Source organism: Caloenas nicobarica, chromosome 3 (assembly GCF_036013445.1).
Source record: "Caloenas nicobarica isolate bCalNic1 chromosome 3, bCalNic1.hap1, whole genome shotgun sequence".
NCBI classification, from domain to species: Eukaryota; Metazoa; Chordata; class Aves; order Columbiformes; family Columbidae; genus Caloenas; species Caloenas nicobarica.
The window spans coordinates 73,272,825-73,344,913 of NC_088247.1; the positions used below are offsets into that span (position 1 = coordinate 73,272,825).

A 72,089-nucleotide genomic window follows, 5' to 3' on the forward strand; every position below is an offset into this window, starting at 1 on the left:
CCAAGAAGTCTGTATTTAGGAGGGTGTCCGGTTAGGACTGATCAGAGATCAGTGCTGGCTGTGTTGCTGCTTGTTGAGCTACTGTGTGAAAGCCCAGCCTTGCCAGGCCCGCTGCAGCCTGGGCAGAGTCCTTATTTTTCATGGCATCCAACCATGAATTACTGCAACAGCACTAAAAAGCCCTCTGCAAACTGTTATTTTTCTCAGTTCTGACTTGCGTGTTCTCAATCGATTGCTATTTCTGCTTTGTCTCCAGATTCATATTCGAGTGCTGTCTTACTTGCTGGTTTTCTTATGAATTGTGCTGCTGGTGCTCTGACAGCTGAGCGCTGCCTTGGTGGTGGCATTACTGCAGGGCATTTGTGCTGTGCCTACAATGACAGGGCCTGACATTCAAAGCTTGGCTTCATCCAGTTGCTTGAGGGGGGTCGAGAGCGAATTCTTGCCTGCGAGCTGCAGCCTTGATGCCAAATCTTTTAAGGAAGCCTGTATCTCGGAGGTGAGAGCTCCCCTTCTTCCTGCTCATTAGGTGGTAGGATCTGCTACAGTGGTTTGACTTTTACAGTGCCACAGGCAAGAGTTGCTGCTGCTTTTTGCATTTTTACCTGGATCATTGGCATTCTGCCTCTCTGCGTTTGAGACTTGGATTAGGTGTCAGATTCAAGAGGAGGCTGTAAGACACAGAAGCATGCTGACTGCTTTCTAAATCAACCCTGATTAGAGATGAAAAATTCATTTCTCTTATATATAATATATATTTATGAAAACATTGTCTCTCTGCAAACATTAGCATTTTTACCAACTTATTACAAGTCAGTCAAAATAGATCATTCTTTGTGTTTGTGTATTGTTAAACCTGCCTGCATTTTTTTGATTTCTGACTATTTTCTGTGGTTTGTGGTGTGTGTGTGTTGTTTTTTTTTCTTTTTTTTTTGACTTGATACTATTGATCTTGGTGCCTTGTTTCTGATACCTAGCACTTGTGTTGCAGAGGAGAGAGACAGAAATAGAACATCAGATCCCTGCTTGGTTGGGAAGGCATTCATTCCCTTGCAGTGATGAAGAGGGTGACAGCTTCTCAAATGATGGTGAGGGAGCGAGCAGACGGGTGAGGGAAAACCCAAGCCGGCTGTCATTGCAAAGACACTACGATGGTAGAAACGTTATGCACCAGAGCAGTATGAAGGAGTAGAAAATGGGTAAAAAATTCATGCATTCCCTCCACTCAAGCAAAAATCCTGTATAAGCATGTGGATCTGTCTGATCTCAGGCTCCTTGAGGCTCCATGTCTGCTCAGTGAGCTGGCTTGCTGCCTTGCTTCCTCCCTCTGCTACTTTATCCTTCCTTCTTTGCTCTCCTCAGGGAGAAAAAAGGATTTGCTTCCTTTCAAGTTTCCCACACTCTACTTCCACTGACCAGTTAAGTCTTCAATAATTCCCCATTTCTCCTTGCCTAATTGCCCCTCTTAGTAACCTGTAGATTTATGTATTTCCTCCAGTTTTTGACTTCTGAGACTCAACATAATTTTAGACCATAAATAATACTTTTATACAACTTTTCAGAACCGTACTTTTGATTACTTCAATATCTCCTTTCTCACAGTTGTTCTCTATCGTCCCATACGGTATGTGCTCAAAGACAAAATGAGCTGTTTCTGAGTACATCCCTGTCCTTTTGTATTAGCATTTTGAACATGCTAGTACCTTTTGAGTCTGCAAATGGCATCACAGCTTACGGATGTCTTTCAAATATCCAGGAATAGAAGGAACTTCTGCAGCTTATGTCTTCGAGCTGCAGAAGTTGTGCTGGATGAGTTCAGGGTTTGTTTTATGTAAAGTGATCTATGATGGGATCCATCTTAAGACTGCCTCTGGGGGGCTTCAACTAAACCATGCACAGCTCCACTCACCACTCATTGTCCCCTGTGCTACTCCTGCCCAGTCCTGGATGGCACAAGGCAAAAAGGCGAAATTCACCCTGAGGATAAGAAATGCCCAGATTGGTTTTACTGGAGCAAGAGCAATGGCAGGGACTTCATCACATGGGGGTCTTGGCTGGGAGCACCCTACAGCAGGAGTGAGTTCCAAGTGGATTTGGGGAAAGTAAAACATCACTGCCCCTAGAGCTCTGCTGCTGGCACTGGTGGTGGCAGGATCTCAGGGCTGTGCCCATTGCTGGTGCTGTTTGCCAGGATTTGGCAGTAGGACTCCACAAGGACTCACGAAAATGTAATGAACTCCTCTAGCTGCTGTTGTTGCGTGTTATCAGTGGGGCCTTTGGGGCTCATGTTTTCCACAACTTCTTGTCCTCCTGCCAGTAACTCGGTAATCGAGAGCCCCGTTCATACCATGTTGTCAGGACCATGCTCTTCAGCATGTCTTCCTCCATGCTGTGTGACAATGTTTGGAAACAGCTAAAAAGGGCACAGGTTAAAATGCAACTAATTAGTAAATACAATGGGAAATTTGAGATACCCGCAAACATTGTGTCAGAGAAGAATGAGCTCAAGTTCCCAAATCACACCAACACCTTCAGGTGCCCAACCTCAGGCTGCTGAGGCTGTGACAAAGTTTGTGTTACTCGTGTTCCAGTAGTGCCTGGAGGTCTCAGTCAGGAACCAGTGCACCACAGTGCAAACCAGCATCAGCACTTCCAGATCATGCTCCCCCACACAAAAGAATAGGCCCTACACTGGTTTAATTCACACAAAAAGATTTTTCTAAGAATTTCCCCTACCACTATTACATAGGACTACCTAAAGTGTTTGTATAGCTTTGTTGGAAGTAGTTTGAGCTCCTTGCAGGCCAGATCCCAGTGGAGTCACTGTTGTTTGCGCCTATCAAATGTCAATGTACAGCTTTCCTGAAGGGACAAAGTGACAGCTCTCAAAGGGCTGCCCTACCTAAATTTGCTCAGGCTTGTGTCATGAACCAAACTTGGGCACAATGGCCTGTTTCACCCTTTGTCAGTGGGGGAAGCTGAATCATGGGTAAAGCATACAATCAAGGAATAACAAAAAGTCAAGATAATCCCATACTTACTGAGTGGTACTTGCATGGCTTTTGTTGGGTGGTATGCGCGTAAAAGGTTTGCAGCCCCAGCAAGGTTTCAGAGGAATCTGATGCTACTGGGGAGGCCACTGGTATCTCGCCTGAGAAGCAGAATTTCTGTGGTGTGTTTATCTTCTCCTTGTTGATAAGCTAACATAGATATTTGAAACTCTCCTGTATCCTTGTGGCTTTCTTGTGGCTGTAGTCTTGTGTACAGAGCAAAAAGTTCAACAGTCTATTTGTCCCGCTGTCAGATAACCAGGGCTGGGTGTATATGAGAAGAGAGGGCTGGGTTCAGCTTGAACTGAAATTAGCACTTGTTAAATCCCTAAATTAGGACAATCCAAAACCACTTCAAGTTTTCAGGTTCATCATAGCTCTCAGCTGTAAGACAGAGAGAAGATGGATCTGTCCTTATAAAACTTGGTGCAAAGTACTGTTAGAAAGTATCTTGTTATGTCAGTATTTTTTCACTCTTGGCACTAAATGATTATTTTTTTACTATTTCTGTTTCTTAAAGCAGTTTCATGCATTGATAAAATGTAGTCATTTTTCTGTGTTTTGTGTTGTAGACTAGCCACTCTTGAGCAGACCAAACATATTTTGTTCCCTCCCTGTCCTCACTGCAATACAAAATGGCAAAAGTAGTTAGTCCACAGTATGGATGAACTGATTAGATTTTCACTTTGGGGAACAGATACATTTTAAATTGAGAGCCTCTGGAGCAATATCTCCCTTCCTAGTACAGAAGTTGACTGGGACTCACAACAGCACTGTATTTCTGATTTATCATGCACTCTGTTTCACTCGGGCAAAATGGAGCTGTGTAGAGCAGGGGTTCAGCAAACAGTAAATATGTAGCAATTCTTTTTGCTGGAGGGGGTGCTCTGAATTTGCCTGGGGGCGCAGGAGAGGGGCGAGTCACCAGGATGTGCACAGTGCTGATTCTATTATTATGCTCCCCACTGTCTGTCCACCGTGGCTGCTGAAACAGCTGGATACTGGAGATGCCTCAGTACTTAAAGATCTTTGGGTAAAAGGTATAATTAAGTCCTGGCATTATTCTATAACTTAAAAACTTTAAAAAAAATTGCTTAAAAACTCTGCTTAACTCCAAATTTAATTAACTTTGCTTTAAACAAAGATTATTATAGAACCTTGATCTGTCTGAAGCTTTATCTGCCAAGTTTCACTGTGGGCTATGCATTTACATGGCAGGGTTTTATACACTCCTGAAACTTGTGGTTTGCAATGGAAAAACTGGAAGACTTGGTAATATTAGCATTAACAAACATTGAGGACAATTGAAAACACTGTCTCTTGCCAAAAATCGAATTGTAAGAGTTTAACAGATTTTCTTGTTTCATGTCCTTTCACTTTAGTAACAGAGATTGCTCCTGGATTTGTACCTGCACCATACATGTCTATGGCTTCTCTGTCCTGCATCTTCTACCTATGAGCTTGGGGTGAGAACACAGCCCTCCAGTTTAAGAATTGCAGTACTTCTGCCCAGTTTCCCAGCATGGCCATGTGTATGTGATCAATGGCTGGGGACACTTCAGAACTTCCCGTTTCTCAGGTCAGGCAGTACGATGCCCTTTGAAAATCCCTATGTCAGGGAAGAAAGGTGGAGGGGAGGCGGGAGGGATACTCAAGTTTCACAAAGTCTACAAACTGCAGCCAGACTCAAAAGCGCTTAAGCACAGCCTGACTGCAAAAGGAATTCAATATTCCATTCTCCAGAGTGAATGATGCTGATCAAAGAATCCACTTCTGAAAAGACAAACTCTCCTGTCCCCTTCACTTCCAGACTTGAAGGAAAAAGTATGAAAGATAACTGTGCTACAGGAGCTGCCAACCCCCACTTCCTTTGAGAAAATACTTTTATTTTTTTCTGCCAACCTTCCTTTCTTATATCAAAATAGTATTTATTTTTTAAAAGGGGAATGCTTAACTTCAGTTATACTGCAAAACTGGCTTCAAAAAGGTAGGACATAGTTGGGGTAGAAAAATCCATTAGGAACTGCTAAGCAGATTTAAACAGAGCTGGAAGTGCAATATTCAGATAGACACCAGGAGGATATAGCCCAGAAGTGCAACTCTGTGCCTGCCCCTGTGTTTCCAACCATGTGGTGATACCTACCCTTGTCCCTCAGCAGCTGCTGCTGTCAGAGACTGGTGAAGCTGACCTTTGGTGTGACAGAGGACAGATGTCATGTTACCTTACCCTGGTAAAATAGGTAATAAGTTTATGTTCCCTGCTGCAAAGAAGGGACAGGTCCACCATATCACAGTCCTGCCTGTGTCATCTGTCCCCAAGAGGACTCATCCTATATACTTAGCTTTTGGGAGCTGATAAAGCTGTTAGTGCTGAGCACCTTCCCTGGGAGCATCCTGCTCTCCCTGCAGAGCACCTGCTGCCCAGGGATGCAATTCATGGCTACCTCTGTGGCAGCTTGAGGTAGATGTTTTCAAACTGCTCATTCCCTTGTAAGAGCTCAGAGTGTTGGAAACGCTTCTGCACAGGAAACCAGGTATAATCCTTCAGGCCTCAGAAGGACCCTCAGAGAGGTTTCCATTCAAAACACCAGTGCTGAAAATATGAAAGTGTAAAACTGCATCAGATCAAATATTCGTAATTATAGCAAGCATATGAGACAAAACCCATTGTCATTTATCTCTCTGGGGACACTGCACTTTTTGTTTGAGCCCTATTATTGGTGAAGTACGAGTTCTAAAATTATAATAATTAAAATGATGATTATAAAGTGTCAGGGATTGTAATTTTTTTTTATAGCTGGGAACAGTCTGTTCATTATTGAAGCAAAGATTTGGCTTTAAATTCACATCAGTTTAAAAGACAGTGAGAGGGGGAGCATGTTGATGTGAATGCAGAATGCATGCCTGAGTGCTAAGGCCCCTTCCTGTGCTGCAGACTGGATCCCCCTTCTCCTCTGTCAGGCATGGAGAAGGGAGCTGTGGTGAGGGACAGTCCTGGACTGGACTGGAAGGTTGGAAATATGTCACTACTTGACCTTCTGGGAGCCTGCTGGTGACTTCTGCTGCTTTGTAAACACCAACTTGGATGGCTGCTACAGTCTACTGCTGGGATGTGGGAGAGGGCAATACGTTATTTCCATTTTCTGGAAGGAGAAGTTGAGAGTGAACAATCAAAGAAAACCACTGGAGGCATCAGCAATTGGAGTACAGGAGCCCCTTAATGTCAAATGCACCCTCAGTTCATCCCTTCATGTTGTGTGTCTTATGCTGGAGCTTATTCTCATTGTGAAGTCCCGGCTCTGTCTCAGGGCAGAATGTGGGGTGTCTCTGGCCAGGGCAGCAGCCTCTGCCAAACATGGTTGAGAATCTCAATGGTCTGGCTTTGAGCTTTGTAGTTTGCCAGGGCTAGACTGGGTAACTCAAACGAGAGAACATCTTGAAAGTCTGAGATCCAAAATACTTTGTATTTTCAGATCAGCTCATCTTTGGGGATGAAATGGCCCCAAAATGTCAGCTATGTCTGTTCTGTGTCAGAAATAAATGAAAGCTGAGATGAGTGTTAGCATCGGGCACCCATCCAAAGCTGTGGGAGAGAGGAAGAAATCTATACCATGGATTTTGAAGAGCCCATATGTCTGATCTAGGACTGGCTGTCTGTCCTTTGCTGGATCAGGCCCACCTCTGTGAAGAAGAGGTTAGGTAGCAGCTGGGAGTTGGAGGGGAAGAGGAGAAGAAAGTAAAGGGAATCAGGGAAACATCGATAAATTCTATTTAGTGAATAACACAATGCATGTAGCAGCACAATGGCCTTTTCTGCAGGCAGATTATCCCAGCCAGAGTCTTTGCTATATTAAAAAGAGGGGGAAAAATAGAGCACCAAAGAAAAGGAAAGGCGGGCTGTACAGCAGCAATCAATGCTGCCCTTTGTGCTGCCTGACATTTGAGGGACTTGTTATCAACGATTGCTGGCTGCTTTATCTAAATGTATCTCCCCAGCTGCCAGGCACAGCGCCGATAGGCAGCGGGACGTGCCGATGTCCCCAGCTGATACCGTGACCGCCCAGATCACCTGCCTGCCTTGCTGTCAGGGGCCCGATGGCTTTTGTCACTCCAGCGCTGGGATGCTTCTACCTAGCCCCTAAAGGGGAGAGAGGGGCTGGGTTCCCCCCCACTACACCTCCCCTTCCCTATTAGTCACTTCTTTGTCTTTTTAATGAAGAAGGAAGGAAATAAAGACCAAAAAGGGCCAAATTAATTTTTTTTTTTTTTAAGTCAAGGAACTTGGGATGTGGGAAAGATGTGTTGCAGAAAGGAAAATTTACTTTAGTTTTTGTTTGTCCTGCAACAACATTGTCATCTGCTGCTCTGGCAGAAATTGCCTTATGTGCTCTCGCCTTCTCTCTCATGCCTTTCTGCAAAAGAGTGATAAGAATAATCTACTGCTTGACTGCTAGGTTGTCTCTTAGTGTGGGAAATGCCTCTCTAATATTTTCTGTTTGTTTATACAACAAATATACTTGTGTCTATGTAATGCAGAGAGCTGTACCCACCAATTTGCATGCAATTATTAATAATTTTTATGACTAGAAGATGATGAATGGGCATAAAATAAAGGTTAGCTTGTAGCATGTCCTAAATCCTGGAGGGGGTGTGTGTGTTTAAAAAAAAAAAAGTTCTATTGCAGTTCAGTTCCAGCCAGAAAGTAGCTGCTCTTAGGTATGCAAGCTGCCTAAAGGCACCTTAATTCTTGCTAAAAAGTAGCCAGTTATTGACAGAACTTAAAGTACAAAAGCTCTGGATTGGTGTGGCCTCTTATTTCAAGAGACAGCTTAAATTATTACCTTTGCTGCTAAAAAGGTTTTGAAGTCTGCATGGAAATGTCAGCTCATAGGCTTGCATGTGTATTTATTCTTGCTTGGTGCTAATGAAGCCATTAAAAATGCAATATGGCACAGCTGAAAGATTTCCCTAAATATGAGCATTTTCTCCTGTCTGTGACTTCTGAAGAAGCACTTGGGGGAAAAAAAAGTAATACATAAGCACAGTAATACAGAGGCCATTGTATTAACTAATCTGCTTTTAATGATTCTTTGCCAAAATGTGAATGTAATTAGAGCTCTCAAAAACAGATAATTCCAGGAGAAGAGAATAAATTCTTATCTGTCTCATGTTCAGCTGTCATATGTCAATTTGTATATTTAGCATATATTTATCAGTTACAGACCCGATTTAATAGTGTGCGCAAATTGCTACCTTGACCATAATTGAAAACTTCACATGCATGTAGTAGAAATTAATCTTGATAGTGTATTTTGAGGAAATTCAGGCCTATTTGGAGTACATTTTTCTTGATCATCACTGTCCCAGGGAAAGACTTCTGGTACCGTTGTCCTTATATTTCTTCTGCAGTGAGTTACATCAAAAGACCCACTGGGAAGAAAAGCAAACATGGGGAGAGGTGTTGCAGACCATAAAATCCCCCCAGAGAGCCAGAACCAAAGCCCAGGTGCCAATATATACCTGTTTAACAGAAGAAAAACAAAATATTAATAAAATACAAATTTGCCTTTCAAAAATGAGACAACACATTAGCGCTTCAGGTGTTCAAGCTGAGCACAGGTGCTGGTGAAGGGTCTTTGAGAAAGCAGTGTGTTAAGAATCCAGCCTTGATCTCTGAACTGGATATTCTCACCCTCCTCCGCAGCTCCTGGTTTTGGCTGGGTTGTAGAATTCTTTGTGGAGCCAATGCTGCTCTTCTGTATGAGAAAAGGGAATAATCCTGACCGTGCTGAAAAAGGGGAGAACATCCTGCACCCCTGATACTCCTCAGCCCTTCGCAGCCTTGGGCAGCACTGCTCACAGAGCACAAGCTCAGCTGTGCACATGGTATAACCTTCCTGAGAATTTCTCTTTCTGTGGCATTAGGAAGTCAATTCCTCCCAAGAGCATGTTTATATCAATCTAAAATTCATTTTGTCTGAAATATTTATGATTTTGGGCAGGGGAGGCAGAAGGTCTGGGTGTTGAGTGTGGTCAGATCAAGTTAACTTCAGCTGGCAAGGTTGATGAAAGTAGTAATCTCTCTGTCCCTCCTCCTGTACCTAAATGAGCATTTATTCCAAGCCCTTTCTTAATGCTGTAACATAATTCATTAGGACAGCCTTAATGAGCTGGTAATTAGTCTGGTGGGAGGGGGTGAGGAGGGGAAATAGAAATGTTAGACAGAGAGAAAGTCGAGCAGGCTGGGGCACCTTAAAGAGCCCTGAGAGAGCCTTTTGTCAACAAAATGGATCAGGCTTGCAGGCAGTAAAACTTTCAAATGACCTTCGTGTCAAAATATTAGGCTGCTATTTTTCGCTAGATGGTGGTTTCATAAACATAAAATGTGCACATATCATTCAGAGTGCTGTAAAATTTGTCTTAAGCATGCAGTGTTTTCTTCTCTCCCTCCTTTTTCTTTTTTTTTTTTCTTTGTTGCAAGACAAATATCACCTCTATGTAGTATGAATGGGGGATGGTGTAAGGAGAATGGCATCTAATGTCACAAACTTCTGCTTAGTCTGAAAGTAATGTTAATAACTCCTCATCTTTGTTCTGATGAATTTGAGTGCTTGCGCTTTTTTTTTTTCCTTTTTCTGGAGGGAAAAAAAAGTAAAATACATAAATCAGTATACATGCTAGAGACAAATTGAGAAATGGTGATATTTTCACTTGTAAAATTCAGGAAAATTACTTAGATGTTCATAATTTGGGGCAAAAGCTAGATGTTAATATTGCTCTGTGATTTAGAAGACAGATGTGGTATAATAAGAATATCAAACCCAACAGCTCATTTCTGGAGAAGCAAAGTATCAAAACAGTTGGCTATTTAAGTGCTTTTCCTTCGGTGAATTCTTTATTTCCACAGTTAAATTTTGACATGGGGTTGGAGGGTGGAGAGGCAGCTGGTTTCCACAAGGCAAGGAAGCAAGTACTCAAAGAATCCACTCGTTTTGCATTGTGCTTGTCTTGAGGTTCCTTCTCTGCCCTTCTCTAACAAGACCCCAGAGTGGTGGGACTTGTGTAACTTGAGTAAATAGCAGAAGGCTGATAAAACATGGCTTGAGTTGAACCATAGGAATGTGCAAGCAGCAATAATAGGGGTAAGTAGCCAACTCAATAAAAGCAAAAACTAAGGGGATAGCAGAAAGAAAACTTGACTTAGTGATCTCTTGTGCAGCTATGAGATTTCTTTCTCCACCATTGCATCACATCACGCTGAAATGCTAAGCTGTGCCCCCTCTGCCTCCTATCTTTCACCTGTATTTCCCCTTTGAACACCTGAGCCATTTATTGCTTGTGAACAGGCATTACAATTGCACAGGGGGTGATGCACTGGCAGCCCAGCCACTGCATGGAGGCCAAGTCTTCCGCCTGAAATAGCCACAATGGTGATCACAGAACCTGGGTAAGGGGAAGCCAGACCTGGGGTTAAGAGACATCACGCCCAGCTGCCCGGCAACTACTTTCTGACTTGGTGTAATCACGTGATATTTAGACAGACATCATATGAAATATTATTGATGTATCTGGAAGTATCAGGACCTGAACCAGTCTGAGGAATTTCCTACCCCTTTGGTGTGCCAGACAGACTTGCCTATGGTCAGTTTGTTGTTGAAGCTGGAGACCGGTTGGGTCTGTGCGTGAAGGCCACGTGGGGCTGGATGTGTCAGGGACTGGCGGTGTGATGGGCTTTCCCTTTGACATCTGAAGGCCATCTTTCCCACATAAAGCACGAAATTGAAGGAGAAATTTAGACAAGGATGAGATAATGTCTGACTTTTCCTCACGGACTCAAGCAAAACAGGAAATTTTACTTGCACTTGTGAAAAGCTTAAGCCTGGAGTTTCACATTGCTCTTACTACCCATTGTGTGAACAAAACAACTTGGACTTCCCCCCCCCCACCCCCGAATTAATGTCAAATACTTTGCCAGTGTTACAGTTGTGTTCTGCCACAAGAGCTGAATATGGATCACAATGACCTCTGGAGAACAAGCTGTTGAGTTAATAAAAGAGGGGGGTTATTTATTTATTTATTTATTTATTTATTTATTTAGCTACTAGGAGAGAAACCGCGTACCTTACCGCATCTGTAACATACAGATGTATTCAAAAAGGCTCCATGTCTGTTCATTTTAGCATGGGGCAAAACATTGGTGTTACCCTCCAGCGACATTGAATCTTGCTGGCTGGATACATTAAAGCTACTGATGAAATTCTATATATTTTTTTCCCCCTTCTCTTTTAAAAGTTTTTCTTTCCTTTTTTTTTTTTTTTCCCCCCAGCCACTTACTGGAAGAGACAATAATTTCTTTTACGTTCTAACATGTTATATTCAGGAAGTTCCAAGCACACAGTGCAGTAGTAAAGTACAAAAGCTCAGTAAAGAAATATCTGATACATGACACAACTATGATATGTCCCCCCCCCAAATTGTCTTCCAAGATCTGCTTTTTTACAGCACAGTTAAGATTCGGAAGATTCCATCACATATATAACTGGCGAGGCTGCAAGCTCAGCCTAGCTTTCCTTATTAGAAGGTTTTTAAAAAATTATTATTATTATTTATTATTACTATTTTTAAATTATTGTTATTGTTGTTATTATTGTTGTTGTTGTTATTATTATTGTTATTTTAATTATTTCCCAGACCTTGATTTGGGCTGAAATTTTCTCTGCTGGGTGTCTACTGCAGAGTGAAGTTCGTCATTCTGGGGAAAAGCACATTTTAGCAGGGTTAAGGGAAAAGTACATGCTAAATTCTGGTGACTTTCTTTGCAAAGTCATACTACCACCAGCCAAGACTGAAAAGACAGTATTTTGACTGGGGGCTTGCATTATTTTTAGAGGGGTATTTTCTTCATCTCTGTGATTTGACAAATTTAGCTAAATTCTTAAGTTTTTAAAAATCTGTAGCACATGCAACTCAGTAAACACTTTCTAGGTGACAATGATGTCCTAAAGAGAGGAAAAATAAAATTGGAGGGGGAAGGGAAGCTGAGAGAGGAGCTCAGACGAAGGAGCTGAAATGCTGCTGGGAAGGAGGCTGGGGCAGCACATGGGGCATCAGGCAGATTTTGAGGCATATACAGGGGATGGAGCTGGAGACCTGTCTTGCCAGGCAGGAATTAATTACCTGTGTTTAAGTGCCTGAGGAATGGAGGAAAGAAGCACCTTGGTGAAGCAGAGCAGGACTGTGAGGGAGAGGCTGGACAGAATAGAGCAAAAATGAGCAAGAAGATCACATTTGGTATCAGTAAATGCAGAGTTATCTCTGTCCATCACAGCAAATGCCTCCTTCCCTGCTCTGAAGTACCTGGAATAGCATCTCAGGTCCTTGAATTTTAGGATTTGTCTGCCATCAGCAAATAGCCAGTGCATTGATTGGCAAAGCCTTCCACCCCCTCTGAAAAATCAAATTGAGTCACAAATTAGTGGTTCCTTTTGGCTTAATATCCCCGTGGCTTGCCTCTATGTACCGTGGAAGTAAATTAACTGTGAATTAGTGCCAGGGCCATAAGGAACTCACACAGAAGTTAATAGTTCTGCCTTCATAGCAGGGACTGAATAATGTGCAGCAGAGTAAGAGCTAGGTGAATACATAGAAGAATACAAACAAAATATTGAAGAAATGTGATCTATGCTGAGGCAAGGATTCCCAAGGCAAAATATTACAATTATGTAATCAGGAGTGGTATCCTAATGTGGAGGTAGTGAGTAAAGCCTCTGCAGGCATTCTCCATTCCAGCATGTCCTAGCTCTGCTTTGCCACCTGAATAATGATCTTAACTTACACATTTTGTGAGATATATTTATCATTGCACTTTTCACCTACCTACTGCACAGTGTTGAGTGTCAGCAATTCACTGTACACCATCCCTCAGTAGCAATGTTATTTTTCTTGCTCTGGAAATGCCAAAGCTAAAGTTGCCCACATAACCGCAACTGTGGTCCCCTGTGTAAACACATTACAAGACAGTCTTTAATTACATGAGTTTATATTTTATTTTTTTTCCCCTGCTGCATGATGCTCAGAGACATCTGGCTATATCATTCAAAGTGCGGCCCAGGCCTTATTTACCTCACACCATCCAAACAGTGTACTGAATACAAAATTATTGATTTGCTCTTGGGTATTTCAGCTGTGCTCTCAGCAGAGCATTTGAGTACTTTATAGACACATGTGGGTTTGAATTCACAGCACCCTTGTGAGACAAGAGGGTGACAGTATTCCCATTTTACAGATGGGGAGCTGAGTCACAGGGAGATTAAGGTCAAAGGACCCACTGATTTTTGGGGCCTCAGTTTGATGCTTCTGAGTACTTAGTGTTTTTATAGCTCAATATATGTTCAAAGCACAGCTCCCAGAGACTTCAATTACAGCTTCCAGCACTCAGCACTTTGCAAATCAGCCCCCAGGGTTTCAAGTCAGGCATCCAGAAAATGAGGAACACACAGTTAGTGACCACCTGTGGTTTATAACTTGGCCAAATGTGCGTGGATTTTCATGGTGATAGCAAAAGGCACCTCTCTTATTCCTGGGTGAGCCTTTTCTCTCTATCAAGCCAACCAATCCCTGCAGTGAAACAGAGTCTCTCAGGGGAGCAGTCCCACACCTTGTGAAGCAGGGATGCAAGAGGAGGGGACCATTCTCTTTACTAGCAAAACAAGACTGTTTTATGTCATTTGTGGCAACAGCTGAAATCGCCTTTGTTAATATTTCAACAGCAACTCACCTCCAAAGTCTTAAGCCTTTACAGTAAAATTGGGCAAAGTTATGGGAGACTTAAAAGCATGATGTTAGGCTGAGAGGTAGTGGGCACCCTGCTTCAGGGGCTTCTGCCTGCTCTACTGCTAAAACTCTGTAGCAGTATACTGAAGGTAAAAGGGTGATAAACTGAGGCCAGTACTCTGCTTCTGCATCGTACTGGTGTGGGAAAAAGAGTACCTTTTTTTCCTGGCAGACCACAATTATAGCTATGCAATTGGCCTTCATAAAAAGCATTTAAAATTTGAGCAACGTGGAACTGGAATGCCCAGACATAGGTCACTAGCTTTGATAGCATTAACAATAGATAGTGGTGCTCATGCTAAGGAGGACGCGTTCTATCAATTAAATAATAAACATTATTTGTTTTCTTGAAATACAGAGAGGTAAAACTGATCTAATCTCATGGTTATATCTATATTCCACACCTTGTTCTCTGTGCTGGCAAATGCTTATTGCTGAAGGTGGTGAAACACAGCTGATGAAATGAGCTGGAGTTTGCTTCAATTTCATAAGGAGAGATATACTTGAAAAATTGGCTCATAGAATTGTGTAAATTGGGGTGAGCTCCAGTGTGGGGAGAACAGGAGGCACGATGCACTAGAAGATGCAGAAGGTTTGGACTGAGAGAGGAAAGCTACTTTGAGAATTGATGCCAGGAGCTGGGGAGACCCTGTGTAAACCCAAAAATTATTTCTAAAGAAGTCAGTAGAGCCAAAAGAGAGACACAAAACACTGGCAACGGACCACTAAGATCTCACAAGAATCCAGCCTCCTTGGAGGAGCAATACATGTGAAGAAATGGCTGCTCCTTGTTTGCAGGGTTTCTTGTTTATTGCGTGTTCATGGTGCTAACGATGACCATTTTCCTTAGCAGCAGCATATTTTGCTTATTAGTTTTCCCACTGTTCCACAAGAAAACTGAGAGGCATTGCTGATGGACAGTCAGATCGCAAGGAAGCAGCTTTTCCTGCATTGACAGTAATTGATGTCCTGCCCATATGTTCACGCTTGCCATTACCATTGCAGGCCTTTCAAGGTTCAGTGGACTGTCCAGCATCCTATCTTATCCTAAAAGTTTGGTTATGAGAAGGACACCTTAGGCCTCAGAGAAAGCAGTGAACAGATTTCTTCCCACTGTTTCCAAATAATTCCCCTTGCTGTCTCTGTGTTGGAAGGTATGTTCTGAAGAACAACATTTGAGACTGCGCCTTAAAAATATGGAAAAAAGGAGAGAAAAGATACCTACAAGGAAGAAAGCATCTTTCTTACCTAAGTGTGGCTGAATCCTGCTCAGCTTTTGTGAGCAACTGCCTTGTATCAACGAAATTATTTGTACCAGGTAGGCGAGCAACATTTTTTCGACGGCAGTGTTCAGAGGGCTCAGAGCAGAAGCAGCCTGTACCCGAAGGAAATGAAAACAAACGCAAAAGAAACTTCCCAGCTTCTTTTATCAGCAGTTTTTTACAGGTCACCTTTAAAAGGTTTGCATTTATGGCATCAGTATTTGAACCTCCTTTCTGTACAATCTGTGTGTGTAGGCTGAAGCAAGACTATGAGTGCCTGAAAAATGCAGAGGCTAATTATGGCAGTGTGAAAGTAAAATAATGAGACCTTGAGAATGTGACTGATAAGCGGTTAGATAATAGGCTAACAAGCAGGATGTCTGTCGTCCATATAAGGGCTAATGAAGGTCTCTCTGTCCTCTGCTATTGCCTGAGGAGGATGTACAGATGGAAAATATCCCAGAAATGGCATTTAAGGATATATACCATGTACCGACTGCATGGTGATATAATGATTTGATTTGGTGAGGGCTTAACCTATGGATAAAGTAATTACTCAATTAAAAAGTGCACACTAGATGCTGATTACCAAGTGGGAAATGCCTGAAACAAATGTTTACAAAGGAGGTGGTGCTTGGTTTCTTTGCACTGAGGCTACTGCGCACAACCTGGACACCTGCCCCCCGAGCTGGGCTCGCAGCCCACAGGGCTATATTGGCTTCAGCGCCCCAGCAAGGTGGCACGGCAAGACCAAGGGGGGCTGGTGCCTGGGGCTGTTCGTCTTGAGACGGCTGATAGAGCTGCTGCTCTTAGGTGTAAAGGGGGCATCTGGCTCATGTGCATCCCTCATGTCGCAGTAATGCAAGAGGAGCTTTGGTGATAACAGCTCTGTGCATAATGATGCCTCTGCTGTATTTTCACCCCCTGTTGACTGACTGACTTGGTAAACATGCAAATTCTGACCCATTGGGATGAGCTGTTCCAGACAGGGAACTGGCGAGTTGAGCACTCCGGCAGGCTCAGAAAATGGCAAGAAAACAAAAGAACAAACAAGCAACCCCATGACCGAAAAAGATTAATAAAAAAGCACATTTTTGCCATTTGGTCATAAATAGTACTGTTCAATAGCACAAGAAATCATGCAGACTGTGCAGGGAGACATAAAACCACTGAATTATGTATTAATATGTCATATAAAAGGAAAAAGTACTAAAGAAATACTGTAGGAAAAATAAATAAAACCACCATTAAAAGTGAACATGTCCCATTTGGTCAGTTATGCCAAACATAAAACAACAAAGTGCTATTTGTAAGTTAACAACACTTTTAATTTTACTACTGACTTTTCCATTATAAGCCATACAAAGGTGTGGTTAGACTGTAGGCTCAGGGATTGATTTTATGTCTGTGCTCATCTAAATCAGTGGGCTCTTAAAATATATATTTAGATCTGTATCTCTTTGTATGTATGTGCGAAGGAAGAGAGGAAGAAAGAAGTTGGAAAGCTAGGCATGTGTGAGCTGACTGATGTTAAATTGCAGCTGATACCCTCTCAAGGTGGCTGTTTAGGTGAAAGGAGCTGGACGTGAAATCAGCTGGTTGTGGCTGGTGCTTTCCAGCCGCCGTGTCTGCGGAGGTGGGATGCGGGCACAGGTGTAAAAGTGATGCCCTGCTCGCCGCAGCCCGGGCTGTCCTGTACAGAGGAGGATCTGTTCAACAGCGCCTGTGGGGCACGGCTCAGCCCCGCTCTGGCTGCAGCTTTGATTTCACTCCGTCCCCCAAGCATCCCCGGCTTTAATGCGAGATGACAGGTGCCGCTGCTGGCCAGCCTTGCGGAGCTGGCTCTGGGAGACCGGCAGGATGTGGGGAAGAGGCTGCCCACATTTGCACAACTGGGCCCGCTCTGTCAGAGCGCCAGGACCACCAGTTTGCCTACCAAGCTGCCTCGCACATCGCTGGGCAGGCTCTAGCTGTCCCCTTTCACGCTGGAGCGGGGCTGTGGAATGTATTCATCCAGCCTGGGCTGCTTGGCTCGGGATGCAGCTTTGGGGCTGTCAGCCCCGGTGAGTCCTTCCCTGGCGGCGACAGGCGCGGGGGCAGACCGCAGCGCTGCCTGGCCGCCGCCAGCTGACGTGCCCCTGCTGAGCTCTGAGTGGAGGGATTAAAATAAAAAAAGGGGTGGCGGTGGAAGATTTTGCTAGCAGAAAGTGCAAATGACATGGAAACCGCTATGCTGCTGCTTCATTAAATACATTGGCCTGCTAGAGCTGCATTGCAGATCTCCTCCTGCTGTATTTTGAGCAGCAAAATTCCCTTTGGTCAACTTCACTGCAATTCACCTGCTTTTCTTAGTCCAGCCCCAGTGATGCTGGTAACATCTTTGTTGGGAGGCAGAGGCTGGGAGCTGCCGCGCTGACAGCCGGGACTGGGCCAGGTGCCCCCACACCTGCGCGGGGGCTGCTCCATCTGCCGCCGCCTGTTCCCATTCCCCGCTGCGGCCTGACCGGGCCGTGCTGGCTAGAGGCTGCAAACCAACACCAAATGGAGGCAGTGAGACCTGCCAAGGTTATCTTCCCTCGGATGCCTGTAAAACGTGGATGTGTCACCTCTGCAGAGGGGAAAAGGGTCTGGCTTGGCTTTGGTGTGCAGATTCACAGAGCTGGGTCTTCAAGGTCCTTTTTGGCAGAGCCTCTCTCCAGCGCTGAGAAAACACTGCCTTTCGATACTGTTTTCCTTTAATTTTAGAAGCCTGGGACAGTGTTGTAGAACATGAGAGCAGAGAGAAAGAAAGAATAAGAGGCAAGTATGTAAATAATCACAGTTAATCTGAAGGTCTAATGGCCTGCCTGCCTTCCTACTGTAATTTACCATATGCTCTAGTACTTGTGTGAGACTCCCCGGCTCATGTGTTGTGAGTTTATGTAAGTGTGCACAGACCTTTGGCAAATTTGTATTTTTATTATGTAGAAGCTAACATTTAGCTTTCTTGTTGTGGGTATGTTGTAGCATATGTTAGTGTTTATGTTGCAGGGAAAATGAATCTCTTGACTAGAAAATATTTTCTTTTAATATTCTAGCAATTTGTTATTTTGACCTTTTTCGTAATGATGTTTTCTCAATAGCGAAGGCAAAGCTAAATGGGACAGGCCACGTAAAGGCTAGTCATTCATGTGTGACACCCATGGTATATTATTTCTTCTGAGTCCTTGAGGGGATAATGACATCCAGGTATGATTCAGAAGGTCAACCTGAATTGGAGGGAAATTATTTCTCCGAAGTGCGTATGAAATGGGAAGTTTTTTTCTTTTTTCCTTGCTATTTCAGTTGGAAAAACCTATGTATAGCAGGGATGCTACACCCTTTTTTCTTAGTTTTCTGCTTTGCAAAAATTTTTTCAAGACAATTTTATTTTTAACTTTGTCATGGCAAAATCTTCAATGTTTTCAGTTGGAGATATGTTTACATCATTGATATCTGTTTTCTCCAGGGCCAGCAAAGAGGAACCCACAATATGTTATTAATGGAACAAGGCCAATAGATAACATGCTGTGATTTTCCACAATTACTGAGGGGAAAAATATAGTTCTTGCATCAGTTTGAAGTGTTTCAAAATTGGGGCTGTAGTTTTCTCCCAAAAGTCTGTGCAGGAAATGCCAAAACCTCTCTGAGTTCCAGAGTACCTGGATTGGGCATAAAGCCTGAACCAGCCCTAGGGGTTGGCACCACAGCCAGACCAAGAAATGAGTCCCTGCAGTGGGCTCCTCCTGCATCCTCAGACTGAAGCCTGTCCTCTGTAGTCCCTGGACTGGAGCCTCAGAGTAGCTCTCTGAGGCTGCTCCCATGTCTGGAAAAGCCACTCGAATGTTTAAGGGAGAGTAGGAGTGGTCTGTCTTTTTCTTTGGTTCCCACTAATTTCATTTTACATCATTCCCATGTGCTCTGGGCCTGACCTTTGGTTTGTGTTTTGAAATATCTGCCGTCTGTATTCACAGAAAAGTCTGATCTGATTATCTGCAGTCCTATGACTTTGTACGCTGTGTTCAGGTCAGATTCAGTAATTATTGTCTATAAGTTAATAGCTGTGGGGTTTTATGACTTCATGTGATGCCTCACGCAGTGCATTTGAATTCACAATGAACAGTGACAAAGGGTGCTTTTTCTTGCCTGAATATTAGGTTCTGCATTTGCAGCACTGTGAGCATTGCTGCCTGTGAGTTCCATGCAAACCAGACCAGGAAAATGCAGGGAAATCTTTTCAGTTCAGAAATAAAGTCTCCTTGGACTCCATGTGACAGGCTGTATGGGAAATTTTCTGTTTATTTCATGCAACCTTGCTTTGACTGCAACACATACACTTCTAAACTATGCTTTCTGTGTTTAAAATAATAGGACATATTATGATTGAAGTCCCAAATAATTACTACTACGAGGTTTAGAAAATAAATTATTGTTGAAATATGCTTTTCACCTTGATGTGACAGTATTTACAGAACTGATGATTCCTGAATCTCTGCAAGCGGTGTGTTCCAGGGCTGCTGGACATAATACAAAAAAACCTCTGACACTCAATGATTTATAGCACTACAGTGTTTCTGTATAAGCTGCAGCCCAATATCAACTGAGTACAGAACATGACCTGGGCAACAGGGAATCAAAACCTCATTTAGTTATATGGAAGCCTAAATTGAGCAGTGTTTTAAAAATCAACAGGATCTTAAAATGAGTCTTGTAACCAACTCAGCAGCAAGTGAAAGATTTTGGATGTGAAGAGGGTATTTTTCACCAGCTTTAGGCTGCGCTGAAGCTGGGACAGCGGGATCACGTGCAGCTCTCACATCTGGTAACTGTCCCTGTTTCCATTTTTAGCTATTTTGCCTCTTTGGATGCTACATCAGAAACTTGTTTTTTTTGTTTGTTTCTAGCCAGTTTCATTGTAGCCACCCCGTCAGTGCTCTCTAATGTGAAACCAGCAAGCAAAAATCTTGCTTCCAAACTATTTGCCAAAAATGGCAAGAAAACAGAAAATTTGAGGTTCTCTGACATCAAGCCATCCATATGCATTCTCATTAGGTAAGGTTTGCTGGGTTTTCCTTTTGTTTCCCTTTAAATGGGAAGTTTGACCCACTGAAAATAAGATTTCACAAACTGCTGTAACTGACATATAATAGAAATGTTGAGATGTGCTCTCTGTGTTAGATGGGCAAAAAAATGCACGTGGGGGAAAATTTCTGCACAACTATGACAATTTTCTGTATGGTGCATGGCTAGCATTCCTTCCCATTGTGAAATCATGAGAATGTAAACAACAGGCTTTGAATATTTTGTTATGAGAGTTTTCCAACAGTATTGCTTTTTCTTAATTTGGGTGCTTTCTGACATGTACCACAAAGACAGGAAGATGTTTACCTAGGAAAGGTTAGATTATTTTGTGAGTAAAATACCAAGGAAAAGGACTAGATTTTCCCTGTGGAAACTCTCTGCACTGTTCAGTCTCTAGTGCCTTCAAAGCGCTTACCAGGTGCTGCAGGGTAGAAGCGATTAATACCGCACTGTCACCGCCTGCTCAGCCTCTTCCTCTTGGATACGTCCCAGCCCACTCTGGGTGTATCCCCCAAATTGGAACCATGTGTCTTCAAGCTGTCTTAATCTGGGCAGAGTCCAGGGGTTGTCTCTGATCTGGGTTTCTAGCAACATTTTTGTGGCACCGAGTCTTTCTAGGACTGCTTTCCGAGCAGAGATCCCAGAAGCACTGAGTTGTTCTTTTCCTGACGTCTGCAGCCCAGCACTCCCCATGCAAGGTGTGTTAGCTTTCCCGCAGGGAACAGGGTGCCCTGCAGTACAAGCAAATGCCTGCTGATCTCCCTCTCCTGACTGAGATTTGTCTCATCTCCTGCTTTTCCTCACCATGCTCTGTTCTTCAAAACCCTCAGAGAAAAATGTTTCTTTATAATTTTGTTCCTCTTAGTCAAGATTGATGCTCGTGCTGATAGTCCTGACTGATCAATCTATTCTAAGACAGAGATGTAGCCACCTCTCAAAAAAAACCCCAAAACACAGGACAAGGACTTATACCAAATATTCGTGAGTGTTTCAATGTACAAAACGTCTGTGATCTCAAAGAGAATTCAAAAGCTGCACCTCGATTCCTTGATCTGTGGCACAGAGATACTTATCCTGTGTCTGCAGTACAGTAGCTGTATTTTTTAGAAAGCTGTGTGTGCAGACAGATTTTTCTGTGCTTTCTAAGCACATCTTGAGGAGATTTTGTTTTGTTCTGGATAACCAGCCACATCAACAAACGAAACTGTCACACGTGTCTCCACTTCTGTAGAAATACAGTACATGCTGGTAAGTCTGACCTATTAGGCCCTATTTAATGCTGTTAAAACATTCCCACGTAGGATTTCATCTGGGTAAAATCCAGCTTTCTACGGGAACACAACGCATTTGAATTGGAACAGATTGTTCCTCCTCAGTCTATCAGTAAAACCATTGCACTGGCCTGATGTAGCTGGAAACTGCTCTCTCTAACGTCTTTAAGCCAGAAAGATCTGAAGTTGACAAAGTGTTTGTGACATCTCTTGTTTCTTGCTATTATTCTTGATAACTAGGCTCTGGGGAAAAGTCTCCAAATCCTTAAACAAGCTGAAGAAAATCACTCCCTGTCATCTGCACTCCTCAGTGGAAACTCATCTCTGCTTGCTCTGCACTTGTTGGTGGAGGATCCACATATGAGACATCAATGACTGTTCCACCAGCAGAAAGGGCACTTGCTGTGGAAAAGGGTCCAGTGGATGCACTGGCTGGGAGGAGGGATTTTTGTCTCCTTGATGAAGTTTCATTGGCTTGAGCAAAAGAAAATGCACATTCCCAGAAAAGCCTGGAAGGATGCCTGGTCTCAAAAAATGAATGAGTGTTCCAGATTCTTGTTTCTTTCCTTTCTGAGGGAAAATTGAGGGATCTGTATAGTTGATGCTTGGCCCTTTGCACAGCAATGTCAGATGCTAGCCACTCTTTGCTCTCTAAGAATGCGTGTAACTGCTATGATTTGGCATGATATAGGCAAACATTCCTATTTTTGCTTTTTATGATCTGCCTGAACTTGTATACCATATTTGCTACCATGAACTCTGAATATAAGTCTGGTTATGGGCCAGTTAAACACAGCATATATAGCCACTTGGAAACCTTTATTACAAAACACTCGCTTAACTTCTTACTGCACATGTGCCATTAGAACAAATAAATCATAGTAATATTTTGCATCATGGTTGCACCTGGCAACTGAGGATCTTGATGCATTTATGAAGTAACTAGATTTACTCTGACTGTGTCTTGCCAGGTATCTGTTTCTTTCAGTTTGTATAAGATCTCTGTGAATAATTTCTTTTATAGATTTGAGCTTTTTCTCTTTGTGAGCAGTCCAGTCCAGCACTTTGTCCACTTCCTTGGTGGTTCTTGTAAAGAATTATTGCTGAGCAATTCTTGATCTTTATACTGATCATGCTGATCAGATGCATAAGTAACTCAATGTGCTCAGTAATATCTACCTCACATTTTAATCTTTCAATTCCTGTTAGTTATAAACTAATATTCATTATAAACTATTAATAAAGAATACTTGCTTAAAATTTACTGTTATGGGAATCCCCCAAATCCAGGATATATCATGAAAAGGGAACACAGAAAGAGTGTACATTTTTGAAATTTTGGAGGAATTTGCGTAACAGTAGTTATGAAACCTGTGCTGAGAAACCTGAGGCCCAAGCATGACACTTTTTTTTTCTTTCCCTTTTATTGTTTAATGTCATACAGCAGTTTTGTGGCAGAGTGAAGTTGGAACAGACTTCAAACTCGAACTCTTATCACTGGAAAATTTCCTCATGTGGAAGAACTGGAAGGAGAACAGATGCGTACAGAAAATGCGCAAAGGTTGCCAAATCTTTCTGTGCACACCCAGGGCCAGCGGCATGTTAGGGACTCTGCAGGTATTCTCCAGGCAATGCTCCTGCTCCACCACTGAGCTGATCCTGCAGCTCTCACTGCTGCAGGAGTTCTTTCATGTTAACTTCTCCTCTTTTTCATCTACAGGGAAGCACAGTCAAAGCACATCATTAAAAACTCTAGAGCGCTTGAACATTTCTGTAAAGCAAAAGACACCAGTTAGTAACAATACCTTACTGCAAACAGTCATAGCCGTATATGTGACCTTGACATGCATCAGAATTCTCAGAAAGCCATTCATGGTAATACTTCTCATTTTTCCTGGAGGCAGAGAACATACTAGCAGTTCAGCTTTTAGGAATTGCTTTAAGTTGGGAAGAGTCAATGGACCAAGCTACATTGTGCTGCAGGTGGGTAAAGCTCCTTTGAAAGGAGCACTCACTCTCTTCAGTGATTTTTGTTCCTGCAGCGGTGAATTTGTTTCCTTGTCCCTGGATGACGAGACCACCTTCTCTTTTTCTAGTTTTTCTCTTTCTCTTTCTTTCCCCTTTATGTCCTAATTCACTGTTGTCATGATTTATACTAGCAATACAATGTGCAAGACATGAAAATCTATACATCTGTCATACGCCCATCTGAACACTGAGACATGACATTTCAAAATTATCTTTTCCCTATACATTTATCATAATTTTTTTTTTTTAATGAAAAAGGAGACACTGTCTTCTGTGGATTGAAGCAGACTGAAGATGGTCCAGCACCTCCAATATCCTATGTCATGTGCTCCATGTGGCTCATAGGATAGAGAAAGGAGAGCACTGCTCTCCTGTGGCTCTCTGTCTGTTCCTTTGGCCAATATTGTGGAGCTGAATATTTTATGATTCTTGTAGAGACTAAGGTAGCGTGTTATCCATCAGTGGCAATTTGAGGTTTAGTGTAAATGTAAATTGTTGTTTAAGGAATAGTAAGGATCTGTGATGGCTTGTTCCTGCAACTGGCTGATCTTTATCAGCCTTGTGACAGTCCCACAGGGACAAGAGGTTGTAATTAGCTCATTTATTATTGATTCAGTCTTTGCACAATTATTTAGAATTAGGCAGGGTTCAGTGGTGTTTTAGAGATCTGAAAATATGTACATAAGAGCTGGGAATACCTGAGTGTGCTGAAAGCAGCATGAGGCGAACATTGTCCCAGGAACCGAATGCAATTCTGCCTCTTTCAAGATCTGGAAACAGGTGGCAAATTCTTGAAGATATGTTTTGCTTCCTTTCCCTCATCTTCACTTCCCTCTTCAGTGTAACTCAGGAAGAGACTGAGCATAAATGACAAAACACACTGACAGAAAGGGTTCTTAAAAAATTTCAAGCCCAATCTTAGATCTTCCTTCCCTGGTCACTCCCTCCGCAGGCAGAGTCCTGCCTCCCAGAAGCTGTAAGGCACTGGAGCCTGAAATTAGCCGTGTGATCTTATTACTGCAGCCCTTGTGCTTTTTTTCCACACATCCACATATTCGTAGTTACTCTTGTTCTTTATAATTTAATTTTAGACATAACATAATCTTGTTGGAATAAATGCTTGTATCTCTTTGTGGTGCCTTTTTTTTTTTTTTTCATAAAACATGAACCGTAGTGTCTAGATGCTAGGCAAGAAAGTAGGTATAGTGTAAGGACCAGATATAAACATGTTGTAAAATCCTTTAACATGTAGAATGTCTGTTAAAAATGGTAAAAAATTTTGTCTGGAAAACAAAGGTCTTTGACAAAACTGGTTAGAAATAGTTTTTCACTACTTTTTTTTTCATATGTGGAGCTTCTGAACACAATGTTTCCTCTGATGTCTGTATGTTTTAGAAATGAAAGCTTTCTTTTGTTAAAGTGTAAATAGGTTTTTGAGTTAAGAAAATAAGACATCGTCTTCATTTTAGAGTGTTTCTTGCAAAAGTTTTTAATGTACCTTTTTCATGACAGAAATTGCCTCCTCTTCTCGTTACTGCCAACTATTTTTTACTAGCTTACACTTGGATTGGAAATATCCTGAAAAAATTACTTGTGGTTTTGCAGGCAGTGTAATAGATAATTTGGAAAGGAAAAAGACAGACAACTGACTAATGCTATAAAAAGAAGATGTTGCTAAATACTGAATACCTCCTGGATGTGCATCAATTTTATCTATATTAGATCTAAGCTAAGTACTAATTATGTTAGCAGCAGTAAGACTAAAATTCAAATATATAAATGTGGAGCAAGTCGATGTCTGTTATTGGAAAGAGAGTAATTAGTTGAGTAATTAATTGACCCATGATTGGATTTTTTTCAGTCAAGGTATGTAAGCTGAATACATTGTTCTTTATCTCATCATAACTAATTGTTCACAGAATGCATATGTTACATTTTGCCACTGACATTTGGATTCTACCTCATGTTATTAATACAGTGGTTAACATCCACGATTAATTTAATAGTTTTGGCATGGTGTCCCATCCAACCAATCAGCAGAACCATCTATAATTTTAACATTCAATGCATTCTTCTGCGTTTGAATTTTCCTCTGAAGGAGGTGGAGATGCCTGGGTGAAGAGGCTAAACTTTTGTTGAACTTCTCTCATTTTTGAATTAAAGTACCATGGCATGTAATTAAGACTAAGGTGTTGGTGCATTATAAATTTTTGCCAATGACATGTGGTATTTGAGATTAATTTGGCCTTAAGTCTTGTTGTTTGAAAGATTTAAGAGTAACATTTTAAATTAGAGTCCCAGCTATGCATTTAATTTAGATTTAATATGACAGTTATTTGTTCTGCTAATAAAAACCCCATTGCATATTAAAAACATATTAATTGAGGATTAAAACAGATGTAGTAGATTTAGAAATCTTTGAAAGTATTTTAAAGCATCAGTTGGCATTTATGTTTACTGTAAATATATTAACAGCATTAATGTGATCATCTACTTATAAATCTACCAGATTTTGTCCAATTTAGAACAGAATGTTTCTGGTGCTATGGCCAACCGTCTCAATTGAGCTTTTTTATATGTTGTTTAAATTATGGCCTTTTGACTACAGTTTTAAGGTGCGGCCACTGCAGATGTGCAGTGGCTTCGCTGGTCTGTGAATGGAAACTGGTAACTGTGCGCTAACTGTGAAGATCATGTACATCAAGTGATGCCTCCTTGCAAAACAGAGATATTTCAAACCAGACCTTTAAGTCTCTTCTGGAGGCTGGGAGCCTCCAGTTAGGAGGTGTTTGTATATTTGCGTGTGCATAGTGATCGTATCACTCTGTTGGAGTGGTGGTCATATGCAAAAAGTTGCCACAGCTTCATTGCAGAATAGAATCATAGAATAGTTTTGGTTGGAAGAGACCTGTAACATCATCGAGTCCAACCATTAACCTAGTACTGCCAAGTCCACCTCTAAACCACGTCCCTAAGAAAAATAATCTAAGTGTCTTTTAAAAACCTCCAGGGATGGTACAGGTCAACCTGGGGTGTCCCGCTACCCTGGCTCAGCAGCCTCCTCTGTGCTCTGGAGAGGACATAATTAACCCTAGGGATAGCTGTCAGTGTTGTGTAGTTTGTTTTCCGTGAAGTATCTGCTCGGGAAGGCTTGTGCTATTTGACAAAGTAAAGCTGGCTGGAGCTGTTGGTGGAGTCTTTTTGTGGACTGTGTTAAACTTATGTCCTGTGTTCCCGTTCTCATCTTTTTGGACAATGTAGTTTGTGACCCAACTTGCAGAGAGGTGGTTGACAAATTTGACCTCGCAGGTCCCTCGCTGAGGAATACTTTAGCTTGAAAGCCTGCTGGAGGGAAGAAACGAAGGGAAAGACTTCATCTCCTCAAGGAGATCTTTTCATGGAAGATCAGGGAATGCTACAGGCATTGGAAGGTATGGGATAATGTTTTCCTTCTGTGTGTGTATGCACAATTTTTTTTGTTGGTTGGCTTTTTTGTGAGATGGCAATCAGTGTGAAGGAGGATGTGCTTTGCCAGCGTAATAGCCTTCTGCTTTTCTTTTAACTTTTAGGGAGATAAGAGTGTGAACTATATGGCTGTGCTGCTCTGTAGCTCCAGCCAAACTTGTCCTCTGCTTTATGCCTTGCAGAAAAAGTAGCCCTGTCTGGCTCTGCTGACCAGTTAATGCCTCAGCAACAACCCTGTCCTATTACTCTCCTACTAATACTGCTCAACAAGCTGTGAGCCAGTTTCAGGAAGGAACCACATTTGATCTGATGAGAGCAGCATTCCCTAGCACGCTGCAAGGCACTGGGCAGGCAGTACGCGTGGTCTTGCCTTGAGGGCTGTAATGCAGCCTTGTAGTAGGATCTAGTAAGGATGTATTATTATAAATCCTTATCATGTTTGTTTCACTTTTCATTCAAATTCCTTCCAATCTTTTGATATTTGGCCTCGGGGCAGATACAGCTATGTATCCAAAGATGGAACTTTACATTGAATTAATGTGTATCTCTTTGCCAGTTAAGAAGTTAACGAAAAAAGAGTAGGTGTCACTGTTTTGCTTATGGTGGGAATTTGATGATGCACTGAACCAAACACAACACACTTCCAGAATCTTAACTAGTTTGATTGCACCATCGACACTGTTATTTCGACAGCCCCGCTCTCCAGCATCTGGCATAATTGGAAGCAGCAGCCAGCAGGTATCAGATGTCAGTATGAATTGTCTCCTGCTGCGTGAGCACTGACTATGAAATTGATTTGCTGTCTTTTTTACACAGTTTTGTAATGAAAGTAACGTAAAGTCCCAAATAGACAAATTCTGTATCTGTGTATGTACTTAAAATAGGCATATGTATGAAAATTAGAGAGGGGAAAATATATCAGGAGAAAAGCAGTATGACACTGTCAGATCCTGTTTCCTCTCAGGTGGTTGTGGTGGCAGATCTCCTCATGTTTCTGAAGAAGCTGAGCTAAACCAATAGCTGGAAACCAATTTCTTTGGGTACTTGCATGGAATGGATCAAAAGCATAAAACATGAGAAAGACGAACCCTTCGGTGAGTGAATTTATATCTCTATTTTAGTCACTGGAGATAATAAGGTGAGAGAGAAACTGTGGAAAACAAGTCTCCAACCTGGAGCAAATTTTCCCCTGATTTTTCATTAGGATGATTGAGACTCTGAAGACTGAAAAAAAAAAAAACCAGCCTGAGCAAAGTCAATGGCAAATTTCAATTGATTTACTATAACCAAGAAGTTGCCTCTGGGTATATCAGAAATAAATGACTGTCTGTTGGTGCCTTCAAGACACTGTCATACAGAACAATATCACACACATTGATAAAGGTAATGTCTGTGGGACTGGGGTCTTGACCACTGATTTGAGAAATGATAAGGGAAGATTAGACCAGATACAAAAGTGGTGCCATTGTCCCGAACCTTGAGAAAAACCTTTGAGAACTCCTTAAGGATTACTGGCTTCGAGGTGATGGCAGTAGGAGCACAGGAGGCCTGGCTCTGCTGGCAAGAACTGGCTGCCCTTCACAAGCAGGGTTACAACTGTCTAGGAAACAACAGTGTTTATGGGCGTCTTCTTCAGCTTGAGGCAATACTTGGCTTGGATACAAGAAGGTTTAATCAGCTCCTACTGTAATCAAATTACGTAAAGTTTTTCAAAGAGCAAATTGCAACAAGTTCCCTTCCTAAGAAGTCAGGGTCAAAAACCTTTTTAGCAAAATCAGCTTGGGCATTGATTACTGAGCATGGCTACCTTTTAGACAGGCACAATGGAGAAAAACATTCCCAACATCTGGTTCAGTGGGGCCCAAGTCCAGTGTTTGTGTTTTTGCTCTGACACCTAGTTGCATAGCAATAAGGGGAGCATATGATACAATAATCTATATATAGGATAGGTGGGGCTGAACATTTGACTGGAGGCCAGCTAGTCTGGTATTCCAATCTTGGTGCTGACATGAAGGCAGCTGGTAACCTTCGGTGAATCACTTGAAGTTCTTCCTAAAATTCAGAACCTCTGTGGATAAGGGACTGGTCTGTAACTGTCTTGAGATTGCAAGTTGTCATAACTCGATCCAACAGGACATTTCATATACAACCAGATCATGGTTGCCCAAAGAAACATGCCACCTATTCTGGATAAGCACAAGATAATTTAGAGGGAGCTGGCCTCTCTGCTCAGAGGACAGTTTCCTCACAAAAGCAGCAATATATATATATATATATATATATTTTTTTTTTTTTTTTTTCTTCCCTGCAGAAACAACCAACCTGTTTTGTATCTGACCTCGGGGGCAGCTGGAGGTCAGTCATTTTAAGCCACTGGTCTCCTTTTTCTCCGTGCAAAGCACAAGCAATGGTGTTTTGGCCTCTCCTGATACCTTGACTGCTTCCTTTCCTCAGCCACCTGCTGCCCTAGGTAACATGTCACTTTCCCGATTTCTGAGGTTAGGTCTGATTCCAACAGCAAGACTACAATCAGATGCTTACCTTGTCTGACAGACTTAGTCCCTTTTCCGTGGAAGCAGAGTTCCTGTGACCCTTTAACCCTATACTTTGACCCCAAGGATAAGTTAATTCCACCTGCAAGAGGGTGCTGCTATAGAGATAGTCTCTGCAGCTCAGTCCCCAGAGGGACATGGTAGAAAGAAATCCTACCACCTCTATCCCAAAGCACTGTTTGGGCTTGCTCAAACACAGGATGCTACTGACTCAGCCAACCCAATTTGCCATTGTGTTCTTCTCCCCATTTTTTTGGGATGCTTCCTTAAGGTGTGCAGGCCTCCAGCTGCAAGCAGGAGGACTCTACTTCTTGCAACTGCAAAAAATTGTATGTTGTACTAGGGAAGCTGTTGCCAACTGCTCTGGCTGTCATTGAAATCAGAAGGAGAGGAACAGGGATGTAACCCAACACCATTTCCTCTCCCATGTTAAGGAAGAAAAAGCCCCATCATTTATTCAAAAGGTACTGTTACCAGGGTCAAAAAAATTATTCATATTGATGCATTCATTGGTGGAGAAAAGAGGATTTCTGCAAGAACGAAACACAAATCTGGATAAACTAAACAGCAGTCTTACTGCAGTGCATTTTATAACGCATTTAACAGATTCTTGCAAGCTGTGACATTCCAGCCTGTTTCCTTCCCTTCATTGTTGTGCTGTGGAGGTGAGTGAACAGTAATGCTGGGCATCACTATTTCTGAGAGCCTGCTCCCACTCCACCCTGCAACACATTGCTGTCATTTTACAGCAACTTTTCTTGCTTTCCACCTTTATTGGACCCCTTATGGGGATTCAATAACCCACATTTCTCGATAGAAGTTGAGTAGCTAAATCCAGTATGGTAGGTGAAGTCTCTTCCAGAAGTGGCCTAGGAGGATCCTGAAGTGCTTTTCCTCGCTTCTCTCATGTGACTGTTCAACTTCTGCTGCTCTCTTCCCCTAGTTAATTTCTTTTAAAAGGAATAGGCCAGTTCAGCCCTCCGCTCCTGGATTCTCTTGAAGAGAAATTTTAGGGGGATTAGTGCAAGCAGCACTGCTGCCTTCTTGCTGAAAACTTACCCTTCAGCTATTGTTTTACTAGTAGTAAAACCCTTGTGACTGCATGAATTTTTTTGAATGTTTTGCTCTTCACTTTATAGCAAATGTTGCTGCACGCACATATGATGTTAAGCTCCTCTTGTGAGCATTTGATTTGTAGTGACACGAATATGACACAGATGGACATGAGAACCCAGCTGTTGACTCAGTCTCTCAGTGCCCTTTTGTTTTTGGCTGTGACCTGGTCACGTAGTACAAAGAGTTTCCTGCTGAACTTCATGCAGCTGCCTGGCTGAAAAGCAAGTGAGAGCTTTATTTGTCCTGCCTGCAGGCCCAGATCTTCTTGGAACCAGCTCCTGGATCCCTCCTGGTGTGGAGGCGGGTGATATCACTGTGCAGCCTTCCCGAGGATCCTGGCCTGTCTGGAATCTGCCATCAAGGATCTGCAGGACATTACAGCCTGTGTTTCGGCATACTGCTCCAAACAAACTGCCCCAGTAAGGCTCAGGCTCCCTGGGGCTTCAGAGCAGCACTGCCCATTTATGTCAAGCAGAACAAACTAAGTGACATGTGGGGAACATAAACTGAGGCTTGGCTGGTTTATGTTCCTTTTTAAAAAATTTGTTTTCACAGTTTTACACACCCCTCCTTGGAATCCCTTACGCTGTCAGGAAAACTGCTCAGGCCTGTTTTCCCATTTTTTGCTGATATAAAAGCTCTAAAGATCTGTCTTGGTCCAGATGCTTCTCGAAACGGCTGCACCACATTGCATCCCACCCAGGGCACGGCAGGCACACAGCCTGTGCTCAGGAGTCAGAAGTGTTTGGGCCATGCAACAGTCTACAGCTCTGGGGCGCTGGCAGGCAGGTGGACAGTTTTGCCTACAAGTGAAACGCAGCGCTGCTCTGCGGCTACCCGGCACAACCGCAGGTGCCCAAATAGCAAAATGGTGTGTTATTCAGTTGGCACAGATATTTGTCCACTAGTCTGTCAAGAGCTGCATGACCTGAAGTTATACCTCTGCCACTGGGTGTCTGACAGCCCACCCTGGGACCCAGGCCTCCCTGTGTTAGGTGGAGCAGAGTCACACTCTTGGCACAAACAGCCTATATAGTCCCAGGATAAGATGAGGTTACAGACACAGAAGAAAATATAAAAACCCCACCAAACTATAAAAACAATCTACACATTTCTCAACAGCCTTAACTGAAACGATTTAATTCTCCAGTACATCTAATTAATTTGAGTATCGGTTTTCTTTCTTAAGTGGGAGTTTTGTTTTGCAGCTCACATTCCCTCAAAGTGATACACGCTTCCCTTTACCATCTCCTGACATGTGGAGCATCACTCTTGCACCTCTTACATCTTCAGTTTTCTCACATCCCCATTTCAACACTAGCTAGTGATCACATGAGACTGCAATATTAGGAAACCATTTGGTATATTTTTAGCGGTGCTTGGGCTGAAGTAGCAGTGAGAAGAGACGAGTGCCAGCCACATGTGACTAACCAGCTGTCTGTGGCCCACATTTTGGAAATCACTGATTCAAGTAACTGGCAATAGGTTATGGAAAGTTTCTCTTTTAGGTTGCTATTTCAAATTGACCCCAAACAAAACAAAGTAGGAAGGTCATCTTGGCTGTAAACAACTTTACCATGTGTAGGCAACCTTCATCCAGTTTCTCTGCCTTTTAATAGAAGTGAAAAACTTTAATTGGAAGTCTCTTTTGTACCTCTTTAGCTACAAGAGCAGCCAGAACATTGCTATGCCTGGAACGGTGAGGCTCTGTGGCTGCTGTGAGCTTCTTCCCCACTCTTGGCCACTTGGTCATGCTGTGATGAGTGCTGAGGTGTTGTCCTCTGTTGTGCGGAGAGAGGGGAATCCATTAAGCAGATCTGTATCCATAAATCTCAATGTGACAGCCATGTAACAAAAAAACCCCACATTAAATATTTGAATCGTTTTCCTTCTCCAACCTGTTGTCATGCACAACTGTTGACTATGACTCCCAGCTCACCTCCTTTCCTGTCTTCTTAATCCATGAGTATTTTAGGAGCCAATAACTCCTCGTCAGCTGGCCCCTATTGCTATATATGCATCAAAGGCAGCCGACTGCTAAAGTTCTGCATGCTTCTGGGGTTATTTAACTGCACATATGAGTTGATCTTGCATTCCTTGTATGTCACTCATCTGTGAAATCCCCTGCCCCAGTTTCAGCCAAGCTTGTTTTATCATATTCCCTCCTTGCCAGCCCAGCAACCCGCTCCAGTCTGTTCCCTGTCACACCGGGGAAGGGAGAACTGTGTCTTTAATGTGTTTTGCCTTGATTCTAATGGTTTTCAGCTTATTTTCTCTTGCTGATCCCCAGACCATCTCTGAGCACAGCAGAAAGTGGGGTTGGGATCTTTCTAGGCCCTGGCACATGTACAGGGTAGGACGAAGAATGACTCCTACATGTTAGCCCTCCCCAAATCCTAAGACCTGACCCATAACGAGCCAGTTCTGCTTAGGGGAACAAGACCACAGCATCTAGTTGGCATGGGGAAGCAGCCAGAGCAGCCCGAGTGGGCACCCTGCTAGGGCTACTCCATCCCAGTGTGAGATTTGTGTCTCCTTGTAGAACTGAAGCCTTTGTCAAGCTCCCCAGTCCACGTTGCCTGCCGAGGAGGTGACAAGCACCATGCACCAGCCGTGATGGATATTGTGGGACTGAGTTCCTCTGTATTTTGACTGGAGCTGCAGTTTGATTCTAAAGAAATGCCCTCAGCAACAATCTTTCAACCTCCAGGGAGGCTATTTGTTTTATTTTTTTAGGATGCATTTTGTAAATCACACAGGTGATGGCAAGTTTATGTATTTGGATGGCAAGATTTATGTTGCACTATTAGTTTCAAGGAAATCCAATTGAGTGTGTGGATTTTGGACTCTTGACCTTTAAGCAGAATAAGTTTTCTGAAGGAGTGCAAAGTAGCTTGTTCATCTCCAGGTGTGCTCTGCTGAATGAAAATGCCCTCTGCAGAGACACAGCAGAAGTGAAGGGTGTGAGCTCCTGCATTGTCTCCTTGCTTCCCTTGCCACCCCCAGCCAGTGCCTGGGACACGGCATCAAGCACTGTTCCCGTGGACTTTCCCTCTCACACTGCGTGTTTTGCAGAGGTTCCCAGGAAGGTGGAAAGGGCTCCCCCAGTGCTGGCTCCTGCGAGGAGTGACAGTCACCACCCTCACTAGATGGCACCCAGGGTGAGGGTTGCCCAGGTCCCGCTGAGAACGAGGAAGGGCAGGGAGAAGAGGAAGGCGTTCTGTCCCCTGCCTGGGACCTCTGAAGGACTGGGAGCATGGCTGTGATGCTCCAAGTCCTGTCCCTCTTCTCATCCCCTGCCACCTCACCACCCCCTCCCCAGACCTTCCCTGCCTCCCCGCGCAGCTCCGAGCTCCTCTCCCTGGCACATGTGCTATTTATTTAGCTTCAGTGCTATCTGAGCTTTCTGCTCTGCTGGTTTGATTTCTCTCAAACTACAAACTCCTTTGACAGAGGCAGCCCATGACAACACGCCTTGCTCCTCTTTCCTTTTTTTCCCCCCTGTTTTCTGCCAACGATCACGTTTGAACTGACATTGGCTGGTTGTAGGTCAGATTCAAAGGTATCAAGCACTGTCTGAACATCCCCTTGCGCTATCAGCTCATGTGAAAATGAAGAGTCTAGAAAACCTTTGACTGCACAGACTAATCCACTTTATGGGTGAGTTCCTATGGTTGGCAGACTTCTCTGGAGACATTCAAATCCAGCCTGGATGCCTTCCTGTGTAACCTCATCTAGGTGTTCCTGCTCCAGCAGGGGGATTGGACTAGATGATCTTTCGAGGTCCCTTCCAATCCCTAACATTCTGCGATTTTGTGACTTCTCATTTAATACAGGGTCTCCCATATTTTACCCTGAAATCCTGCATCCTGTGGTGAAGAACAGGCTTGCCAATTGCCCTGGTGTGTTTTCAATAAATCATGTAGATTTCTGGCCTGAAATATGGAAAATATTACCACCTTACAGTTTTCTTCACAGCTTCCTTGATTGTCTTAGAGCTGCTACATTGCCCTGCAAGCAGGGGTGGTTATAAGGCAGCAACAGGGAAGACTGGGTACCTGAATGATAAATGGGGAGCTGCACAGACAAGAAGTGCTGTGGCAGTGGGATGGCAACATCCTATATTTTAAAAATGCTGATTTATAGGGCTACCTCTTCCCATTTTATTTCTCAAAAATAAACTGATGCCATAGAGAAGCTTGTGGGTGTGTTAAATGATTAAGACCCAAATGTGGAGGGAGAAACAAGAACCAAGTCACAGTATGTGGCTGTTGAAATTGAATGTTCCCCACCTTTTTTTCTTGGTGCACTCTTCTTAGGAGACTCTAATGGAAGTGTCCCCAAATCTGGTGTACACAACTTACACTGAAGCCACAAAATTCCCAATGTTTGTGAGTAGGTGGATTTTAAAGCCTTTGTAAAACTGAATGTTTAAACGAAGATGAGCTTCTCCCCTGTAATTGTGGGGGGGAAATTGTTTTGCTTGAGTCAGGGCGCACATCTTTATCCTGTTTAATTCAGCATCAGCTTGAATGAGACTCTGCTAATTGACAGCAGCTGAGAATCTGGCCTTTTTTTTCGGGAACCTGGAGTAAAAGGAAATGAGGGTCAGTGGCTTAGAATTCACAATGCCCAGCTCCTGTGTGTTTTCAGTATGCAGCACTCATAAGCCATCTCTTGATGAATATGGCCTGAAGGGATGCGGGCAACTTATTGTAATTTTTTGCTGTGCTCTGTTCGGATTTATTTCCTAGTCAGTCAGGTGGGACACCCTGTAGATTAAGACTTAGCACACACATTTTGAATCTGTAGACTAGTACTTGAGGTGAAATAGGAATTGCTTTATGTTTCAGAGCAGTAATGGCCTGAATTGCCAGAAATAACCATAATAACAAACTGCTTGTTTCCTGAGTCAGGCATATAGTGCAAACAGCCGTAGTCTCGGTGCACCGATGCTCTCTCTGTTTTTTAATGAAAATAACAGGGATGGGAAATGGTCCAAGAAGAGTTTGTTCCCTTGGCTTGTCTGATATTCTTTTTAGAACTGTCTACTGCTATGAGGAAATATAATTACAGAACTATTTCAAATATGTGGGTCTTCTCCTCAGAAGAGTGGATGGGTTGTATGCAAACATGGAGCTGTATACAATATGTAGGCAAACCAAAAAGCGTGTGGATGCTGAAATTTCTGTTTTCTGGGAGGTTTCTGGGTGACTCTCCTAATTTTATTAGAGCTGTCACATAGAATCCGCCTTTCCAGCTGACAGTCCCTCCTTTGCTTGCTTGTCTCTCTCAGACATCCTCCCCTCTTGTATCCACCTTCTTGTAAGCTGGTTTATTCTGTCACTTGCTTCACAAGGACTTTTCAGGGTGTTCTGTTCAGATCACCAGCCCAGGTGGGTTGGAGAAGCCTGTCAGCCTTCTAAAGAACAGTTCACATCAGAGGATTTCATTGCATTCCTGTTCAAAGTCCCCACCTAACAAGGAAGTCCTCTCTGACTCTGTAGCTTTCCTTTCTTCTCAGGACCTTCTGCATTCCCATCTCATATTGTGCATTGGCTGTGAGACTTCCGTCTTTGAACCACTAAAATGTCTATAGTTGTCTGTTTGGAAAGGCTCATGAAGGCGCTAATAGAGTACACGCACGACCATCCAGGCCTGCATTTCTGCTGACAAATGCAGGGCCTAAAATTGTGAGAGCAGTGATGGAGATGGTAATGCAGACCTGTGATGTCAGATGTGATTTTTTATCACCATTGAGGTAATGGCCGTGTGTCGAAGCGCCACTCGATCCCAGCAGAAGCAAGGCAGACCTACCTGCATACTCTAAGCAGTTAAAGACTTGCTCAGGGTGCATTTTGGGATGTGGAAATTTTGGCTTCACTGGTTTCTGCCAGCTTGAAATAGGAATCCCTTCTTGCTTCATGGCAGACTGCCAAAAAATGAGTTTGACTCCACATGAACATGAGTTTGTGCCAAGCAAACATGTACCATAGGCTCTCATGGCAGAAATGGCAGCTCATGTTGACTGAGACTGAGGGAAGGAGGAACACAAGGAATGAGCCCTCTTGTCAGCCATCCTGTCGATCATGATCTGTCAGCTGCTGCTTGTGATGAAACTAGTCTTTGGGGGATTTCATTCTGCGTGGCTGGCCAGCTGGTATGTGTTTCTGTCTGGGCTCTGCAGCCCTGGCCCTCATTTGAGGAGGCAGGCCTTTTGTTCTGTATCAGGCTTCAAACAGTTTGGCATCTGTTGGTTTGTGTTGCCTGCTCAAACATTTGTTGCGTTAGTGGGCTTCCTTCTAATCACAGCTCCAAAGCATTCTGCTCCCCTGTGACAGTTTCTGCTTCAAAAAGTAGAGGTAGATGTGTGCTGGCTGTGAACTCTTGAACCTGCTTTTGTTGGAGAGGTGAGGATATTTGCACACAGGAGAGAGAAACTTGCTACCATGGTTTGCTTCTGATTAACTGTTTGGTCACACTACAGTTTCTTACCATCAGGGCATGTTAGTGGTGAAAAGTACAAGTCACATGTAATACATACTTCCACTGAGTTGGAGACAGCAGAGCTGATGGACAGAAAAGAGTGGCAGTGATTAGATACGCAGTAGTGATTCACAGCCCAGGATTATAGTTTCTGCAATTTGCTTGAGTTTGTACAACCCAAATATCAGATAACATTACGATTTACATTTTCCATGGAACACCGTCTCAAGAACATATTGATTTTTGCTGCATCAGATTACTCAGGGGTTGAAGAAAGCCAAAAAAAGAATTTTACTTTTTTCCTGCTGACATTTGAAAAACAGGATTATACAACTTTGCATCGAGGCCCGTGTAACCTTCGGCGACCAGCCTTGGAAAGTCGCTAAAGATTACAATTTTTTAAGCTTTCTTTAAACAGTTAGGAACTCTTTTCAAATCCCTTGAAGGCAAGCATTAGTCTGTTCCTGCCACCTTAGCCACAAGTAACATACAGACTGAGGCAGGGAGAAAATAAGGTAGATGACTGCAATTCACCCTTTGGGTTAATCATCACCCTCTTTTTGCCTCAGATGGATCCAAAGACCATTGGAGGTTTTCTCATTTGCATCCCTGGGCTTCTGGATGACCAGCCGTGACTTGAAAAGCTGCTGTCTTCAATATCAGTGAGCTACCTGGAGAAGGGCGGGTACTGCTCAGAAGAGTGTTTCTGAGAGTCGAACAGGATCGGTCATCGCTTGCCCTCCCTTCCAGTACTGCGTGTTGTAGCACATGGTCTGTGTCACACTACTGCAGCACGCAATACCTGCTCCTCCAGCAGTACGCAGTGTAGTTAATGCTACAGAAACCAGACATTCAATGCTTGTGTTTTTTTTTTTTTTTTAATTATTTTTTAATTCAGTATACATTTGTCTATGCTCTCCAATTAAACTGTTTCCAGAAGGACAAATTAAGAGACCGAGCAGTTAAAAACCCTAATGTTAAGGCACCTGCTGAAATGTACCAAATGTTCAGAGGAACTGAGCCTCTGTGTTCCCCCAAACCCACGTTTTTGAAGGAAGGAAGTCCCTGGGCAATGCAACTGCTCAGTACCTCCCCCAAATCAGGTCACTCTTAGTTATATGCCTACTTTAGTCATTGGATTTTGGCCTCAGATCTAACATGTGTGTGTGTGGAAGTCAGTGGGGAGGAGGAAGCTGAGATTTTTTTTTTTAACTTCTCAGCTGCTTTGCTTAGAAGCCACAGACTTCTCTTTGTAAGCATGCAGCTGTGGCTAGTCCATCACACAGTATTTTATTTTAGGATGAGACAAGCACCAAGTCAACGTAGCTCCTATTGTTACTTGTCTGTCACCCTATGTTAGCAGAATAGAATGCACACAGTGTTCGCCAAGGAGATGTGGCATTAGAGCTGCATATGTAGATGAAGGCTCTCCAGATGTGTTGTACTGAAAAGTTCAGAGCCCGTATCATGCAGCAGTTACTTTTTCTCCTCTTGGAATCTGTATAATTCAATGAGGCACCTCAGACTTGATAGTCTCAAAGGAAGTAATAGCCTTTGCCACAGCAGGTCACTCTCTGATGCAATGGGAGGAGACATCTTTGCAGTGCTGCACCAGGAGTTATGCAATCTAAAATGTCAACTCGAAACATGTCCAAACACTACTTCAGAAGTAGCTGTAGCATTGAACATTCAGGTGCTGGAGATGCTTGGGTACTCAAAGAGTATGGCGTCTCAGCAAAATGACTTTCGACATGCCTGAGAAAACAATGGCACTTGTAGAAATTGACCTATTGAGAGATTCAGTTTGTAGGGTAGGAGAAGGAAATTACCTAATTGTTTCAATGCACTAGAAGAGGAATGTATTTCTTGGGAGGGAGAACTCTTGATGTAATTGTGATGTTAAATCCTGAGTCTCTGTTCAAGAAGGAGGGATGCCATGGGTCTGTCTGGGATCAGTGAACTTTCTGCTCACTTCTTGATGTTATTGTGGGGTACATTTGCCTTCCTTTGCAAAGGATGGTGATGTGTGGGCTTTTGTAACAGTTAATCTCATCTCTTTTCTTGCTTCCCAGTTTACTTCCTCAGCATACTCCATTGCAAGGACAAAGCGTGGGGACCCTGTGTGAAGAATAGCTCTAGGGTAAGATAGAGACTGTAACCAGCCCAGATTTGATGATCTCATAATATAGGCCTCAGTTTTGTTGCACCAGTGTTTTTCTGGCTTCAAAGGATTTGCCAGGGTAATGAAACTGCTCCATGGGGAAAAAATGTTTCTGTGATATTTGCTTCTGTATACCAGAAATTACAGCAACATCTCTCACCAGACTAACTATATCCAAGTATTTAATCTCAAGCATTTGAATCACCCTTTATTAGTTCTTTTGCAGGATTCACAGAAGTATAGGCAACACTGAATTGCTAAAGAGGTTGGTATGGAGACAAGTGATGGTAAGGTCAGCAAAAGCCAGAAGTTAAAGAAAAAGACTCAAGCTATGTCGAGTAGGGCTCGCTTGGGAAACTAGAGGAAAAGCCTCAGAAAGGTTGGACTACAGCTCCAGAAACCATTGAAGAGGTGCAATGGTGGATGCTAAAATGGTGCAATGGATCCTAAAAATAGAGACATCAACTGGCTGCTGTTCCACACACTGCCACCTCCTTCTTGGTAGCAATTATAACAGAAAGTCTGATTTTCCTTGGCTTACACGTAGAAAAAACAGGGGAAGGGGCCACGGCCCACTCCTGGCATTCTTGCAGCCCAGAGAGTTGCCTGTCTTTGGAGTAGCTCTGCGTAGCCTTATCTCTTAGGCTCAACAGGTCCTTTTCCAAGCTTATTTAAGAGTTAAAGGGAACTCAAGCAGTCACAAACCCTGTCACCAACTGAGATTTCTAGAGATGGTACATCATGGAGGAGGAGAGAGACCATGAAGGTCAGTTCATGTTGTTCACAGCCAAATGTGTGAAGCAGTCTGTGGTGCTACATGGGGCCGGATGGGCAGATGGAGGTCTCTCAATGTCCTCCCAAACCTCCAGCACAGGAACTTGGGGATTTAAACACACCAGAGCCAAGTTAGTTTGCATCCTTGGTGGATAGGTGCTCACCAATGCAAATGGCTTGGGAAGAACATGAGGGGAAAAGAGAAGTAAAACCCACTAGTCCATACATGTGACATATTGCTTCTCCCTGGATAAGTTACAAAGGAATGCAGTACTTGGGGACTGGACTGCAGGTAATGGGCTGAGTGGCAAGGGGCTGTGGTGATAGTGTGGAAGGACGACATAGGAAGACGTGAAGTGACATTTAATTCCTCAACTTTTCTTACCTCTTCTCTTTATCCGAGATTCCGAGAGATTCAAAACTCTGGTAGATACTTTTTTGACTTTGCAAATTGGAGAGTGTATTACAAAGTAGAAATAATACATGTGATTTTTAATGCTAAGTGAATGGCAACTCACAGTAGCTAAGAATTTTGAATGATCAGTTTGTAAATTCATTGTCTATAACTTGTTTTCACAAACAATCCCTGAGGCAATTATGAACATAGAAATAAATTCATAGTGAGAATGACCTGTTTACAGATAATTTCTTTAAATAAAAGAATTGATTTAAAGAGAAAACAACTATCCCGTAGTGAATTATTTGTTCATATCTGTTTCTGAGATGTCTCATCTCCTTCCATAGATTTCTATTAATAAGCCTGCATGCATGAGTCACTTGTGATATGATGAAACAAGGCATTTGCATGAAAAGAAATTCTTCCATCTTTTAAAAACACATCTCATCACTTCTGTGCTTCCAGTTTTTCTCTCTACACCAAATCAGGATAGGAAATACATATAGACTATACACCACATGATATCCTGCACAGTTGTTTGATTCCATCATACATTCATATTATTCATGCTGTTATTTTTGAAGATGTTAGAGAGATTTTTAAACAATTTTTCATCAGCAGCATGTGCAATGTTTAAGGGACATGTTTTGGAGAGCTTGCTTTCTACAACAAGGTTTCTCATCAGTGGATCTTTTTAAAAATTATGATGTGTGATTTTTACTTTTTGCTGAAGTATCTTATTGTCCATGAAGATTGACAGTAACCTGGTCTGCAGCTGTCTATTTATATAGCTTCTAACTGCATTTCTTTTGTAATGATGTGCTCTGCATGCCATGCATGGATCCACAAATACAACAATACAATAAATTAGAGAAAGATGATGATTGATTTAAGAGAGCTATTATTTCTACCACACTCTGCTACTGGCATACCGGGACTGCAGTGTTAACCAGGCTTTCCACTGCTATCAGTGTCTTTCGGATAAGCTTTAAATAACCACTGGAAAAACACTCTGGACAGCTTTATGAAGATAATAACAGCAATTAAATCACGATTCTTTGGGGAGAAACCCTTAGCAAACCACAGATGAAAACTTCTCAGTGAAATCTCCTCAGTCGGGTGTATGGAGGCAGAGAAACCCACCGCGCGGGCAGGATTAATAGGGCCCTTGTTGGGCTGCAGCTGGCGTCGCACCCCAGCAGGTGGGCAGGATTTGGGCGCGTGCCTCCGCCAGACCCCCGTGCTCCTGCCCGCCTCTCGCCCCATCCTTCTGGCAGCTGGCGGGGGCTGCCCCCTTGCTCCCCTCCCAGAGCCGTGCCCGGCAGCTGTGTGAAGGCTGCAAGGAGCCTCCCTCCCCCGTGCACAGAGGTCCCTGTTTATGGGAAAGGCAGAGGGCAGTGTCTGGGGATGGACAACAACCATGTGCCTGGGGGAATTCTGGGCTGGGGAGGGGGAGCGCCCCCAGCTCTCTGGCAAGACAAACAGCCAAGCCCTTCCTGCCAGAGCAGGCCCTGCCTTGCTGATTACAAGGGCGTGGATGTTTTACTCATTTGCAGAGTTTCTTTCTTTCAAGGATGGATTGCATGTCCAACAGCTACTAATACCTCACTGCAGTGGTCCACCACCTGTTTTCTGGTGGGTTACGCTGGGCTTAAAGCATGAGAGACTCTGGGGTGCAGCCACAGGGACTCTGCACTGGGACCCACAGCTTCACAGAAGGCTGCTACTGCACAAAGCACGAAGATGGGCACTGACATCTGTGGTGGGGTTGGAGTCTTTACTCTCTTTTCTCCTCCACACTCTTTGGAGGGTTGCCCCTACTCAGGGCTAACAGCAGCAAATGTGTGGTAGCTCCTCGCTGGCCATGGGGCATGGCCTGGCATGGCACTGCAGGAAGCTGGGCTAGCACTGACTGGTACCCGGGTTCACTGGCTGTGGAGGAGACAATGTCTCCTCTCCCTGCCCATGCAATCCCAAAGGAAGATGGTTGCTGTGGACAGCAGAGGCTGTGTGCATCGTGAAGCACTTGCTGGACATACAGCGGTGAGGCATGGAGTCCTGTCTCTGCCTGGGACTGCAACTCGAGAGCTTTGCCTATGGTAAAGGACTTAGCACTGTCCCTCCAGGGACATACACACCCTGTCATTTGCTCTTTACTCTTTCTAGGACAGCAGTGACAGTGGGGCTCACCACCTGGGTAATCCCATAGGTTTCTTTGCCCCTGGGTCCCCTGCTGCCTGTTGCAGCCACAGAGCAAGACCCAAGTCCAATCCACAGTTCTGTGTGGAGACATCCAAACGTGTCCTGCGGGCAAAGGCTGATGGCTTGTTGGTTTGGCAGGCCCTGGGCAGGAGCAGGTTCCCCCTTGGTGATGCCCTGCTCTTCTCCAGCAATTTTTTGAGAGGTGCTATTTAGCCCAGCCAGCAGCCCAGCTGCCAGGGATTCAGACCAGTTTCTCACAGCTGCCAGTCAGTAGCTTATGGACAACTGGAGCTTGCACTAGGAGCAAGTAACAGCTGTGGGAGTGGATCCTTGGCTTTTCGTGCTCTGTACACTACAGCCCCACAGAAATGGGAAAAGCAATGCTAAGCTGCAATCTTGTTTCAGGCCTCATGTGAGCACTGAGATGCAGAGCTATGGAAAGCAGGTTTGTGAACCAGAAAAGCTTTGGTAGAAAAGGAAGAGAGGATATCAGGGATGGACTGGGAATATCCAAGAGGCATGAATAGCTGTTCCTCATGGGTACAATTATCCAAGTCATTGCTTAATTTATTTTCCTCCCATATCTAGTTGAGTGCTCACTGATTTCATGGTGGCCTCCCAAATGTCCTGAGACTTGTTCCTTTGCTGGCTTCCTCTAGGAATAAATAAAACCAAGCAGTTAACTGGAAGTTGTGGCTATCTGAGGACTGCTACTTTTGTGGAAAAAAGCTCAGTGTTATGTGTGTGGACAGTGAGCCAGCAGTGAAGCCAAAGCGAGGAATAATGGTGCCTTTAAAGCTTCTTTTCCAAATGCCTGCCATTAAGGTTTTAAGTTCTGAAAGGAGCTTATTGCTTTCAGGCAGGACTGTTTTACCACAAGAAAATTAGAACGAGGAGGAAGAAAGAAGAGGGAAGGGGAGAGAAAAAAAGGACTCTTGTATTGTATGAAAACAATTGAGACTTAGTGGAAAGTGGAATTGGTTACTAATGATCTGTGGCTAAGAAAGCATTAAACACATTCAAACTCCAGCCTCTGTGATGATAATACTCAGTGGGTGAGAGGAAGGCAACATGAATGTCAGGGAAGCAGGAAAGAGCTGTAGTCCTGCTGCAGCACAGCGTGGCTGCTGCCCTGGTTTCACCGCTCAGCCAGAGCTTCGCTGCCTTGATGCCCACTGGGTACCAGCGATGCACTAGTGATCAGCAACTGCTTTCGTGGCTGCTCCTTTGGGAAAAGCAAACAATTTTTTGTCTAACATCTGTCCATTCCCCTCAGAGTCCTGCCGAGAGTTCATTTGAAATAGGGTAGTCAGGAGCCTCCCCTGCAGCAGGGAAGAGTAGGCATCACCGCTGCGGGAGCTGCTGGATAAAATCCTATGGCTTGTGTTACACAGGAGGTCAGGCTACATGATTATTATAGCAGTTCTTGCTGGCCTTAAAATCTACGTCATTGTCTGCTTCAGTAGGGCTGACTTACAGCCTAGAGGCTGCAACGCAGGTGGTTTTTTTTTAAGGAATGATGGCATTTAACTCTTCTTACTGCCTGCTACCTGTGACTTTAATTTATGCTACTTGGAAGACTATACCTTATGCATTGGGTTCATAGAAACTGGTTTAGTTTTCATTTTGTTTTAAATATATGTAAGGCCAGGTACTTTTGTTGTGGCCACAGCCTCTGTGAGTAGAGAATACCTGACATGGCTCTTCGCACACCCGGTCTATGGCACAGCTTCTCCCCGGCCCTCTAAGTAGACCATTTGCCCTGTACAGCCCTTCTGAGAAGTGGGTCCTGAGTGCATCCCTGCCCTATCCTGGTGTCCCTGCACAGCTTTCCTCTGCAGCCAGTACCAGGACAGTGGGGAGGGCAATCTTTCTGGGATCATTACACTGCCTGCCTGCAAATGCATCAGGCAGCAGTGAGGAAGTTGAAGGCAAAGGTGTTTCCTTTCCCAGTTCCGCAGGCAGCCATGGCTGCCCCGGTGCTGGATGGGGCTACATAGGAAACCTGGCTCACATTACTGTGTCAGCCACTGCACCCTCAGGTAAGGCAAAAGCTCAATAGGTCCCGGTATCACTTCACAGTTCACACAGTGACGTGCTGCCAGATACACAGGTTTTGTGTCAAAACCTCAGTCTGGTCTCAATAATTGAAGGCATCTGGAGTAACTCTGTTTTTCTGTCTGTATGTGTCCAGGGCTCAGCCCTGTGAGATGGTGAGGTTGGCTGTATGTCATGAGCCAAAAGGGAAGGAATACAGGGGTTAGCTAACCAGGCTCCATTTGGAGACTCTCATTTTATTACTTTGCTAGAATATTTTCTACTTGATGACTTCAGTCACAGGCTTCTTTGTTTATTTGCTCTGCTGCTAAACTGTGATTTCTGAAATCACTCCCTGTTGGCCTTTTTATAATTCTCAACTTCCCTAATAACCTTAATTTTCTCTCTCAATTTTCTTCTTCAGTGTTAACACCTGCTATTTTATTTTTCTTTGTAAACTGGAAACTCTTATGGCAGAGCTCTCTTTAGTAGAGTGGCTGTAGTGAGCTGACACATCCTAATAAAATCCTTTGCTCATACAGAGCTCAGATACTAAGGAAATTTGAAATACCTGTAAAAGAGTTTTCTATTCAAACAATGAAAAATCATTTGTGTTCACTAATATTGTTTAGGAAATTCAACAGAAACAAACAGCATGATTATTTCAGTCAGACTACAGCTTTTGATCCTGCCTGTATACCTGAATTATTAGGGAAGGAAAGGAGGAATCCATTGCATCTGATTTTTAAGGTAATTAATGTAAAAATTATGTAATTTTTAATGTGTCAAAGAGTGCAACTATATGAACCAGTAGAAATTGAACTGTTTTGCACTCATCAGGAAAGCACTATTGCTGGGAAATCTCTTCTGTATGCTGTCTCTGTTATATAAGGCCTAGATGTGCTAGTTCTCGCCATCACACCCAAAGAACTGCAGAAGAAAAATTAGTTTTTCTTTAACAGACCTGACATATTTTGTGTTGCGGATAAAGCCAATCTCTGCTTATATATCTCACTAGGGTTTTGCCTGGCATTGTCTGCTAATTTTGGTCTCACAGAATCTCAGAATGGTTTGGGTTGGAAGGGACCTCTGGAGACCATCTAGTCCAACCCACCTGCTAAACCAGGTTCACCTAGAGCAGATCGCACAGGAATGGGTCCAGGTGGGTTTCGAATGTCTCCAGAGAAGGAGACTCCACAACCTCTCTGGGCAGCCTGTTCCAGTGCTCTGGCACCCTCAAAGTAAAGAAGTTTCTCCTCATGTTCAGATGGAACCTCCTGTGCTTCTGTCTGTGCCCGTTGCCCCTCATCCTATCATTGGGCACCACTGAAAGAAGTCTGGTCCTGTCCTCTGGAAATATTATTGAAATATTAATAAACACTGATGAGATCCCCTCTCAGCCTTCTCTTCTCCAGCTTGAACAGACCCAGCTCTCTCCATCTTTCCTCCTAAGAAAGATGCTCTAGGCCCCTAATCATCTCCATAGCCCGCTACTGGACTCCATCCAGTAATTCCTTGTCCTTCTTAATCTGGGGAGCCCAGAACTGGACGCAGTGCTCCAGATGCGGCCTCACCAGGGCAGCATAGAGGGGGAGGATAAACCTCCCTCGACCTGCTGGTCACACTGGTCTCATTTGCTTCTGTGTAAACATAGTGAAAACTGACAGTCCCAAGTATTGCCCAGTTTACAGTGAGGGTGCGTCAGTCAGAACTGGCTCCAAAGGCTGTATCCTGCATCAATGTAAACCTTGGCATGACATCAGTGTCATGACTCTGGACCCACATCAGCAGATGTGAGACGACATTTTCCCTCTTCTTTTGAGAGTTGTCCCAGTCTTCAACAAAAGTGTAGTTCCATGGGGCATCTGGTAATGTTTAACTTCTCTTGTTAGCTCTGAGGGAAAGTCCATCATCTCCTCTAGGTAGCGATTGTATCTGGAGTGGATTCCCTCTTCTAGTTGTTTTGGACCACAACCAGTAGTGGAAGAGACTTCCCACATCACCTTCCATAATGAAAAGGTGATACAAGAAACTGGAGTGCAGCGGATAATGCAAAAAACAAGACATAATGAAAGTAGTCTCTGGACAGGATTAAAGCAGAAGGCTCTCTCCAGATATGCATCCTGGAAATGGCTACCTTAAGCAGCATACAGATACTCTTACTACATATGCCTATTCTTCATGTTCACAGTTCAGTCATTGACGTGTGTGCATTGCTTGCAATACAAGAATTTATAGCTCACCTCTTTAGCATTTATTTCTACCCGTGGCCACTCCTGGTCTAGACTGAGACAACTTCCTGATGACCGATAGTTTTATGATGACTTAGAATTCATGCAAAGAGGGAACTGGAAGCTATGAATTGGTCTGGTGCTTTGCTCAAGTCAAGTTCCCTGTTAAGAAACTGATCCCTAAGTCTGTAATCAACACATTCAGAAGGTAGGCTGAATGTATATGATTAATTATTCATGCCAATAGATCCAAAAAGTCCATTTCAAGGACTCTAGACCTGAAGAGGTAGATACAGAAAAACATGAAGTCCTTGCTCCAAAAACCAGACAGTTTAGATATTGAACAAGATGTGCCAAGTGATACAGATACCTTTCCTGTGAGGGCCATCTCTTTTTGTTTGCTCTAAGTCTAGCTTTTATGAGCTTGACACTCTGCTTCTTGCAGTGGATAAACAGTGAACAGTCACTCCCTATCCAGTCACTCCACATCATTCATGAGTTTTCACAGCTCTATAAACCATTCCATAGTTTATCCTAGTTGGTATTTCTCTGAGCTTTTTTCCACCTCAAATGTATCCTTTTTTTGAGATGAGGGGACCCTAACTGAAAAAATATTCAAGCTGTAGATGAACAGAGTCACAATTATGGGGTTTTTTTTGGTTTTGTTCCTGGCATTTCAGTGCTTTTTTTAAAAAAAAACAAAACAAAACAAAACTACTGCGGATAACTGAGCTGATGCTTCAATGGAGCTGTCTATTGCAACTTCAAGCTCCCACTCCCAAATGGTAATTGTCAGCTCAGAGTCTAGCATTTTATTTCACTGTGAAGGGTATTTGTTCTGTTGCAAGGACAGACCTCCTGTTTCATGTTTTTTGGCCAATTATTTATGCCTACCAGGTCCTTCCCTTTTATCCCATGGCTGCTAAGTTTCTTTAGAAATCCTTCATGGGAGACGTTTTCAAAAGCATTTTGAAAATCCAGTTGTACTTCACGTGACTAGCTCAACTGACCCATATGCTTGTCAGCTTCAAAAAATGCTAATGGATTTTACAAGGCAGAATTTCCCACTACAGAACTGATGTTGGCTGATGTAGATTGCATTTTGACATGTATCTTAGGTAAAGTCTGCCCTTTATTGTATCCTCCCTGGTATCACATTTGCTAGCCTTCAGCATCCATGGTGCCCAAAAAGTTAATGTGGGAGATCACATACCCTTATTCAGCTATTACCTCCTTGAGTTTTCTCAGAACTCTTGGCTGAATACCATTCAGTCCGGACAAAAAGGCTTCTAGTGAGGAAACATCCTCAGTTTCTTCTACAGCGAGCAGTGGTGCAAGTATTCATTCTGCTTTTCTGCAGCAGCCTTGCCCTCTCTGAGCACTCACCCTGGCTGTCCGTGGGTCCCATAGACTGCCTGGCAGGCTTCGTGCTCTGATGTGCTGGAAGAGGAATTTAGTATTACTTTTGATTGCTTCAGCCAACTGTTCCTCAAACTATTTTTTTTTTTTGGCCTGCCTAATTATATCTTTGCATTTAATATACCAGGGTTTATGATCCTTTTTATTTTCTTCATTTGGATACAGCTTCTGCTTTTTGAATGATGCCTTCTCAATTCTAATAAACTCTTTTACTTCCCAAATCTTTAGCTCACTGCTCTACCACACCTGCTTCTTTTTATTGTTTCTCAAGTTTTTCCTAACAGACAGTATTCACTGAAGCTCAGCTTTCAGTAGGATTTTTTTTTGGTAGTCCCTGTGCTGCCTGTAAGGATTTCATTCTATTAGCTGTCTCTTTCAGCTTATTTTTTAACATTTCCTCATTTTCATATACTTCAGTTTCTCAAAGTTTAACACAATTGTCGTGGATTTTTGACCTTTGCTGCTCCCGAGAGGATATTGGATCTAAGTACATTATGGTCACTGTTCTTGAATGGTACTCTTCCTGGGAAATTTTGAACCAGTACTTAGATGATAGTCTTTAGTACCATGACACTGGTACTTGCACGAGTATCAGTGGGACTGATTTGAAGGCAAAATGGTAGAAGTGGCTTAAGAAGTTACTTTTTAAGTATTAAAATGTTATGGAATTTATCACAGACCAGCAAAGAGGATAGTGTGGAGATGGACTGACTGGCAGAGCAGAGCTGGGTCAGGTAGATGTGATGAGATGGAGTCACTGCAGGAAGTATCAACAACAAGCAGAGGAGAGGAAACCACAGGTCAAAACCATAATTTTGGTAGCAGTACTTAAAATGGATTTGAAGGGTGATCAAGAAATATTATGGTTGCAAGGTGTGGCACAAGGAGATAATATGGCCTTTCTCCATACTAATTCCTTTATGCAAACAAAGCTTCCTCTATGCAAACTGAGTCAACATCCTGAATGCATTTGGGCAATGGGTCCCCTGTCTGAACCAGTTTATATATTAAAAACTGATTCAAACCTTATAAAGTGGTAACCTGATAATGCATGATAGAACTTAAGGGTTAGAAGTTGTGAGTAGGGCTGATGGCCTTGAAAATATACCAGAGTACTGCAATATTATGAGATTACTTGTGCCGTACTGACTAGAAGATCCTCCACTAAAAGGAAAATTAGCCGAAAAACCTCAGGTCAGAAATGGTAGCAGAAGGCTAATCCTTCAATTAATTAAATCATTGCAGACGAGCCTTCTTTATGCAAAGGGAGCAGATAATTTTGCATTACTGTTCTGCACATGTGGGCTTTATTCGCTGAGGAAATGCAATCATCAGCCCAGGCAGTGCTTTTCTCCTTGCCTTCTAGCCCCTAGCTTACAAATGAATGTGCGCAGAATGGATGTGTGTGGTAGTAGCTATATTCTTTTCCCCTGATTTATTTGGTCCCATACACGCTGACTACATCAGGCATTTGTTTAAGTGTGCCTTTCTGGGTAACTGTGGGCTGGAAGAGTATTGAACCTGGTATAATACGAATCTCTCAATAAATAAAAGATCTCCTACTAAATCTCCCTTCATAAAGGCTGAGAAGAGAGATCTGTAGCATTCCACCTGTGTATGAATCGATTTCAATCAGCCTTTAGGAGGTTTCAGGCTGTGTTAGCTGCAGGATAGCATAGAGCAGCAGTGAAGCTGCCTTCACCTCCCTTATTGACAGGTTTGTTATGAAACATGGAATATTTAGATTGAGGAGATTCATCCCAGTACTGCAGACACCCAGCCCTGCCATCTTCACTTCAAGTCTATTGTAATGCAATCCACAACCCCAGCTTCCCCATCACCTGCAACAGGGGCACCAACTTCTCTGCATAAGCATTTTCTGGAAACTAATTAGCTCTTTAAGGATGGGGCGGGGGGGAGGGAAGCGAGATATTTTCTGGTGACTTTTTTTAGAGCGATTTCTGTATTTGGGAAAATGGGCCAACTTTCCCATTTCAGAATCCTCTGATTCAGATATGGGCAAGGTGAGAGGTTAGAGGCCTCACTGTTAATGAGAGAGGCAGCCTCTGATTTTTACACTAATTGAAGCATTTACATTTTTCAGCAGAACTAAAATGCAAAACTAACACATTCCTTGGAGATTTATAACCCCATGATGGATTCTCCTATCCTCTCTCCCTTAATTATCCCAAATTATCTGAACTCTCATGAAGAAGAAAGAAATTAATATTAATATTCCATTTAGAATATACTCTGAAATGCAGTAGAAAATGGAGGCAATAATAATGATAAAGAAGGTAGCTGAGATGATTTGGAATATATAATCTTTCTTCTCTTCACTGCAGCTTCCTTATACTAAAGTAAGCCAGGAAAACTCTGTCTTGCATTCATTTACCAGAGCAATTTTTGTACTGCATTGACTTCCAGTATGTAAGTAAAAGCTTGGTAAAATATTACTTTGTCTGTTAAATATAATATTTTGGCTTTGTGCCTTGATTAAAAAAAAAAGGATAAAAGTAATTGTATAACTTTTTCTGAAGAGTGTTTGTACATGGGGGAGCAAACAGGCAGGCAAGGCTCATCACTGGAGAGTAGACAGGAAAAAACAGCAAGAAAGAAAGAGCAGCTATAAACTGGATATGAAGGGAAGCAGAAATTATTGTTTATATTGAAAGAAAGGAGGGAATTACAGTTATCTGAAGTGCAAACGGTGGGGTCAAATTAATCATAAGCTGCAAATGAATCCATATATGTGTGCCATAGGCCAAAGGAGAGGGTCTGCTTGCATGAAAGAGACAGGCAGAGAGGTGCCACAGGGACAGTGAGAGGGGAAAAGGAAGAATGTCTCTTCATTTGGATGATGGGCTCAAAGCACCTGGTAAATCTCCAGTTAGCCACTGACTAACTACTGATGGTGAGTTACAGGTCTGTAATTGGCCTTTGCCACTCAGAGATGGCTCCCAGCTGCTTCCCCAAATTCATAGATCCCAACTCCAGGGCATCGGCTTTGGTCTCCCAGTACCCTGAAATTTGGTAGTTATAAGACACGAGTGAAGGAGAGGCTTTGTTTTTGTTAAGTTCCTTAAGATGGAAAACAGCCTCGAAAATGGACCTCAGTGATGGGATACCATTCACACAGAGTGCACATGTAAACTGAAATTCAGCTTTAAATGAGAGGAGCCAGAGATTTTCAAAGGACACATCACCTGTGAGCATCTTGGTTTACAACTGCCTCGGTGTTACACTGTCAGCTGTGTTTAGAACTGTTATCCTGTAAAAGTAAGGTTTGGTTTCTCAAACTATATTTTGTGTCAAAAATGTAACTTTTTAAAGCCAGAAGGGATATAGGCTAACCCCCTACTCTCCTATTTTTGTAAACCCTTTCTTTCTCACTGTCTTAGTACAATGTTGACAGGTTGCTGTAAGGGTGAAAGACATCAACCAAAGTGAGGCCCATCCACAAAGCTGTTGCAGACAGCATCACATATTGGGCTTGAGGATGGATTGTGGGAGAAAAGGCTGTCATATTGAAAAAAAAATAACCAAAACAACAACAGAGAATTATATTAAAAATGGTGAACAGACTTGAGATCAGCTGTAAACTAAAAAAGCCATTTTGCTGTTGCTTTTTAGCTTGAAAATAGCATTTACTGGTTTTGTAACGCTTTGCCTCCTCTGTTTTGTTTGCTCGGCTTTCAGATGCTGAAGATGTTTGTAAGAAGTGTTGAGACATAGAGCTACATGTAGAAATACATAGAAGCTATTCACAGTCAACATCCAGTAGAGCTGGGTGTCGATGGTACATGGGACCAGGCATATGTACCACCTCAGGTGGCCTTACCTTGGTGCTGTCTCGAGGTAATAACACACAGAAAGTAGACAGAGGATGCTGTGGACTTGCTGGGGACAGACGCCACAGCACCAGGTGTCGCAATGCTGCGGGTGGAGCGGAGCGAGCCCCTGGCTTGTGTGTGGTTGGGGGCCCACAGCACATGTGCAGAACTGCAGCCGGGGAGGTGCCGCACGGGGCTGCCGTGGCCGCTCTGGGTTGTTGTATGCCGGTACGATTGTGGTGTAGCTAGGGGATGTTGTGGATTGGGTGTTTTGGGTTCATTCTCGGTCTGGAGCATCTGTGTAAGGAGCTTTTTTTTCTTAGTCTTCTCTAACAGATCAAAATATTTGGGAAGCATCTCTAGGTCCTAACACAGTGTTTTGTTGTTCTGTTCGATATAGCGACATTCAAACTCAGGCAAACAATTTTGTGATCCTGCGCCCTTGGCTTTATTTAAAAGTGAGAATGAAAACCAAACGGAAACAAAACCCACTGCTGAGAATGTTAGCAGTAGCTACAGCTTCTTGGTGTGAATGTGTGTTTTGAATAGTTACTAGCGAATATGTGACCTTTAAACATAATGAAATGGGGAAACTAGATTTTATTTCATCGAGCCTGATGTAACAATCTCAGTGTTATGCATTGCAAGAACACTTGCAATCCACCATTGAGAAACAGTAACGTCATGGATAAAGCACCAGACTGAGATTTAATTTTGGTATGGCCATAGACTTTCTACATCAATTTGTCCAAAAAAATTAACCAAGCCCCTTAGCCAAGGCTTTCTTACCTGTGAAATGGGAATGATAATCCCACAATACCAGTCTGTGACAAATACATGAATATTGCAGTTTCAGATTATTTTTTTCTCTTGTCCAGTTATTTCAGAAAACCTGACTAAAGAAATGAAAGCTGTTACTTTACACATCTAATGTGAATTGGCTGACACACGCTAGACTGTTGAACGTCCCAGGATGAGAAATTAAGATAATTTCTGTAAATTATTGAACAACTGATACTAAAAGGACAGTATGACCAAAGACACCTCTTACTGACCTTATAATCACTGAAAATTTCTGCAGCAGTCATAAAAAGTGATGCATCTTAGTTACCTTCCTCATTAATTTTGTTCATTGAGTAAGAGACATGAGGCTAAAACAGGACATTTTTGCTATTAAAACTATGATTTGATTTCCAAATATCTTTTTTATTTGTTCTGCGGCAAACATTTTATGGATTGCTTTCCTGTTTGTCATTTAATGAGCAGCAAGCTATTCTGCAAACTGTCACAGAAGAAAATAGCACATATGAGAGCATGAAGAAAGAAATAAAACTGCACATGCTATAAACTAAACAAAATAAATACAAGGTATCAATGCGTGCCTTTTATTACATATCTTTTTTCTGTATTGCTCTGGGTGAAAAGAAGTATTCCACATTTCTTCATGTGAATTAAGATAAGACACTGAATTCCAGCAGCTGCCTGGTACATTTTCTCAGTTTGGAAAAAGAAGAATGTCTTTCTTTTTCCATTCCTGTTTTCATTTCCTTACAGCTATCTCCTGTGCATCACATATAGAGTCTGCAATGGTGCTCATTTGCAAGAAAAGTGCCACATGTGTGTGCACCGTGGTCTGATTGTGAAAGACTTGCCTTCCTTCCCCTTTCTGGAAATCCCAAAGGCCACATTTGTCAGATAGTCACTTTGCTATGAGTGTGTAATTAAATGTAAAGCACTTTGGGACGTTCAGCTGTATAAAGTATTGCTACTGAAATGCAAGTTGTTTTTCTGCAGACAAACACAAAAGGAAAAAAACCCAAATAAACAGCAACAAAAAAAACAAATGAAAAGGTTTCTAGGGAGAAAAATGTGAACACTGTTAGATAAATAAAACATTAGAAAGAAAGGAAAATACTTCCGGAAAACAAATCAATAGGATAAAAGAAAAAAAAAAGATTTATTTGAGAAAGTTGACAGGCTTGCAGAAATTTCTAGCTTACAAGCTATTTACAGAGAGAAAATATGATGAATCAAGACACAATAATCAAAGTAAAAACCCTAGGTATTAAAATTTTAACTCTAACTTGTAGAGAGTCCAAATCTTTTCCTCTGTGACATAAATTTGCACAGGCAGTAGAAGCTTCCAATTACAGAGTTTCTTCTGTATTTTACATCCTTGGAGATAATGTTTGTCCTTTTGTAAAATGAGTGGGAGATTCTGTCCTCCCCAATTTATGGCTGCTACGTGACGTATTAGGAACTGGAATTATTTATAAAAACAGAAAAAAATTAAGGCTTACCAAGCTCATTGTTGGATAGTTCTATTTATTCACTGTAAAATGACATTTATGCTGTGATGAAACAGTGCAGGTTTTACCCTGAATTGTGTTTTGTCTGTGGACTAGACCCAAAGTATTCAATGTTTCAAGTAAATGCTGCAACCACAGGCTTGTAGAAGTATAGGCGTAATATATATATATTTTTTTCTCTCAATTGTTTCTGGTGATTTGCATCCGATACAACAGGAGGATCTGCATGGAGGTCTCCCCTTCCAGGGGAGCACCGTTGCCCTCGCACGGCTAAGTAGGCAGTCAAAGAACAAATGACACCACATCCTACTCCTCCTTGCTCTTTTTGGAAAGGGAGCTCATGTATAAAACCAGTGTCACTCACCTGCTTCTTCCTTCACCCAGGCCGTTTTAGGAGGTTACTGCTCCACCACCTCATAACTCTCCTCAGCGGAGGTTACCATCCCCTCAAGATCTTCTGAGGGAGCATCTGGGGTGGGGAGGTGGCAGCAGCTTTTGAAACATGGCAGAGGCACACATCATCTTCTGACTCCAGCTGTGCTAAGTGCATAATTTTTTTTTTTTTTTCAGTGAAAGTGCCTGGAAAGTAAGTGGAATTCTAATAGTAACAGCTTTGGCTGTTTTGGCATCAAATACAGTGAGTGAGATACGATGCATTCTATATAGATATTTCCCAGATAATTTAATAACCAGAACAGTTAATCATCAATAAATGCCTTCTATTGGACAACTAGCTTTGTTTCAGTCTTCAATAATCACTTATCAAAATTCATGTTTTGAAGGTCCTGGATTGCTTTAGCTTTGGTAGCTTCCTCATAGTGGACTGCATTAACTCCTCTTATCTCCTAGTGGGTCCTTGCTGAATTGAAACTAATGGGTTGATGGCAGCTCTCTTTACAAAATTCTCATGCTTCTTGGTTTTGGTTTGTTATGTGTGGAAGGCCAAAGAATAACAGAGGTGGGAATTGCCTTTCAATTTTTTAGTTATCTGCTGCACTTTTAGTTATTTCTGATAAAATGTCTCGAATGCGTCAATTCACTTAGTCTTAGAAGTATGATTTCATGAAAGCTCAGTCTTCTTCCCGGTTTACAGGATACATACTAACATACATTTCCAAGCCAGGAACGCTTCGAAGCAAGAAGCCGGACTACCCTTTCATGTTTTGCTTAAACTTACTCAGTTTGGGCTGAAGTCCCTCTCCTGGAATTTCATAGTCAGCTTGAGCAATGCTGTGCACTGTCACTTTATTACTAGGTATCTGAAATTGTTTTGGTTAGACCTGGCAAATTCCAAATGTTAGCTTTGTGTTTCCCCTTTGTTTAGAGAAATAATCCAGTGTATTTGATTTCCTGAAACACAAAACTATAACCTATTAAGAAAACATGTCTTGCTGGTTGCTTTGCTTCTGCCCTAGACTGAAACGCAGTGGGAAAATGGGAAAAGGCCTCAGCTGAAAGAGAAAGAAAGAAACACACTTGCACAATTAAAACCTGGATCCATAGAAGTTAAGTTTTTATCGTAGCTTTATTGTTCCTGTGTTTCTACTAACCTTCTCATTTCATCTTATTGTGAGTAAGGAAGATGATGTACTGCCATGAATGCTAGCACATGGTCTAAGCTCCAGCTTTCATTATTACTTCCATTATCACAATAGATCTTCATTGGCCTGAATTGCTAACATTCTTATAGGAATGATAAGACTAAAATGGCTCTGCCTGTCATTCACTGATGTATGAATCGACAATCAAATGATTGATCAATTTTTCTGCTCTTCAATAGCTTCTTTCAAGCTGCATATCCTGAGTTACTGTATAAAATGCTGCAGTTCCAGCTAAGTTTTCTAAAGGATAGGTAAAGCAAATTAGGCAATTAGACCTAATCTTAGTTTTAAAAATTGAAAATCCATTAGCGTCTCTGTCTTGCAAGAAAATACATCACAAAATCTGAATGGGAAACGTATGCTTAGAAAAGAAAACTCCTGTAGACCTTACAACCTGCCTGTGAATGGTTTTCATTAATTTCTAGTATGTTTTTCTTTTGTTCATTCTTTCAAAAAACTTTGGACCCTAGAAGCTTTTAGGAAGGTGGAGCTTTGAAAGTGGAGCAATAGGAAGTGCTAAATATTTTATTAGTGATTTATGAAAACATGCTTTTGCTTTATTCTTTTAATAGAATAAATCTCGACAGTTAGCAAAATGATGAGGATTCATGTATGAAAATGTATTGCATGGCAGCTTCTGAATAATGGATTTATAAACAGTTTCTTTAAAAAAAAATGTCAAAATGGATTACAAGAAGACTAGCAAATTATTGTAGTCAGATCAAACAGAATACACAGCCCATTAGTTTTTTCTGTAATGTCTGCTGTGTCCTGATTGAGATCACCCAGTCTTCATCTAGTTCCCTCTCTAACAGGAATGTCATGTTACTTCTGTTCGCTTCCTGGTGTTAAAGCAAAGAGTAAAGCAGGTGAAACTCTGAAGAATTTAATGTAAAAATGCAATGCTCCTTGATTTAAGTTAGGTTTCCTCCAATATCTGTTTTTCAGTCTGTTTAGTCCTTTTTGCTGTTGTTAGTGAGCATGTGCCCTTCATGGTATGCAGGTAATGATTCACTTTTTTAACACTAATATGACCAGAGTTGCATATTCTACACAATTTGTCAAAACTAAGAAACAATAAAGAGCTTCAGAAGGAAAAAACACCACCCAAAGATAAAAGACAAAAATGAGACAGAAACCATCAAAATAGAAAAGCTGGGGCAGACAAAGGCTGGGTAACCATTTTGACAAGCTCACTGGAAGCCACTGTGCTTTATACTGTGAGGGCTTCATCCAAGTTTCACTGGTGGCAGTAGAAAGACTTCAGTGGGCTTTGAAGCAAACTTAATTCGGCCAATTTATTGAATGATTTCTTCATTTTTGTGACACCAGTCTCGTTGCTGAGCAGGGATGAGGAGGAAGGGGGTGAGGGGAGGCCAAAGGAAAGCTGACCACACAAATGTTATGTTGGAGGCATTAGACTGCATGGGGCAGTTCAACCTCCACAAAAGACCAAACTTATTCCCATGGAAACCAATGTTCAAAGATGAATAACTAGCCTGGCTCTCAGCAGTTCCTTTTCCTTTTTCTCTTTTCTTCTCTCTTGGGATGTTTTGTTGTTGTTTTTGGTAAAGGGAAAGAAAGAGGCTCTTCACCTCCAAGCAACTTGAGAAAAGACTGGCAACATTCATTCCACTAATAAGCTGGCAATTAGTGCAAAGAGGAATGTCCTGGATTTCTCAAAGAGAAGTTTTTTTCAAGAGGAGCTAGTCAAGATGTTGATGGGATTTTGTTTCTCTCTCCCTTTTTTTTTTTAACTTTTTTTTTTTTTTCTGAATAGGACACACTTTCTGGGAAAGGGGGCTGCTAAACTGGTGTTGTAAGTCTGCCCTCATGTGTTGGATTTTAGCTCTTCAGGAGACAAGTGAGCTCAATGGAATCCACCAGATGTATTGTGGCACCACCCGGGTACAGATTCTCAGGTCTGCTGTTTTTTTTAAATTTTGAGGTTTAAGTGCTGATGTACACATAGCAATAGGTTCCACACAGAGGCATACACCATCCATTCGATGTAGCAGATATGGGTCATTATCATTCTTGTGCTAAGTAGATAATGAATTCTAAGGGAATGTTCCAAAGGTGTTGCTGATGGTATCAGTGTTATAATGTGTTGCAACTATTGACTGACATAAAAAGAGACAGCCAAAGGTGGACTGAAAAACAGGAGAACTATCAACTAGGTTTCAGTAAGTAAGGAAGATACTTTCTGTCTCAGTAGTCTGAAAGAAATACTTTGCCTTTGGCTTCTTGTGAGGAGAGTTTCAGAGGGAATACTGCAGCAAATAGTGTCATATGGGAAATCTCCAGTGTGAGTCAGCATGAAACTGTGCTTAGATGGGGCATGAGTGGTTCTGCAGGTTTTGAAACTAATGAAGCCAGGTCTCCTGCAGATGTGCATCTGGGGCCGACTGACTTTGCTGTCTCTGAACTTGTCAGTGCCCACTGAACTTCTGCTGCAACAAGTATCTACAGAAGAGCTTTTCCATCCAAAGAGAGGCTCTTCCATGTGGATCCTCTGATGCCTAAACGATGATCTCACGCAGCAGCCTTTCCTTTAGCAGGGAAAAAATTTTGGTTGCTCTCCCTTTTCCCTTTCCAGATATCTGTTTTTACAAAACTTGTAGGAACATAATTGTCTTTGAGAGTTCTGTCCCTCTATTCCACTTGGCTGACATCAGTCAGTAGGCTCAAAATTGTTAGGGAAACCAGCCAGACAAAATGATTGCCTAAGCCTCATTTCCTTAGGAAACTAGGCTAAAAAGTTAATATTAGCAATAAGTCCTGAATTGTAGCTACCGCTGGGGGAATGCAGCGTGGCACCACAAGCTGTGTACGCCAAAGCACAGTCTGATGTGTCACTCCCATTGTGCTTTTGCTGTAAATGTTCTCCTGGGTCCTGTTAGCAAACAAACCTTGCTCCAGCTGCTGTGGGTGAACGGTCATAGCACCATCCTCAGCAGGGGGGAGTCACAGCCTGTTTGGACCTTGGCTTACCCACTGGTGTTTTTGGGATCTGGACCCCTGCTCACCGGAAAGTGATGGAGACCACACATCCATTTAATCCAGAGCTGAACATTGCCTGGCCTTCTGAACACTTTGGACCTGTGCTCAAATCAGCAATTTACAATGGTTTTCATTTCCTGTTGCCAAGTAAACAATTTCCATGGCAAGTTTTTAAAAAATCTTTTAAAAGGCCTACATGTTCTTCTCCACTTGAGTATATGACTGTCAATTTGTTTTAACCTAAATTCTTTTTAAATTTACTTTAAAAAAAATTTTTAGTTTTCTTTCTAGATAGTGGTGTATGGATATGTAGTGTGAGAAATCTATTTTCTGCTTCAGTGAGTAAAAACCTGGGTCTCTGTTGCTGCCCAGGGTCTGCATTTTTATCTGCACTGTGTTGTTCATTTGTCCATGGGATGTTTCCTCCCTTTCCTCCTTCCACTTTCTTAGAACAGTGCTTAAGAAATTACATTTTTCTTTGCAGAAAACTGAAATGCTCATGTCTTTTTCAAAAAAAAGAAAAAAAAGGAAAAAAACATATTTCAAAGCAGAGTCTTCACTCCTCATCCCATAGGGTCACTGATAACCACTTCACTGAGATCCATTCCACTCCCTCTGTGTTTTAAGAAGCTCTTTATGTACTAAGAAAGGCATATGGCCAAAGCTGCTTGTGCTGAGATTTTTACTGTGTGAATATGAAGCAGGGCGATGGCTTTGTGACTGCTTTTCAGCATGAGCTTATCTTTAGTATTTTGTTTTATCCAGAGGCGTTGACCTTTCAATTATCAGCCACTCTGAAAGGAAGGAGTACAACCATGTCTTGTCTGTAGCATCTTGTTCATGGTTTATATGTGGCTCAAAGTTCTGCCAGAAACTTAGTGCAATTTTACTGCCTGGTTTTACATTCTGCCTGTGATGCACTAATTATCAGGGTGTGACAGAGCACTTATTTCCTATCATAAACCAGGACTGTTATGCAGGAATGAAATTTTGTTCAAGTCATGAAAGGATGTAACAATATGAAATATTCTCTGAGGGCCATATTCTGATCCTGTTGATATTGATGGGAATGTTATTTCTGTCTTTACTGAGAGCCGCATAGTGAAAGACAATGATATTACAATGCCTGCTTTTATTATTTTTTTAAAGAAACATTTCCCCACAGTTCTATGAGCACTGGACAGCTGTACACATCAGCTGATTACCTGGTGCAGCACTAGCACAGGATATTTAGTATGCTAGAGAGCCACAGTCTTTCTGGATGTAAATCAGTGTAGCTCCTTTCCCATTGGGGTCAGTGCACTATTTTATATTATGAGGAAATCTTGCTCTCAGCTTCAAGCTAACATTTCCTTCCCCTTTTAGAATGGAAAAAGCAGAGACTGCACTTTTAATCCATTCCTGGTTAAGGGAGGATGGGAAGAAAGAAATAAAACAATTTGGAGACTGTGTAGTAGTTTCCTACTTCCCTACTAGTAGCACACAGTTAATGCACATGACTTAATGGGAAAACACTTGCACTCAGCTTTACTTGCCTATGGCAGAAGAGATAATGAAGTATTTCTGCTTATACTGTCACAAGCCCTGGCTTGAACAGCAGAAGCACAGGTGGAGACCAGATTCAAACCAAGAGGAGAGGTGAAGAGAATGCAGCCTCCAGCCTGGCCAGGGCCACTCTCAGAGACACTGGCTGTTGTTGTAGACTTATGGATTGTGTTAGAGTCTCACGTTGCTGTCAGTATCAACGTTTTATATAACATATTCAGAGGCTGATTGCTATTTCTTCCACCTCTGTGGAAGAGATGATAAAATTTAAGGATGAGTAAGAAAGGTGGTCTATTTAGCAAAATTCCAGCAGCCTAGATAGCCCACAGTGTTCAAAACATATATGATAATACATTACGGTCATTTCTGGTTGTAAGAGCAGAATTCAACCCTGAACTCATTTACACGATTAAAACTAAGCCAGAATATCCCACCATGCTTTTATAACACTGGAATGCAAATTTGGATTTACAGTTCCAACTTAGTTCCTTTCCTTACTGATGTTCCTCCCCTTCACCCTCCTCCTGAAAAAAAGAAAAAAAAAAAAAAGCATTTGCGTCTTTTACTTCTATCTTAAGTATCTCTTTCTGATCTCCTACAGACTGAACCTTGACAATTTTGCAAGGAAATAGACGGTTCTTCTGTTCTACATATCCCATAATTATTTGCTTCTTGCACCTGTCAAATGCCACAGTTCCTCCGGGAGCAGGTCCCTGTTCATGTAATCTTTCTTCCCCTGTAACCAGAGAAAGAGATAAAGTTACAGGTGTCAGTTAAGCCATGACCGCTTCTTTGATCTTTGCCCGTTTTTTTTTTTTTAGTTGGAATGTTTCTTTCTAAGTGTTTTTTTCCCGTGTAAATTTATTTTCAAATAGAGCAGCATTTGTTTTGTTTACAGTAAGCCTGGAGCCCCAATTCTGCTTGTACACCAGTGAAAGACAGAAGTGATTCCCCTGATCTCAGCAGACCGCACTGTGTTCAACCTCACCCACACAAAGAGTTCTGGGCTCCCTGTCACTTCATTCAGAGATGAGATCTCTGTTTGTGAATAAGCCTTCGATGTGCGCTTCAAATCCATCCCTGGTTTGAGAAAGCACACAGATACTTTCCTGAATCAGGAATACAGAAAATATTCACTTTTTTAACAGGACAATTTCATGATAAAAAATCAGGTGTCCTAAAGGAAAACCAGATCCTTGCTTATTTTCTGCGGAAGTAACATATCCTTTGTCAGAACTGGGTCTCTTTCTAACTGCTGTTCTGTAGCTGGAAGTATGAAGCAAACATGGTTGGGGAGGCCATGTCCTAGTGTTGTTCGAAGGCTGGACATCATCATTACTAGCTCTCTCTGCATCACTGAAATGCAAAGTCAGGCTCATCTCTGTGCCTTGCAGCCCAGACATTCAGACACTTTAGTAGTATTAAATCTCCAAACCCCACGTTTTAAAAACGAATGCTATTAGCCAAGGCAGACATTTTGCACGGCTTGAGCTGGGCATCTGACCTGACCGCTTTAATTTTTGATTCTGATCTTTCTTTCTCCCTCTGGTTCTCCTGTCCTTGCAACAAGATGCTGTGCTACCAATGTAAAATGGCAGGAGACTGTCTGTGTTTCTGAAATAAATCATGACATGTGAGGTTTTAAAAAACCCTGAAAACATTTCTGCACACACCCTTTTTTTTTCCTTCTTTGTTGTGCTTTCCCTTTCTTCCCATGTTAAAGCATTCACTTTGGGGTAGAGCCCAGATCGTTTTATTTTGGGCTTTCTTTTGCTGCAGCTAACAATGCCTTTTCCTCCCTGCCCTGCTGAAAATGCCCCTAAACGGTGGTGCAGACCTGGCACAAGCCCCCCACGCTTCCCCAGCCCCCAATTCCCGCCCCCCCCAGCCTTCATCTCCCCCCTCTTCCACCTCCCAAACCTGTCTTCCTCCCTCCGCCCAGGCCAAGGGTTGCCGCTGGTGTCACCCGCACAGCACCACTGGCCACTGCCCATGGGAGCCTCCCGAAGTGTGTATGTATGTATGAGTGCTCACCTCTGTGTATATGTATATATCCATATGTTTTAACCCTCTGTGAAATTACTTCCTATCTCAGCGTGGCATGATAGAATTCAGAAAATTTCAAATGCATTAGTTCAGCTGCATTTCCCTATACCTTAACATCAGGCCAGGTGGCTGGACAACACAAGCTGGAGGTTCTCAGTAGCGTATGTTTTCTCATCTCAGCCTGTTGAACCACTGTCTTTAAAATATTTCTCATTGGAAGTAGATGATTTTAAAATATAAGGAGGATCTCTGAGCTTCATATTATGTTTATTCAATCTTCAACCCTCCAAACACTTGAGAATTCGAATTATTCTGCTAGGCTTAATGAGGCTGACTCAGAGTAAAGTTACGTGCATATAAGTCAAGGACAGGAGGCCTTGATGTTATGCATTTTTAGGGGGCTATGGGGTTTTCAATATTAATGTTTATTACTGAACAGTTTAAAGGAGAGCTGGGGCTGTACCTTTTCATCAATGCTTGCTACTTCTTACCTTGCTGCAAATGAGCTCTTTGGGGGGCTCTGGAATGTGGAAATTTGTTTGTGGAAGCGCTGCAATCTCTCCGTGCAAATCTGAGGGCTCCCTGTCAACCACTCCTACCACAAACCTTGCTAACAGGTACAGCTGCTAGCTCGGTGTAGGTTCATGCCGCTAACCACTAAGCTCTTAGGTCAATGACTTTCCCTTTGCCTCCATTTTCCAGGTGGTAGAATAGGGAAAACCACTTTGGATGTCTAAAATGACCAGCATGAAGCATTACCATGGGCTGTACTGTGATCCCTAACACAAAACACAAAGAAATAGGTGAGAAAATTTGACTAGACTAAGATCCTACTCATTTCCACATCCCAGTTTCTTTAGGCTTTGCAATTTTTTTTTCCCTTCAGTTGCCTTTGACCTTCTTTTTTTCTGGTTCTGAAGAGCACCAGAAGTCCATTTTTCTTGTGGCTTTAGCAGTTCTGGGCAATGGGACTGCAGGAAGGACTGCTGGCCTCGCACTGGAGATCTGAAGAAGCCAGGCTTTTTATGGTTCTGGAGAGGAAAGCGTTCGGATAGTCTGGCAGAGATGCACATGACTGTGGGAACTTTTCAGTGCTGGTCTGCACTAAACCTCTAGGGACCCCTTGCAATTAATCTTACAAGCTTCTTTGGGGCTTTATCCTGACCTCACCCCTGCTCCCATTCACACATATAGTAAGAAAAATTCCTGTTGAGTCAGCCTTAGGAAATGTTCAGAAGAAAACTCATGATTTTTTTTCCTAGATGTGCTTTTTGTTCCTCTCAGGCAGCCTCTGGACAAAGCCAGGTGCCATCCTAGCCAGGCTGCATGGTGGATTTTGCTGAGCCCAGCTGGAGAGTGAGTTTCTCTTCCAGCTTTCCACAGGTGTACAAGCGTGCAACTGTCTTCATGTCATTTACACGGTATGAGAAAAGCCTTAACATCACTGCTGTCAGAGCAGAGGAACAGGTACCTCTTATTTTTTTAGTGTTTTTTTTCTAATTTTGTTCAAACCTTCAGATGCATTTTTGCGTATCTGTCTTTATAATTTTGAGCTGGTAAAGGATTTTGGCCCAAAAATGCTGACCACTGGAAATGGAAATGTTTTGCAGAAATATCTCACTTTAATGAAGTAAATATCGTGTTATACTCAGATCATTCCCATGAAATTGAGTATTTGTCCTCTACAGTGTGGTTTTGGGTTTTACGCTGTATTGCAATATTCATACTATAATTATAAAAAATGCATAAACATAGCATTGCTTTTGGAATATTTTCTTTCACATAAAAGTTATGAGGTTATTGACTTTTTATCCCTATTCTAATTGAAGAATCTGAGAATTTTCTACAAAATAGAAATTCCAAATTTTAGTTAGCTTTACTAAAACGATCATCTTCCCTACCTTGCAGTACAGGATTTTGGAAAGCCCCACTCGTTTCTTCACAGTATATTGGGGAAGAATGAAAAGCAGAAGGACAGGAGAGGGAGGTGTGTCTGCTGGTGATTTGAAACCTAAGCAGGACCCTCCATTCCAGTTTTATCTATAAAAACCTTTCTGGTGTGAGACAGTTGCCTGCTTCTGAAGCCTTCTACATATCTCTTGAAATCCCAAGGATCCTTCTTTTTTTAACCTGTATTCTATCCCCATTGCCCTTGAGATCCTATATTACAGCTGCTTTCCAAAGAAGGATTTGATAAGAATATCTCTTTTGGACCATGTCAGTGTTAGAGAATTGCTGTCAGGCATCAAGAGATGCTCTTTCTCTTCCCCTGAGGCTTTAAAGATGCTATTCTAAAATTAAAGTGTTTGGTATAGATAAGACGCTTAGGGTTATAATGAGGTCAAGAGTTGCTGGCATTTTCCAACTAGATATTTTTTTATAAGTTGATCTGATCTCTTCCCGTGTTATTTTCCTTCTTAGACAGATAAATATAGACAGACCAGGTAGAGAAACAGTCAGGAACAGGAAGCTTTTGAAACATATTCGGAAATTATTCTGATTGCATTGTCTAAGTCAAGTTGCCTCATTTGATTATGCTGGCATTCTCTGCAATGCAATGTGACATGGAATATGTGATGTAACGAGATATGCCCGCCAAAACACAATGTGCTTTGTTTTAGTCAGAATGTATTAATCCACTTACTGAATAATTGACCCAAAGAGATTCTGTCAAACAGTATTAAATTATTCACTGGATTTCCAAACCAGCAGACAGTGTCCTTTAAATATTTAAGAATAATGTCAAATAATTTCCCCCACAAAAAATATTCTTTTTTGTGTTTGGTGAGGTTCCCTGGCTCTTCTCTGTTGTTTAAGGAGGGCAGGATAGTTAAATAAAAGCCAGCATGCCCTTCAGAGTTGCCATGTGAGTGGGAGGGCAGGGGCTCTCCCACCTACTGACACTCCCAGAAGGAGAAGCCTAATGCTCCCCCAGTTCAGCGGTCAGACCCGGACAGGTGCCATACCATCAGCACATTTTCACCGCCTCACCCATGTGTTTCAAAGCAAAACCCAAACTGTCCGCATGCATATACATATATGTTCCCACGTAGCGAGTTCCCCCAGAGAGGGTGCAGCAGCCAAGGCTGTGAAGTGCCCTGCTATTCTCTACCCTCAGGCTTTGCAGTGCCTCTCTAGGTGTGCATTATGAGATAACAACCTTGCCGGATCAATTTTGGTGTGGAAAATAGGTTTCCTTAAAAAGGGATACCAGTATAGCAGCATTCAAGTTCTACCAATTACAGTGTCTGACACCTTTCCCCTTGAAGGTTGCATGCCGAACGAGTACAGGGTATATTTCTGGCTTGTTTAAAAAGGATGAGGACAGGCATCTGATAGCTTACCTTAATTATTCCATTTCCTCTTCCCTATATACATTTCCAAAATCTAATTATAGTGCTTGTGGCCCCTGCTATCAACCAGCACCCAGAGATTAATATAAAGCCATGAGGAAGACGGCTACCTCCCTTCACGCTTTCCACAACATTGCAAATGTATTCCAGCAGTCTTTTGATACTAATATTTTGATACATTCATCATTGTGTTAGCATCGGCAGTGAGCAATATTTACAGTTTATAAGCTCTTCCAGGACCAACTGTTCATATTACTCCTATTAAGTCCATTCAATTTTCCACCTGAAATACTACATTTGTCTAGTCAGAGTTTGACATCTATTTTAGGGGGGGTGGGGGATTTGCTCTTAATAATAAGTTTTATTTAATTGTATGTTCTGTTTCTCCCACAGAATACACTAGGCAATCTGTTATGTATTGTCAATCAACTAAGATGCACTTGGCTGCATTCTCAGGTTTATTATCTTGGTCCTGATAAGGGGACATTTTTGTGTGTATGCATGTATGTGTGTGTTGAGGTGCAATTGCTTATCTGTTCTTCTGTGGCTTTATTTAGACTGAAATTTGCTGCAGTGTGCTCACGAGTGCAGGAATGCTGTTCAGGGGTGTGCTCTGTGCGCGGTCGGTGGGTGGTGGGCAACCCTCCTCCGTACGTTTGCTATTCCAAGCCACAAGTGTCGTCACACTCCATTCCTTTTTGTAAACAACCAGACTCCAAACCTATTAAATATTCTTTATTTGTGAAAATAAATAAATACAGTAATGATTCTCTTGCATTTGCCTTCCCTTAGAGGCATTTAGATCTGGTTTTAGGAGACAGCAAACTCTACGACTCTGCTCAGCCACAGTTTTAAAAGAGGAAGCAAAGCCCCAAATAAATAAAAATATATTGTAATTTCTTCTTCATTTTCTTCTTAGTGGCATTATTATTGCTACTCTAGGGCAGTGAGGGTGGGTGAGGTGGGCAAACCATACCAGCCTTAAAATAAACTTTGTAACTCCTGCAAGGACTAAAACTCAAGACTTATGTAGATCTCCAAGCTTTTAATACTAGAATTGACACAAATATCATGCAATTCAATGTTCTGGTATTTTGGAAGAGCAAGAGCAAACCAAGACTTGGCCAAAGAATGCACCGGTCCATCAGTTTGCCTGGCACTTGCCATTCCATGGGCTCCCCTGCCAGAGCCCCATACTCACTGCACAGGGAAATTCCCTCCCTGAGTGAGGGAAACTTCGTCCTGCAACAAGCTTCCATCTTTTTCTCATACTTTCTGTGTGGAGAGATGCCAGGGTTTGCGCCTGGTCACAGTGTGTGAAGAGCATGCCCAAGACCCTTGTTAGCCATCACTGCATGCGACAAAGGTGACGGACAGAGCTGGTCAAGAAATACGTTTTCTGTTAAATGGAACATGAACAAACAAAGCCATAGTAATTTCCAGGAAAAAAAAAAAAAAGGAAAGGAAAGGAAATCGAGGTCATACCAAAGGATTTTTTCCCTAACAGAATAAGAATCTTTGATTCTAATTTCAGCCTTTAAAAATGCTGTATGATGAATGTATGCATATAAAGGAATGAAAAGCCATAATATTGAAACAGAAAATCTAAATCTTCTCTTTCAGAAATGACATGCTAAAGCACTCTGATCTTCCTTGGATAGTTAATTTCTCTGTGTTTCAGGTTTCACTTCTTGCAGCTTTCTTCCTTGCTGCTGTACTGACGTCTCAGGTGGTTGATGCCCAGGCTTCTCCCTCAGTGTGCTGTTCATACCATACCTGTTGAACAGGGCAGCACAGAGCCATGGCAATGACTCTGTTCTTTTGAGAGGGGCTTCCCTGAGCACCTCCACCACTGTGGAAGACCAAGCAGGCAGGAGGGGAGGGCACAGCATTGTCCCAAAGGGTACATCTTCCTGCAGGAATGTGCCTGGCTGGGTGGGTGTTCTCCTCCAGCCCCAGCAAGGAGAGAAAGAATGAATCTGCTTACCATTCCCTTGTGCAGAGGGGATCACAGGTGCCGTGCAGGCACTCTGCCCTTCCAATGAATAAGAAGGAGAATATCTCCCCTTCAGTGCTGGGCGAAAGCCCTGGGGCTAACAGGCGTCCCCTCTAACCTTGCCGTGGTGGGGGTCTTGCAAGTATAATCCTCCATCTGTATCTGAAAACAGAGAGGTAGAATGATTTTTCCCAGGTATTGGTCATTAGAGTTGGGGTAAAAAACTCATCCTTCAGTTTCCAGTCTGAAGCAGCAAAACCCACATTCTTCCTAGTACAGGCTGTGAGGCAGCACCTGTAGTGTGGTGCTATGCAGGTAATATTCGTTGCACTGATGGGCATCTACTGCATAGCAGGCATAAAATAAATTAAATGAATCTGGAGGCCTTGCCTTGCCCAGCCTGTGATGCCAGCAGGATGCTGAAATGTTGCTGGCTGAGTGGCACTACTGCAAACCAAGCTTTTCGGGACAAAAGCCGCCGAATCTTTACAGAGAAGCACCTGAAGCCTCAGGTGCTGCAGAAGCAGCAGGCGAGGCGGGATGTGTGCTCTGTGAGAGTGTGTGTGTGTGTGTGTGTGTGCGCGCTGCTGGGCTGACACCAGCGCCAAGCAAATGTCTTTTGAATGACTCGGTGCCAGAGGGGACATGCACAGCATCCCGAGGCAGCCTCAGCGAGACATCCGACTGATTAGATATTGAGGTCAGGCGCTGAGATACCAAGGTCGTGCCACGTCCTGCTTTCCTCGTCCAGCTGGGCCCTGATAAAATAGCAGCTGGTAAGACCACCAATCAGATAAGGTGGCAATTTTCGACAGTCTCAAATTATTGTTGCGGCAAGGGAGGTCCAGATAAGATCAATCAGTTGCTGGAACAATTTAGCCATTCCTGAATTTTTTTGTTCCTTCCCCCTGTCCCTTTCTTCTTTCTGAAAACACAGCCTGTCTTGTGAATGCAAACACAGGGAACACTCACGGAGTCCCTCACCATCCTCAGAACAAAATGCAAAGGTTGATTTATTGGCTGGATTACTGGGAAACAATAATTCTTTGCTCTTTATGATGTTTTGTTGGAAGGTGCAGTACCCTCCAGTCAGAGCAGTGGGATTGCAACGAGGTTTTCACAAAAGGGGCTAGAGAAGGGGGATGGTGACGAGTACGGCAGCTCCTCTAACACAGCAGTTAATAAGACACCAGCACATTAATCATGTGACAGGTATTGAGTCTAACAGGGCAAGGCAATAGTTTTTAAAAACAGCCAGTTAAGTTACTACCTGATAAAAAAACCTGACTGAATACCAGAGGTTTTATGCCACTATTTGCAATTAAAGTTTTTTTTTTATCCCTTTTTGCCTTTTTTCTTTTAAATTTTTTTTTCCATTTGAAAGTTTTAAAATGCCTTTTTGGACCTGTAATAAAATAGGAGACAAACCACGTGGGGCTGTAACAGAGGGCTGGGCAGTCCCTTTCCTCCCAACCTGCTGTGCCCCAGGCTGTACCCTGGGTGTTTGCACTGGATCGCATCGTGGTCCCTCTCCTGTGCTGTGTCCCCAAATGCGAGACACAGCTGAATGACTCATGGGGTCATGGCGCAGAAGAGAGGCTCCGGTGCTGTGATGCAGCCGGGATATATTCCTGATCAAAGGAGACCTGATTCCCAGCTGCAGCCTAGAGATGTGGCTCCCCTCTTTCATGTGGGTCTCCAGGCAGCTTTATCGTACCAGACCATGTACATGTCAGCCTCTTTTATTGCCACCCGCCTGATTAGAAGTGGTAAAGTCAAAGGAGAGGAAGAGTTGGGGTAATCCTGATGCACACCCACAGATCAGCCCGTGCCTCCTTGGTGTCCTTTATTTAAAGAAGCTCCAATCATTTTAATTCTGTGATTAATGATGTTGTAGCGCATCTTATTTTTCTTTGCTAAAACCTGTTCATTATCAGAAACTCTATAAAACAAAGGAAGAGAACATCACTGATTGAACTATTCCCACAATTTTGTAGGCTTCCTGCAAGTACATCTGCCCATGCCCTTCATTTTGAGCCTTCGTCAAACATGACTTGCCATGACAAGACGGAAGAATTGGGCAAGACCAAAGCACACAGAGCAGTCATATATGACTAGGTGAAATTTTGTCTTGCTTCCCATATGACAAATAAAGGTTTCCAGGACCGTGTCTCTTGGCCACCACTGTATGATGAAACAGGCCTTTAAAGTATAATGCAAACAGATGTCAATATTGAAAAAGAATCATAAGAATTACCTTTCTAGAGAACATCAGAAGTCCATCTTGCTCATTAATTGGTCCCTGACAATGATCAAAGCCTGATGTTTCAAGGGAAGATAATAAAATAATTTTAATAAACAGAGGCAAAAATGCACCTTGCTCCGATCTGGTGCTATGGGACAAAAAAAGAAGTCATCTTGACTCTGGACTACTCATCATAAAATGCCAAGCAAGGTCAATAGCATAACTATGTGGCTCTGCTGCTGAGAATTGTAAAATGGAGTTTCATGGTCAGTGCTGGCAGACACTACAGTAAGTACAGCTTCCAGTGGGGTCACATGCTTGCAAGATGCAGCCCATAAATTTGGGAGTAGATCATGTAGTTAACACACCTGATTTGCCTGAAAATCACCAATTTCAGGAAGGCTTGTGGTCTGGGCTGAGGAGCTTCCTTTACTCCAGCTGCAACTCAGTGCAGCTTTTCCTGAACTGATACATGTGAACATTACTCCAATAGAGATAAGGAAACCGTACCGATTCTCAGCAGCTGAAGACCTGAAACACAGTTTTGAGATGTTGGTTTGCTTTGATTTGCCTTTTAAAGGTTGCAGATTGCATTTGGAGGTCTTTGGTTTTATGGACTCAGGAAGATATTTGACAGTAGTAGTGCTGAGTAATGGCTGCATGGATTTCATTATGCTAATCAGATAAACCTTTTTTTTTTTTAAAACATATTTTTTTGTGCCAAAGAGTTGAGCTGAGAAATATTTCCTAGCAAATAATTTCCTTGCTCGAGAACGAGCAAGTTGTGATATATTTTTCTGAAAAATAATTTTAAATTTATTTTATGTTCTCACAGCTATTCCCTCTGCAATTTCTTGTCACATCATACCATCAGAATATGCTGCAGGTTACAAGGCAACTGAGGGAGATGCCTGAGTTAGTTTTAACTGAGTGGTAGTTTGAAATAACACTGCTGCAGATACATTTCTTCTGGTATCTAAGCCAGTTTAAAGCAGTTGGCTATCTCTACTTCACGCTGCTGTCTAGGATGTAGATATACACTTCCAATTCTTAGTCAATTAACAGCAAATATTGACAAACACTCTCACACTTTAATATTTGTTTCTCAGTGAAAAATCCTTCCCTGAGTACATTATGGTGTAATTTCACTTGTAGCTGAATAAATACAAATATAACTCATGCAGTCATGTTTGCCACCCACCTCTGTCTCTGCAGTGCTCTACAGGCACATCGAGGGACACTGCAGCTCACAGGAGCAGCGTGGTCGGCTGGAGATGCTGCTGCTGCTGGCCTGGCCACTCGCCTTCTGGCCAAAGGGAAATCTTGGCCCCATTGAACTCACTGACAAAACTCTTGTTGGTTATTTGTTGGACCAAAATAGAATGCACAAAGAACGAGACTGCCTGTTTTCTCTCCCAGAAACAACTGGACTTGGCAGCTGGACTGTCACTTTGAGTGTTGGTGCTAAACAAATCACCTCTCTCTCTGTCATCTTCTCCCTCTTGCCCAACATACCTCTCTTTTTCACTGTGTTGTTCTGAGCATATGACATAATTATCAACATTAAGAAAGGTTTTGTTTCTTCTTTCCACATTTCGCATTTGGATTATGTTAGCTTTTGGGTGTTTTGTGTGTTGGATTTTTTTTTGTGTGTGTGTGTGTGCGTGTGTTTCATTTTGTTTTGTTTTTCCCCTACCAATACAGAAGTACAGAGAAGCATGAAGTTGTCTTAAAATTGCCAGAGCACAGATAACTTGTGAAGGATTTAAGTCTA

General features: G+C 42.6%; 1 long non-coding RNA gene across 1 annotated transcript; it reads left to right on the top strand.

Annotated features, from left to right (window-relative positions):
• The first annotated feature begins 422 nt into the window (after positions 1–422).
• On the top strand, positions 423–29,462 carry LOC135987210 (uncharacterized). Its single transcript, XR_010605979.1, has 4 exons — positions 423–499; positions 26,854–26,975; positions 27,974–28,103; positions 29,321–29,462. It is a non-coding gene; the product is annotated as an uncharacterized LOC135987210 (long non-coding RNA).
• The last annotated feature ends 42,627 nt before the right edge of the window (positions 29,463–72,089 follow it).